At 41.1% G+C, this 71212-nt stretch overlaps 7 protein-coding genes across 10 annotated transcripts; all 7 read right to left on the bottom strand.

Moving 5' to 3' along the window:
* Positions 1-5160: 5160 nt before the first annotated feature.
* Positions 5161-14792, bottom strand: PCDHB15 (protocadherin beta 15). Its single transcript, XM_043913001.1, has one exon. The coding sequence runs from the start codon at positions 14620-14622 to the stop codon at positions 12232-12234; it is 2391 nt and encodes a 796-aa protein (XP_043768936.1). The 5' UTR covers positions 14623-14792; the 3' UTR covers positions 5161-12231.
* Positions 14793-16532: 1740 nt separating this feature from the next.
* LOC122700243 (protocadherin beta-18-like) lies at positions 16533-20007 on the bottom strand. Its single transcript, XM_043912998.1, has one exon. It carries the CDS (start codon positions 19831-19833, stop codon positions 17443-17445), a length of 2391 nt encoding a protein of 796 aa, XP_043768933.1. The 5' UTR covers positions 19834-20007; the 3' UTR covers positions 16533-17442.
* Positions 20008-27351: 7344 nt separating this feature from the next.
* On the bottom strand, positions 27352-29944 carry LOC122700240 (protocadherin beta-14). Its single transcript, XM_043912994.1, has one exon. The coding sequence runs from the start codon at positions 29765-29767 to the stop codon at positions 27368-27370; it is 2400 nt and encodes a 799-aa protein (XP_043768929.1). The 5' UTR covers positions 29768-29944; the 3' UTR covers positions 27352-27367.
* Positions 29945-37819: 7875 nt separating this feature from the next.
* Positions 37820-41174, bottom strand: LOC122700237 (protocadherin beta-11-like). Its single transcript, XM_043912989.1, has one exon. The coding sequence runs from the start codon at positions 40536-40538 to the stop codon at positions 38139-38141; it is 2400 nt and encodes a 799-aa protein (XP_043768924.1). The 5' UTR covers positions 40539-41174; the 3' UTR covers positions 37820-38138.
* Positions 41175-47194: 6020 nt separating this feature from the next.
* On the bottom strand, positions 47195-55124 carry LOC122700238 (protocadherin beta-16-like). Of its 4 annotated transcripts, none has more exons than XM_043912991.1 (2): positions 52591-54849; positions 47195-48127 (listed from the first exon to the last, which is right to left on the bottom strand). In XM_043912991.1, the coding sequence occupies exons 1-2, from the start codon at positions 54847-54849 to the stop codon at positions 47987-47989; spliced, it is 2400 nt and encodes a 799-aa protein (XP_043768926.1). In that variant the 3' UTR covers positions 47195-47986. The 4 variants fall into 4 exon arrangements, with proteins under 4 accessions (XP_043768926.1, XP_043768925.1, XP_043768928.1 ...); XM_043912990.1 differs by having other exon boundaries at positions 47196-48094; positions 52558-55124; XM_043912993.1 differs by having other exon boundaries at positions 47196-49300; positions 53761-55118.
* Positions 55125-59026: 3902 nt separating this feature from the next.
* Positions 59027-61529, bottom strand: LOC122700247 (protocadherin beta-8-like). Its single transcript, XM_043913002.1, has one exon. It carries the CDS (start codon positions 61391-61393, stop codon positions 59027-59029), a length of 2367 nt encoding a protein of 788 aa, XP_043768937.1. The 5' UTR covers positions 61394-61529.
* A 2087-nt stretch (positions 61530-63616) lies between these two features.
* On the bottom strand, positions 63617-66800 carry LOC122700244 (protocadherin beta-7-like). Its single transcript, XM_043912999.1, has one exon. The coding sequence runs from the start codon at positions 66601-66603 to the stop codon at positions 64213-64215; it is 2391 nt and encodes a 796-aa protein (XP_043768934.1). The 5' UTR covers positions 66604-66800; the 3' UTR covers positions 63617-64212.
* Positions 66801-71212: the final 4412 nt, after the last annotated feature.

Raw genomic sequence — 71212 nt, 5'->3', positions numbered from 1 at the left:
GACACACGGGCAAGCCCTGCAATAAAGTGCTAGAGTAGTGCCTTTGGAAAGTTTAAATCCTTTATTAGGGGGCAATCTTCTGGGGCTTTGTCCCCTTCTTGGCCAGTCGTCTTGTTTTGAACCCTCTGGTTAATCTGTCTCAGGACCTTTGTCTAGGTACACACGCATCCCTCAGTCAAGATGGATTTCATGACAAAGGCATATGGGAGGGGGATAGCAAGACTTACTATAGTCTACATTCCCTACCTTTTTGACCCTTTGAAGCCTTTTGTGTATGTGTAGTGTCTCCCTTGCCCCAAGGATGGGAAATGTATAACCTCTTGATGTCCTAACACAGTTTAGCTCCTCTCTGCTCCTGCCATAAAATTATCTACCTGTTGTTTCTTGTATAGACGTCCCACAGGGTATTTCCCTGGTGGTCCTGTGGCTAAGACTCTGCACTCCCAATGCAAGGGGTCCAGGTTGGATCCCTGGTCAGGGAGTTAGATCCCACATGCCATAACTAAGAGTTTGCATGCCACAACTAAAGATCCCACATGCTACAATGAAGATCAAAGATCTGGAGAGCCAAAACTAAGACCTAGTACAGACAAATAAGTAAATAAATATTTAAACAAAATAATGTTGAACAGAAAGAGTGAGAACTTTCTGGCTTTGTCTCTTAATATTATGAGGAAGCATTCAATATCTTACCAGTAAGTATGATGTTAGTTTTACGATTTTTGTAGTTTTATTTTTTAACAATAGTAAGAGTGTTCCCATCCTCTAGTGTCTGAAAGTTTTCATAAAATACATTTTGTATTCTTCAAGGACTTTCTATGCATTTATTGAGATAATCATATATATGTTCTTCATTTTGTTAATATGGTGAATTATGTTGATTAATAGTTTTAATTTAATGATACTGTGTCATTCAGGAATTTCATTCAGTTTAGAAGTTTTTTTTTTTAAAGATTTATTTATGGCTGTGCAGGGTCTTTGTTGCTGCACAGACTTTTCTCTGGTTGTGGTAAGAAGGGGCTACTCTTCATTGTAGTGTGCAGGCTTCTCACTGAGATGGCTTCTCTTGCTGTGGACTACAGGCTCTCAGGTGCTCAGACTTCAGTAGCTGTGGCACATGGGCTCAGTAGTAGTGGCTCCCAGACTCTAGAGCACAGATTCAATAGTTTTGGCACATGGGCTTAGTTGCTCTGCAGCATGTGGGATCCTCCCGGACTAGGGATCAAACCTGTGTCTCCTGCATTGGCAGGCATATTCTTTACCACTGAGCCACTGGGGAAGCCCTTTCATTTAGTTTTGACTAAGACAAAATTCCTACAACATGCTTCACAAATCAGCAAGGTGCTTATTTCTTTCCTGGAAGAGTCCAGAAATAGGTAACAAGGATAGCCACTCACCAGTTGCAATAATAATAGAAGTTACTCATTTGTTTATTTGCTTGCTTTTGCTGTAACATTTTATGACTCAGGAAAACAGACCCACTGGAAGTATTAGAACTATATGCTCATTAGAGAGAAATTAGATCTTTCACAAATGTGGAAAAGAGGTAATCAGAGGATTGGAGAATCTTTATACACAATATCCTTAAATAGTGGTATGAATGGACAGATTTGAGTTTGCAAGGAAATTCAAACAGCTGTGCATGTCTATCTGCCAAAGTAGGACCATAAAAGGTGACTCATGGAGATGCTTGTGGACACCACTACCTCTGAGGAGACTGAAGTGCTTGTGATTGGCTCAGGGTTGACATTATTCAACAAAGACAGTAGTCAGAAAGATAAGCTTGAAGTTTGGAACTTCTGAACAGTTTTGGATCTGTCATTCTGTTACATCCACATCATTTTGAGATTAATGGCTTCTTCATTTTTGCATTTCAAATCTCAGGAGGTTCCTCTCTTATCCAATACTAACCATTCAGCAAAGAGTATTCTAGAAAAGGTAGTTCTAAGCCTCATATAACATAATCCAGCACAATAAAGTCCCCTAGCTTTTATTCTCATGGTTCCAAGTTCTCTCTTTTCATCATGAATTGTTGTGTCCATCTTTAAAGAGGAGCAAAGTACAAAAGGTTAAATTACCAAGTCTGATGAAACCATCCTTTTTTGATAACTTTGAACATTTTTTATTTACATCAACTACTTATTAACCAAAACAAATGCTACCTACTATACTAGCCACAAAAATGCTAAAGATACATCTCTCTACATTAAAGGTCAATAACCTGAAAATGTCTCTTTTCATAGTAAGGAAGATGGGTAGAATATGTATCAGTAGGCAAATCCTAGGATCTGTCATAGTAGGGCAGAAAGAAAATTCCAATAAGTACCAAAGTCAGTATCACAAGGACCACATGCATTGCATATAGTGGAAATTAATTAGAAACAATAACAAAACTAATTCCAAATACACTTACTTGTATATTAAAACATACGTTTAACTTCAGTCTGAGATGTCACAGTGGAAATGACACAGTACACATATGCGAATCATAATGAAAGTAATACACATTGAAAGTTATATGAAATAGCTGAAAGGGTACTAGGAGCATTATTAACATAGTGGTTTATATTAGCAAATGAAAACTATAAATTACAAGCTAGGGTACCACTTCAAAGATGAGAGAGACACTGATAAAGCATTTCCTTATTTGCAGCATTTTAAAGATTTCTCTTCAGGTATTAATTTCTTTATGCATAACAAAGAAGAGCTGCACCTGAAGGTTTTCCCACATTCATAGGGTTTTCTCTCCAGTGTGAGTTTTCACATATTTTTGGAGTATTAGGGAAAACGAAAGAATTTTCCACATTCTTCAAATTCCTGTCTCCCAGTATGAGTTCTCACTTGATGACTAAAGGATGAGAAAAACCTGAAGGTTTTCCCACACTCTTCACACTGGTATGGTTTCTCTTATGTGTTCTTATGTATGCACTAAAGTGTTAGGATTCACATGGTTTTGCAAGAATTTGATACAAATTAAGATTTTCCTGCACTTCAAATACTAATAAGAGTTCTCTTCAGTATGAGTTCTCACAAATTTCCTAAATGATGAGAACAGATGAAGGCACTCCTGCATTTCATATATTCACAGTTTCACTCCAATTTATGTTATCCCATGTACAGTAAAATGTGAAGAATAAAAGAACATCACAGTGTCTACAATTATAGGGCCTCTCCTCAATATTGGTCCTCATATAGTTAATTAAAAGAGGAAGGGAGTTGTGCATTCCTTACATGTATAGAACTCATTTCTAGTGTTTTCTCACTTGTCAAATAATCTTTGAAGAATAAGTGAAGGTCTGAGTTGGAAAACTGTCCCGTGCTATATGCCTCAGGAAGAATCAACAAATGAAGGATTTCTAATTAAGGGCAGGCACCAGAATGACACAAAGGACAGAATTCCCTTCTCAAATTGCAGCAAGGCTAGGGAAAGCATGAAGACAAAAATACAAACTGTACTGGTCTTCTTTACATCTTCTGAGTTATTTAGATTTATGACTTAAATGAATAATTCTTTTCTGCCAATAAATAATTTTGAATGAGCTTTTACATATAGATCTTCTATTAGCAGGACTAAAGATAAAAGGGAACAAGATGGGAAGGCAGAGGGTATGAGAGTAAAGCAGTGTCTTTTATCATTTTCATTAGGTGATTCACTCAGGTTTAGTGAAAATCCAACATGGAGTGAAAGGAGGGGATTACTATCTGCTCTGGGTCTTTTTAAAAATTAGTGAATGTTAAACAGTTTGCCCAGGAGAATGATAGACAATGTGTCTTAGTAAGCAGGGATCTAAAGCACCCTGGAATTTACTGGGAAACTTGTTTGTGAAGACTATACTTAATTATTGTTCTTTTCTTACAAAAAATGTAGTTTTGCAATTTGTATATGTCAACTAAAGTGCCTTTGTCTAAGCTATTTAAAAAAAAAAGAATAAGTGAAGGTTTTCCCACATTCCTTATATTCATAATACTTCTTTCCAATTTGAGTTCTTATAGGTACTTTAAGGGATGTAGAAGAAATAAAACTTTCTCATGTTCTTTTACATTCATTGGGTATATTTTCAGTATGAATTCTCACATGTGCCACTAAAAAATGAGGGACAGTTGAAGATTTTTCCCCATTTTTTGCCTTCACAGAATTTTTCTCTAGTGAGAGTTTTCACATTTTCTTAGAGATGAAAGAAATGGAAGGCATTTTCACATTCTGTAAATATAAAGCCTGTCTCCACTGTGAGTTCTTACATACAGCAGTGCATGAAGAATGAATGAGCGCTTTCCTACATTTTGTATATTCACAGTACTCTTCTCCAATGTGAATTTTCACATGAGTCCTAAAATACAAAGAAAAGCTGAAAAGTTTTCTACATTCCTTATATTGTTAGGACTGTGTCCAGTGTGTCTTAACAAGTGAATGATTAATGAAGGCTGTCACAGATCTAGTGAATTCACAGGATTTATCTTTAGTATGAGTTCTGTTGTACACATTTAAATTTGGAATCAGGCTGAAGACTTTTCTATATTGATTACTCTCTTTATATATCTCTCCAGTCTGAAATACCTTCCACATAGTAGATTTCAAGGTCTATCTGAAGTATTTTCCAATTTGACCATATTTACAGAGATCCTCCACTAAATGAATTCCTGAATCTCTCTCCTGTGTCTTGCACTGATCTGTGCTATGGCAAAAATGATGATAATTACACGATAGGCAGCTTTTCACATTACAGATGAAGTCATACAGTAAGTCAAGGTAGGCTGTGATAGGTAAAGGTTGTGCATTCCTATTCTTAGAGGAGATACTATCCCAAAATATTATAAGTAAAAAGTCAATTTAGGATATAAAATGGAATACCAAAAATTACAGAATTGAGCCAAAAGAAAACAAACAAAAAAAGGAGAATAGACACAATTATATAAATAATTATATTAGATGTAAATAGAATGCACTATCTTATTAAAAGGCAGAAATGATAAGACTGGATAAAAAAGCAAGATCCAACTCTATGCATAATAGTTTACCAAAGATGAACTTAAAATATAAAGAGAGGATAAAAGCAAAAGGATGAAAATAGATATATTATACAAACCCCAAGCATAAGAAATATGGGTAACTCTACTAATATCAGATTTAAAGTATTACTAGAAACTAAAAGATATTTCATAATGATTAGTGTCAATTTATCATGAAGATAAAATAATTCTAATGATGTGCACATCTAACAACAAAGCTTCACAATACATAAGGTTAAAAAAATGCTAGAACTGAAAGAATAGACAAATTCACAATTAACAATTGAAGAATTAACATTTTTCTTCCAGTAACTGATAGAACGTGTAGGAAAATGTGGTAAGAATAAAGAATATTTAAACATTATGAAAGCAATTTGGTTTGATATTTACAAAATACTAAACACCACAACTATAGAGTACACATTTCTTTCAAGCATACATATAAAACATATCAAGATAACCCATATGTTAGATAACAACAACAAAACAGCAAAGCTCAATTAATTTTAAAGGAGTGAAATTGTACAGAGTAAGTTCTCAGACTAAAACGGACCTATTTGGGATATCCAAAATAATATCCCCAGATATTTGGAAATTAAGTCATACTTCTAGTTAAGCAATAGATCAAAGAAGAAATCAACAGGGGAATGATAAATTCAAACTTAATGGTAATAAAATCACAATGTATCAAAATTCATGAAATGCAGCTTAATGCATAGCAAGAAATTTATAGCTTTAATTTTTATTTTTTTTACATTTTAATATGTATTAGGAAAGAGTCAATGATCTGAGCTTTCAGAGAAACTACAAAAAGAACAGAAAATTAAACCCAAAGTAGGTATAAGAAAAGAAAAACATATGAGTAGAAATCAGTGAAACAGAAATGGGAAAATAACAAAGACAAGGTTGGTTTAAAAAAACAATTAATAAAATCATTATACTAACTGCAATACTGATAAAGGCAAAAGGAGAGAAAACATATTTACCAATATCCAAAAATGAAAGAGGGGCACCACTACAGATCCTAAATATATTGAAAATATAATAACAGAATATTATCAATAACTTCATGTATTACCATTTTAGATAAAATGGACGAATTGTTTAAAAAACACGAGTTACCAACTGACACAAGCGGAAATAGAAAACTCGAATTGCAGCATATTTATTTAAGAAGTTGAATTTGCAATTCAGAATTTCCCCACAAAGAGAATGCTAGCCACACATGGCTTCTGTGGTAAATTCTGTCAAATACATAAAGAAGAAACAATAAAGATCTCTTTCATACAAGAGAGGTGGAATAAGAATTATCAGCTCATTTTATGAGATCGGAATAACTCTGAAACTAAAACTGACAAGAGGATAATGTGAAAAAATATATAGAGAAACAAATATCCCTCATGAACACAGATGCAGAAATTCTCAACAGTGCAAATTGAAACCAGCCAATAGATAACATTTTCACACCACTGCATGCCACCTGGAAGAAAAACATAAACAATTTGCCTGATGAATCACAGTCATACAGGTGCTCTTCCGTTCCCAGTCTGCAGGACTTCAGTTTGTCGGATCTCCTAGGATCTTTGTATTCTTCTACTGTTGCTGCTGCTACCTCAAGCTCGGAATGGAGACAGACTTGATTCAGATCTCACCACTCAGATTTCAGCTGTGACCACCATCACTACTGCTGTGATGATATTTGAACTTGCAAGATAGAAACTACCAACAGGACCAGGGCTAGGGGAAGGTAAGCATCTCAGAAGCAAAATTAATGGGTCAACAAAAAACTTAGGAAGTAAAGATAGATACTACTTAATTCAATATTCAAAAAAGTCAAACTTAATGAAATAATTCATGATGAAACAAAATATCAATATTTTAAATAAAGACAGGATCCAACCCTACACATGAACAATTTGACCTCACCCTAATTCCAGCCCTGATACATCTTGATATCAACTTTACTGTTTCTTGAGCTCACTGGAGAAAAAAATGACCAAGTCTGGTTTACACTTCCCTCCTCAATGGTAATTCTATTACATACATTTATGCATTAAAGGAAAAAAACATCTTTACAGTGTGGAAAAGCTATCAAAAAGCTATGGAAAAGCACTGTTACTCTGGTATATTATCTCTGCATGCAGAGCATCTCTACCATCTGCTAAAGCCACTCCCCCTCACCCCTGCCACACACATACATTACACACACACAAATGCACACATATACAAACATACACAAATATACAAACACTGGGTGAAGCTAAGGAATTCTAAAACTTTTTGAGGTAATTCCATCATGTATAATGATATATTTTTATTGATTTTTCATGATTATGCTGATAAACTGGAAGTAACACTCTTTTCAAGGTATTCCAGATCAGTCAAAAAAGATGTAAGTAGGAAGCCTTTGGAGATGCCTTTAAATTATACACTTTACCAATAAAGTACTTGTAAGACAGGAAAAGAGTAGTGGCTACTGACACCTTGAAGCCTCAAAACACACATCTCTGTATATTGAAAAGGTTTTCAGGAATTTCTGATCCTTTCATCAAGCATATTCTACCAAGACATATAGATTGCTGTTATGCTTATGAAGATTTTCAGGACTCATATGTAGTCAATTTATTTTACTAAATAAAATTTTTGGCTGTGCTACTTCCATGCCTGAGAGGGAAACAAATGTTCTGGTTTATTTCATAAATAAACTTCTAGTCATCTTGTGAAGACACCACTGATGCAGGTTTAAAAGTATAGCTGGCATTTATCAGGTCCCTTTCTCATTCTGTTTTCCAAAACTCAATTTTTAGGGTTGCTACCAGCCAGGAAAATTCCTTAGGAAGTTCAATTATTTGTGTATGTTTTTACTAGTCAGATTGAGAGATGACCAAATAAAGATATAAAGTCAGCCATGGAAACTCAAGAGTACTGTCCCTTGATAACACCTAAGGGAAGGTAAAAGTATTTTTTTTTTTTGACAAGCATGTCATATATCTTCAACAGACAACCTAGGACCTAATCAGACAACTGTGTGAATCAACCTTACTCACAAGAAGGAGAGAAGAGATGTGTCAGCTTGGAGTGCATTTGTCTATAATTAACAGAAAACCTGACTACAATTGTTTAATCACAGAAGAGTTTATTTATAAAGTGCAACATAAAGCCTTGGAGGAGGTAGCATAGAGATGTTGTGGTAACTTGACAATGCTGTAAGAAATTCAGGGGCTTTCCATCTTACCATACTTGGTATATATAACCTTTGTTCTATGGTATTCATCTCATGGTTGCAGGTTGGTTGCTTCAACTCAAAGTTTACTCCTCAAAACCAATGCCAATTAAGAAAAAAGGAAAACGGGAAAAATCCCAAGGAACATGCCACAGCAGATTATCCTTTTCAAAAATATTTCCCTTAAGCCCAATTCCCAATTACACTTTTATATCATTAGCAATAATGGAGTGATATGACATTCCTATCTGCAAGAGATTATGGGAATATGAATATTTTGGCCTGTAGTAGGGGAAGGCAAAGAAAAATAGGCTTGGAAATAGCTCTGTTGATAGCCATTTGTATAGCTCTATAGCTACTATTAACAAATTATGACACAAATTTATTATCTTACTGTTCTGGAGGTCTGAAGTTAAACTGGGCTAAAGTTAAGGTAGAATTATATTCCTTTCTGGAAGCAAGGGAGAATACATTTTCTTGTCTTTCTAGATTCTAGAGGCTATCTGCATTCTCTCACTGGTGGCTCCTTTCTGTCTTCAAATTCAGTAATAGCTGGTTCAGAGTTTTTCACATACTACTACTCTGATACTTTTCTGCTTCCCACTTGCACTTATTTTTTTTTCCACTTGCACTTATTAAAGGTTCTTGTGGTTCTAAGCCCACCTGGATAATTTAGAGTAATCTTATTATTAAGGTCAGCTGATTATCAACCTTAAATCCATCTGCAATTTAAATTCCCCTTTGCCACATAACAAGATATTCACAGGTTCCAGAGATTAGGACATAGATATGTGAGATCATTATTCTCCCTATCATATTCCACTCTCTGGTCCCCAAAGATTTACAGACACCCCATATAAGAAATATATGTAAGGTCCTCAAAGATCTCATCTCATTATAGTATTGTCTCAGTGTGTATGCCCAATACAAATAGTGTACACCTATGACATCCTTGGCTTTCTTTCCTAATTTTAGCATCTTTTACAATCTGAATAGGCTGAGAATTTCTCAAATCATCAAATTCTGGTTCCTTTTTGCTTAATAGTCCTTTCCTCAATGTATTTTATCCTTCTCACATTTTACTATAAGCAGCAAGAAGAAATCAGGCTGCACTTTCAACCTATGCCTGGAAATCTCAGCTAAATATCCAAGTTCATTGCTTACAAGTCCTTTTTCTCTCACATTTCCAAGGGAGGACACAATTCACCTGTTTTCAGCCACTATGTAGCAAGGATTCCCTTTCCTCCAGTTTCCAGTAACATTTTCCTCATTTCTTTCTGAGTCCTCATCATTAGTGACTTTAACATCCATATTACTACCAAGTCTCCTAAGGTTTTGATTTAGGTACTCTACATGGCAGTATGTTTTCTCAACCATACTTCCTCAACTTACTTCCTTCTGAATCTTTGCTAGCAGAGTTATTAACATTTGTATTTCAACCACCAGTCTGTCCAAAGCAATCTAAGACTTTTCCATCATGCTCTTCAAAATTCTTCCAGCCTATGCCTGTCACTCAATTCCAAACCAGTTTGCATGTTTTTAGTTATTTGTTACAGCAGGACTCCACTTCCAGGAACCAAAATCCGTATCAGTCAGGGTTCACTCAGAGAAACAAGCAGCAGGAGATACATGTTAAGAGATTTATTACAAGGAAGTGACTTATTTGATTGGGTGAGCTGGCTAGGCAAATCCAAAATCTGTAGAGGAGGCAATTAAAAAGGAAAGGCTGGAAATCTGGGGCATCAACTGAAGCTACTGCCCACAGTCAGAATTTCTTCATCTCAAGAAGACTCAAAGCTGCTTTTAAGGCCTTTCAACTGATTAAATCAGGCCCACCCAAATCATCTAGGATATTCTCCATATTTTAAGACTGATTACCAACCTTAATACCTCTGAACCTTAATTTCCTATTGCAATACAACAGTATATTTACAGGTTCTAGGGATTAGGATGTGGATGTCTTTAAGGGGCCATTACTCTGCCAACCACACCAGGTTCCTGGAGATAGAGGAGTCCTGACAACAGAGTTGATTATTTCTTCAAATCATTCAACTCCCTCACCAACATATCTTTACTAAGTTTTCTTTGCTTAAGTAATGTTAATTCTACAATGTATTTCCTTTCAAATTACCTATTAATCAGAACAATGTCATCATCCAAAGACAAACAGATACTGGAATGCTGTGTCATCAATAGCTCCTCTAGGGGCAGAATTTAGAGCTCACTTGAGAATTTGTTTGTAATAGCAAGGGACAGTTGCAGGCAGGCAATGTATTGCTTGGTCATGTCTATTGACATTAAGAATATATGGTGTATGCATGTGTGCTCAGTTGTGTCTGATTCTTTATGATCCTGTGGTCTGTAGCTTGCCAGGCTCCTCCTCATGGAATTTTCCAGGCAAGAATACTGGAGTGGGTTGCCATTTCCTCCTCCAGGGGATCTTCCTGACCCAGGGATTGAACATGCATCTCCTGCACTGCCTGCAGATTCACAAGAACTCCTAGTTGAAAAGGACACATTTATTCAAGGTACACGTGTATCCCAGTGTTCAAAGCAGCACTAATTACAATAGCCAGGACATATGAGCAACCTAGATGTCCATCAACAGATGAATGGATAAAGAATATGTGGTACATATACACAATGGAATATTACTCAACTACAAAAAGGAACACATCTGAGTCAGTCTAATAAGGTGGATAAATCTAGAGACTATTATATACAGTGAAGTAATTCAGAAAAACAAATAACATATATTAACACACATAAATAGAATCTGGAAAGATGGTATTGATAAACTTATTGGCAGGACAGCAAAGGAGATGCAGACATAAAGAACAGACTTTTGGACACAGTGGGGGAAGAAGAGGGTGGCATGATTTGAGAGAGTAGCATTGAAACATATATATTACCATATGTTAAACAGATAGGCAGTGGGAATTTGCTGTATGATGGCAGGGAACCCAAATCCGGTGCTCTGTGACAACCTAGGGGGTGGGAGGTAGAAGGGAGCTTCATGATGGAGGGTACATATGTATACCTACCGGTGAGTCATGTATACATCAGTATAGCAGAAATCAACACAATATTATAATTATCCTCTAATTAAAAATATATTTTTTAAAAAGAGAACTCATTAGTCATTGTGGGTATCATTAAACTCTTAACAGGATCATAACTTCAGTTAGATAATAGGAAGAACTTACAAGTCTTCAACATTAAATTAGAACAGAAAGAATAGATGAAAAAGATATACTTTCATGAGATAACATGTATTTGAAAGTGAAAGTCCAATGATTACAAGAGTGATTTTGAAATAAATAGGAAATTATACATGTTGCTATCTACTGATAAAACAAAAATCCAAACAGAGCTTGGAAAAAATTGGACATAAGTAACAGAAGAACCTAGCAGGTATAGCCCATAGGGTCAGAAGAGTGGGACATGACTGAAGCGACTTAGTATAGCACACAAATATAAACTGATTCCATTCCAAACAGAAGAGGCGTTATAGAAATGTCATAGTTGTGTAAATAACAAAAGCTTAAAAAGCTTAGCACGCACACAAATATAAACTGATTCCATTCCAAACAGAAGAGGCGTTATAGAAAAGTCATAGCTGTGTAAATAACAAAAACTTAAAAAGCTTCCAGTAATAAAAAAATGAAATATGATAAAATAAGTCAGACATTTTTACATCGTGTTATATACAGTGAGAAAAGAACTTTTAAAAGTTAGAATTACTTTTATTCTGAGAGGCTTTCATATTACCATTTAGAAATAAATACTAAAAATTTAACCAGTAGTACGAACTTTCCTGATATAAAATTTTACTGACAATAATTGGAAAATTAATTCTAGGGCAAACAGGCCAACAAAACGAAGATTAGCATTACTATGAAAAACTCTGAAAAGAAGAAAGACGAGTAGAATTATTACTACCAGGTTAAAAAAGGGAAAGGTGTAAGAGATAAAAACTAATGTACGCAGCTGGAGAAGTTTCAGATGCCTAAACGATTCTGGAAGGTTGGACTTCCTTCTGATTTCCTGTCAAAGTTGGATTCTAGACTACTGGGTAAGACAGGCTTCAAGAATTTGAACTCATTCGTCCCAGTTCCTCCCATCAGACACACCTCGTACTGGTAGCTCTGGGACAGGGTCCCCGTGCCGCTGACGTCCACCAGGTGGCCCGGGAAGTGGCCCTCGGGCACCGGGCAGCGACCCGCCGAGCCCGCCCCGCCCCTCCTGCACAGCCGCACCGCCACGAACGCCAGCACCGAGAAGAGGAAGAGCGACGACACCGACGCCAAGGCCACCACCAGGTAGACGGTGAGCGGGTCGGCCGGCGCCGCGGCCGCCGCTTCCGCTTCCGGGGGCGGCAGGTAGGGCTGCGAGAAGCCGTCCACCAGCAGCACGTGCAGTGTGACGCTGGCCGACAGCGGCGGCTCGCCGTTGTCCTTGACCAGCACCACCAGCCGCTGCTTGGGCGCGTCGCGCTCGCTCAGCAGCCGCGCCGTGCGCACCTCGCCGTTGTGCGCCCACACGCCGAACAGCCCGGGCTCCGTGGCCTTGAGCAGCTGGTACGACAGCCAGGCGTTCTGGCCCGCGTCGCCGTCCACCGCCACCACCTTGGTCACCAGGTAGCCGGGCTCGGCCGCCCTGGGCACCAGCTCGGTGCAGGGCGCCGAGGCGTTCTGCAGCGGGTAGAGCACGAAGGGCGCGTTGTCGTTGGCGTCCGCCACGAGCACGCGCACCAGCGCCTGGCTGCTGAGCGCGGGCGAGCCGCGGTCGGCGGCGCCCACGCGGAACTCGAAGGCCCGCAGGGCCTCGTAGTCCAGGGACGTGAGGGCGAAGAGGTGGCCGTTGTCGGGGTTGATGGACACGAGGGAGGCGAGGGGCAGGTGCGGGTCTGGCGGCGGCAGCAGCGAGTAGGTGACCTGGGCGTTGGCGCCCGCGTCTGTGTCTGTGGCGCTGACGGTGCCGATGTGCAGGGCGGGGCTGTTGTTCTCGCGGACCCACAGGGTGTAGGAGGTCTGGGTGAAGGCGGGGGCGTTGTCGTTGACGTCGGCCACCAGCACGGTTATGTTGTGCTCGGTTTTCAGCCTCGGTGTCCCCAAGTCGGTGACAGTAATGGTGACATTATACTCAGCTTTGCTTTCTCTGTCTAGCGCCCCATTTGTTACCAGCGTGTAGAAATTCTCTTCAGACGGTTTCAGAATAAAGGGGAGATCATCCTGGATGGAGCAAGTCATCTTTCCGTTGTTCCCTGAGTCTCGGTCTCTAATCCTAAACAGGGCCACTTCTGTTTCGGGGGAGTTTTCAGGAATGGGGCTGGTAAGTGATGAAATAGTTAGTTCTGGGGCGTTATCGTTAACATCCACCACCTCAATGAAGACAGAGCATTTTCCAGAAAGGCCCCCGCCATCAAATGCATCTATATCCAGATCATATGAGGATACTGTCTCAAAATCGAGTTTTTTGATTAGTCGAACTTCTCCCGAAAGGCTGTTTAGCTCAAAAGTTGGGCTCATCGCCTGAGAACTATAAAGCAGGGAATATGATACCTCTCCATTTGTCCCAGTGTCTAAATCTCGGGCAGAAACTTTGACAACTAGGGCGCCTACGGGGCTGTTCTCCGGGACCTGCACCTGGTAGTGGGCCTGCGCAAACTCAGGGGCGTTGTCATTGATATCCAAGACCAAGATTCTGACCTGGGTGGTACCAGATCGAGGCGGAGAGCCGCCATCCAGCGCTGTGAGGGTTAATCTGAGCAAGGCCTGCTTCTCCCGATCAAGCTCTTTGTCCAGCACCAGCTCTGGGTATTTCCTACCATCCCCCCGATTGCGGGTGGACACATGAAAATAAGAATTGGGACTGATACTGTAGTTTTGGATGTTGTTGTTGCCCACGTCCAAATCCTGAGCATTTTTCAGAGGAAACACTGACCCAGGAGGGCAGTTCTCTGGGATTTTCAAAGTCATTTCTCTTTCAGGAAACTCAGGAGCATGATCGTTTATGTCTCTCACCAGTAGCTCAGCTCGAAATACTCCCAATGGTTTTTTCAGTAACACTTGAAAATGCATTACACATGGATCTGTAGCGCCGCACATCTCCTCCCGGTCCAGTTTCTCATTTAATGTCAACTTCCCAGTCTGCAGATCGAGCTGCAACCGGGGTTCGTTATCCTCAGAGACCACCCGGGCTTCCCGCGCAGCTAGCTCCCCCACTCCGAGCCCCAAGTCCTTGACAAGGTTGGCCACAAACGAGCCGCTCTCTATTTCCTCCATCACGGAATAGCGACGGGATTCCCAGCCTGCAAAAGTCACTCCCAGCAAAAGAAAGAGAATCAGGACTTGCCTTTGTTGATGAAAACGCTCCCCTCCGGCCTCCATCTTTACTTCCACAAATGCCTTTCCAGGATCAAGGGTCAGCTCTATTTTAGGGAGCGATGAGACTGAGAATGTGATGGTTCTCCCAGTTGGTAACCTGTCCGGAAATGTCGGTGAGTAGCATTTTCTGGAGACTTGTTGTGAGCTTTGCTTACATTACAGTCTTTTCGCTTGCGCTGGAGATCTGATGTAAAATTGGGAACATTTCCTGGGCGTATTTTTTTGACGCCTTAGCCTGCAGCGCCACCATGCGTTGTCTTCGAAAATAATTGCTACAATTGTATTCCCTCTTTATAATAATCTAAAAGGCTATTAGAAGCTTGAAAATGTTTTGGGGAAGATTATATAACCATAAAACCAGGCAATCATAATTATTCATGTCATTCAAGGAAGTATGATTGATATCTATGTACTAGGTTCTGAAATACATCAGTAAACAATCCAGACATTGTCCCTACCTTCTAGAACCTGCTGTCTAGGTGAGGTGCTTTGAGGAGAACTTAGAAGTGAAAGGACACTTAATGATGATCAGTCATCTTCATCTTGTAAAAATAACAATACAAGCCCATGTGATTTATTAAAAGTCTTTCCACGAAACAAGGAATTCCTCTACATACGCTTTTAAATTATATGTACCCCACGTGCCAGAATTGTGGTTTCCATTGTTTGAATCACATAAAGGAAAAAGCTACCATTTAAGTCCAGTTTATAATACCTATTATACATAAGGTCAGAGAATTAAGATTTTATGAAACTTTCAAACTATGTGAAAATGCATATGAGGGCACTTCCCATCTCTCTTACCCTTCTCTTTTTCCCTAGCATTGATCATTGTCTTATAAAGCATGTATGTACATATTTAAATATTTCTTTTTTGTGTCATCATTGAGTTTGAGAACTTTGTTTTGTTCACCTTTACACCCACTAACATCGAGAACAGTTCCTGGCAGAGCATTCCTGTAGATACTCAACAAGTATTTGTTGACTAGATCAACGAATAAGTCACAATTAATTTTAAAATTCTGGTGGATGGATTCTCCTCCTAATATAGAAGCCGCCAGTTTTGTTGATATCCTACTTCATTATATGAGCTGGATAAACAAGACAGCATGTTCTCAAATGGTTTTTTTTCCTATGCTCTTATGAACAGAAATTTGAAATAATTCAGAATGGCATAAAATGTTTTTTTCATTAAATGGCAAAATGCCCTGGTTCCTATAAGCAAAGGAATATATTATAATAAAGAACATAATAACAAAGCTCTAGTGAACCTACAAATAAGTTGTACATCTTTTAAGAACACATTTTACATTGTCAGTGTTTTTTAATATCATTAATGTCATAATGGGCTTCTTCCCAGGTAGCACTAGTGGTAAAGAACCTGCTTGCCAATAAAAGAGACAGAAGAGATGCAGGTTCAATCCCTGGATTGGGAAGATCCCTTGGAGAAGGGCATGGCAACCCACTCCAGTATTCTTGTGTGGAGAATCCCATGGACAGAGGAACCTGGCAGGCTATAGTCCATAGGGTTGCAGAAAACTCTACTGTGGGACCTATTATTCTACTAGGTAAGAAAGTGTTTTTCTAGGAATTTCTAACTTCTGTTAAACACTCCAAAGACCATTCAGTTTGGAAATATCCATCAATTCTTTATAGATCCTCAGAGACTACTAATATTCCACAATCTTTGATCCTAAATAGTACATTAATATGAAAACCATTATTTTTAACATCTCAAACCAATAGTAAGGTCCAATCCATGCAAGACTACTTAAAAGTGCTTTTGACAAGGGGAAAAAACAATTTGGCCATGTCATTTAGAGGGAAATTTATTAAAATATTGCATATTTGTTTCCAAAAACTCAATAGAGAAATCTTACTTGAAAGAGATCAGAAAATCCACAACAAGGTTACTCTTTAGGCATCTCCTTCCTTCTTATCTAAGTAGACTGACTTTTGGTGCTTTTTTCATGTATTTAGCCATCACGATATAATTTTCTTGTTAGGTATCTAATGGGCTATTTTATACTAGTTTATAAAGCCATTTTTTAAAGCAGAGAAAATGAGATTGGTCAAGCTTGTATCAGCAATGTCTACAACCTTGTCTGATTATCTGAAATCACAGAGGGAGGTAAGTCATATAAAATAAACATGGCTGCAACAATATACTATTATTGAAGAGAGTTGTTTTCTGAAAAAGGTAGGGTGGGATAGATAGACACAAAAGGGACCTATTTAAATATTTTTAAATAATCTAATATTTCAGTAACATATATGTTATATACAGAAGGTTGATGTAAAGAGAGCAAAAGTCTAAGTATAGGAGAAATTGTAGTCTTTTCCATTTAATACAATTGTGAAACAAAAACATGCATTTTGCAGACATTTCTCCATTAAAAAATTTAAGACAGGCATAATGTGATTCAATATAAGATATACTAATAATTCATTATATTTTATGATGCCCATCTCCTACATAACCACAGTATCAAAAAATTAGGAAGCAGTTTTTTGGGTTTTGTTTTAGGAAGCAGTTTTTGAACAATAAACAGAATGCGTCTGGGGTTATTTTCAAATCAATAGTGTTTGATGACAAAAAGTTGAAAAATTGAACAAATGTTTGTGACTTTGCAGTAGTTAAGTTGAAAGATTTTTCCATCAAAATAGAATAAAGAGCATACATATGACTATACACTTAAGAAAAATTGCTAACCTTCTTAACTAGGAAAATGAAATCAGCAAAAAAAATTCTATATGGATCTAAAAGCTAATGGGAACAGTATATTTTGAAAAAACTTTCAACTCCAATAAACTGATAAATTCCTAATTGAATCCAAAACTATCTAGAAAGTCTGAGTTTTCTTCTACATTAATCACGGACCCCCGATGATTAGAGGCAACAGACTTCAGAACCTTGAACTCTCTGGTCCCAGTTCCTCCAGTCAGACACACCTCGTACTGGTAGCTCTGGGACAGGGTCCCCGTGCCGCTGACGTCCACCAGGTGGCCCGGGAAGTGGCCCTCGGGCACCGGGCAGCGACCCGCCGAGCCCGCCCCGCCCCTCCTGCACAGCCGCACCGCCACGAACACCAGCACCGAGAAGAGGAAGAGCGACGACACCGACGCCAAGGCCACCACCAGGTAGACGGTGAGCGGGTCGGCCGGCGCCGCGGCCGCCGCTTCCGCTTCCGGGGGCGGCAGGTAGGGCTGCGAGAAGCCGTCCACCAGCAGCACGTGCAGCGTGACGCTGGCCGACAGCGGCGGCTCGCCGTTGTCCTTGACCAGCACCACCAGCCGCTGCTTGGGCGCGTCGCGCTCGCTCAGCAGCCGCGCCGTGCGCACCTCGCCGTTGTGCGCCCACACGCCGAACAGCCCGGGCTCCGTGGCCTTGAGCAGCTGGTACGACAGCCAGGCGTTCTGGCCCGCGTCGCCGTCCACCGCCACCACCTTGGTCACCAGGTAGCCGGGCTCGGCCGCCCTGGGCACCAGCTCGGTGCAGGGCGCCGAGGCGTTCTGCAGCGGGTAGAGCACGAAGGGCGCGTTGTCGTTGGCGTCCGCCACGAGCACGCGCACCAGCGCCTGGCTGCTGAGCGCGGGCGAGCCGCGGTCGGCGGCGCCCACGCGGAACTCGAAGGCCCGCAGGGCCTCGTAGTCCAGGGACGTGAGGGCGAAGAGGTGGCCGTTGTCGGGGTTGATGGACACGAGGGAGGCGAGGGGCAGGTGCGGGTCTGGCGGCGGCAGCAGCGAGTAGGTGACCTGGGCGTTGGCGCCCGCGTCTGTGTCTGTGGCGCTGACGCTGCCGATGTGCAGGGCGGGGCTGTTGTTCTCGCGGACCCACAGAGTGTAGGAGGTCTGGGTGAAGGCGGGGGCGTTGTCGTTGACGTCGGCCACCAGCACGGTTATGTTGTGCTCGGTTTTCAGTCTGGGGGTTCCCATGTCAGTGACCGTGATCGTGATGTTGTACTCGGCTCTGCTCTCTCTGTCCAGTGGGCTCTCTGTTTCCAAGGTGTAGAAATTTTTGAAATTAGGCTTCAAGAGAAACGGAAGGTTGTCCTGAATTGAGCAAACCATCCTCCCGTTGTCGCCAGAGTCTGGGTCTCGGAGGCTAAAAACCGCGACCACCATTTCAGGCGATGAATTTTCTGGTATGGGGCTGGTAAGAGATGTTACGACTACTTCTGGCGGGTTGTCATTCACATCTACAACACTAACTAAAATTACTGATTTTCCTGAAAGGCTCCCACCGTCAATGGCCTGGATATTTATTATGTAAGACTGAACTAATTCGAAATCCAGAAGCGCTTTTAAACGGACTTCACCAGAAATTGGATGGATTTCAAATGTCTTCTGTATGTCTCTGGAAACGTGGGAAAATGAGTAAGATAGTTCTCCATTTATTCCTGCGTCTAAATCTGTCGCAGATACCTTGACGACCAAGAAGTCCAGAGGGCTGTTTTCTGGTATCGGAACCTCATAGATGGATCTCTCAAACTGTGGGGCATTGTCATTGATATCTAAGACCAACACACGCACCAGCGCAGTTCCAGACCTCGGTGGAGACCCGCCATCCAGGGCTGTTAGCGTTAATCTAAGCTCAGGCTCCTTTTCTCTATCCAGAGGTTGGTCCAGTAACAGCTCTGGGTATTTTGTACCTTCCTCACTGCCTTGCAGTTTAAGGTGGAAATGAGGATTGGGATTTAACGTGTAGTTTTGGACACCATTCTTTCCTACATCCAAGTCCTGAGCGCTGTCCATTTGGAACGAGGTTCCTGGAGCAGTGCTTTCTGAGATTTTCAGAAATATATGTTTGTCTGTGAACGTGGGAGTGTGATCATTTATGTCTTCAACCCAAAGCTCAGCTCGAAAAAATTGCAAAGGATTTTCAAGTAGTACCTGGAAATGCAATATACATGGCTCGGTAAGATCACAAAGTGCCTCTCGGTCCGGTTGCTCATTTAAGAGCAAGTTGCCAGTCTGCAGATCCAACCGCAAGTGTGGTTTATAATCGTCAAAGATGACTCTGGCCCCCCTTGCAGACAGGTCTTCCACACTCAAACCTATGTCTTTCACCATGTTGCCTATAAAGGAGCCGATCTCCGTTTCCTCTGCTACAGAATAGCGCCAGGTTTCTGAACACACCAAAGACCCTCCCAGGAAAACAAAGAAAAGCAGCACTTGCCTTATCTGTTGAGGGTTTCCTTTTCCTAGCTCCATGGCTCCCTAGTCAAATGCCTTTCTGCGGAAATATTTCAGTGCAATCTCAAACAGCTTCTCTTATCAGCATGAACCTTTTGGAGCCTGTAGACTTGCAGTTCTGTGGCAAAGGAGTTTTTGGCTCCCTAGCTTTCTCTTGAAAGCCTCTTTTAATCACCACTGGTTCTCCGGCACTCCCAGTTCCAAAGGTTCACGGAAACCAGAGCTTCTGATGGTACAAATATTTCCCAATGTTATCCTGCAGCGCCACCACGCGACTCTGCAGATTCTCAGGTTTTAAATATAGTTAAGTAAGTTTAAGACAAAATATTAATTTATCCTGTGTTTGTTGATGGTGCAAAAGGTATTTTCTCCTGTATTTCTATATTTCTCCAGATTTCTTTTTTTTCTCCTATATTTCTTTTCTGAGTTTTTTCTTTGTCCTATGTGATGCTGTTACTTTTACGTCTTTAACACAATAGACTACATCTCTAGAGCTGTGGTGGATATAAAAAGTGTATTTAAGATATCATCCCAAGCTCAGATAAGTTATGCTCCCTCTGAAGACAATATATAAAACAACTAAAAATAGTTAAGAGGACTCTTTTATGTAATTGACTTAGTGAGCAAGAGTTTCCAAGGAAAATTGGAAATGGGACCAGAGATCTTAGTCTTCTCTAGGTATCAGCAAATACACTTCAAAAAAATGATAAGGATAAAGGCATGCACTGGAAACTGAACCTGGTATATGAAAACAGTTTTTCAGGGGAGGCTGGACAATACTGGCTGGGTAAATGGTACTGTTTACTTAGGAATACTCCATAAGTGACCTTCCTGGCAGCAGTAAAAAGTAAATGCTCATCAGTATTGAATAATGTAAAATATGTCCAGTTTCTGTCAACATTTTTAAAGTTGAACGAACTGGAGCCCAGTTTAGTTGTGGAACTGAGTTCTGTTTTGTACACCCAAGCCTTTCAGAGATATAATTATACATATTTTATTCCTCCATTCATTAATTTGTTTGGCAAATATTTATTAAACATATACTTTGTGCTAGGCACGGTGATTAGTGTTAGGGGTAGGATGGGAAACAGACATAGTTTCTGTCCTGAAAGATGGAGGCAGAAAAGTGATCACACATTTAAAATAGAGCATAATGAATGCCATGATAAGCAAAAGTTCATGCTTGTATAAGAGCATAGGGTCACCTAACCAGAATTTGGAAGTACAGGAAAGACTTTTCTGGAAAAAGTAAATTCTGGTTTGATACACGAAAAATGAGTATGAGTAATCCAAATAAAAACTGGACATGGGCTAAAATTTCCAGCAAACTAAAAACATGGTTGTACAGATCCAAAATGAAAGAAATGTTTTGGAAGAACTGAAATAGGATCAGTATGGCTGAGTCATAGAGCAAGAAGAGAGAAATGGTGAGATTAGAAAGATCAACAAATAATTTTGTAACACATGCCAAGGTATTTGGACTCTACATAAATAGAAATGTGAGATTATTGAAAGGTTGTAAATAGAAAAGTGACATGACCCAGTTTTATTTTTTAAAATATGATCTTGTTTCAGAGTTGATGATAAATCACAGAGGAGTAAGACTAAAGGCAAGGGACAGATTAGAAGTTGTTGCATTAATACAGTTAAGAGGTGATATTGCTCTCATCTACAAATGCAGTTATAGAGTTGTCTTAGGATAATGAAGATAAAATATGCAGTATGTGGTGATTAAACAGAGTAGAATAAGAACGAGTAAAAGTAAATGTACGTTTTTTTTTTTCAGGCTTAGGGAACTGGGTGAGTATTAGTTCTGTTAACTGATAGAGTGAACATAGGAAGATCAGAAGGCATATGTATAGAGCTAGAGAAAACATTTAGTTTTGATGAAGGGAAAATTTTGATGTAAAACATGTTGAGTTTAAAGTGTCCATAGAGCATCCATATAAATTATTACATAAATGATCTTACATTATATAAAGTGAGGAAGGAGGTTTGGGCTGCAGAGAAAATTTGGGACTTATTGATCTGAATGGTGACTGAAGCCCTTAGAGAAATAATGTAAGCTGTAAATTAAGAGAAATATGTTTGAATTTATGATTTTAGAGATGCAGCTCTAAAAGACTACTCTTTTTTTTTTTCTTAAGACTACTCTCTTGAGAAGTGGTCATGGTTATATAGATCTGCTAGACTAGGGAAGAATTGGATGTCACTAGAGATGAAGAAGGCTAGAGAGTAAGTCAAATTCCTGGACTTAAGACTGTAGTAAGGGACGGACAGAGGAAAATTATAAGAAGTTGTATTTGAAAGCTAGCTTTATCCCACTTCTCTCCCATGATCTTGATTAATTTAAAATCAACTGACATCCAGTTGACTTGATTCCCTCATTTGATGACAAGCAAAGACTATTTAGGCAGGAAGGTTTGCTATTTCTTTTAGCACTTTGAAGGTAGTTTACTTTTTTAAAATTTCCATTGCTACTGTTGAGAAGTTGTCAACATGGAACATAGCTTTCAGTCTGTCATGTGTTTAAACATGAAAAGTCTTTTTTCTGTGACTTTTCTTTAAAAAAAATTCTGCTTTTTTCAAATTTCACAATGATGTTTCCAGGTATGGTTATCTTTTGTTTATCCTGTTAGGCTTATTTGAGTCTCTTGAATCTGTGCACTTATGTTTTCATTAATTCTGAAGAATTCCCAGCCATTATTTTTTTTTTAGATTTATTTATTGGCTGCACCAGGGTCTTCATTGCTGCATGCAGCCTTTCTCTAATTGCAGCAAGCAGGGGCTACTCTCTAGTTGTGGTGCTCAGACTTCCCATTTTGGTGGCTTCTCCTGTTGAGGAGCACCAGCTCTAGTACCAGCAGTAGCCCTAAGCTGGCTCAGGGGCTTCAGTAGTTCCCTCTAGCAGCATGTGGGATCTAGTTCTTAGATCAAGGATCCAACCTATGTCTCCTGCATTGCAAGGTGGATTCTTAACCACTGGACCACCAGGGAAGTCCCCCAGTAATTAGTTTTTCAAATATTGCCTCCGATCCAGTCTTTCTCATCTCTCCTAGAACTCTGGATAAATATGTTAAACTTGTTTACTCTGTTATCCTTTTCTAACCATCTCCCCCATATTTTCTATCTTATTAACCCTATGAGTTGCATGTGGGATAAGTTATTTTCTGCCCTATCTTTTGCTCCACAAATTATTTTGTTGCATTTAGTTTTCTATTAAACCTTTTATGCAGCTTAAAATTGTATCACATTTTTCAATTATAGGAGTTCTACTTGATTCTTCCCTAATCTTTCATATTTTATTGTTTCTTGTTCCCTGTACATTTTAAAGTATATATTTTACTTCAATTGAAGTTGTTAGCTTATTATAGAGTGTGTCTGATAATTGAAACATCTGAAGTGTTTGCAAATTTGAAAAGTGAAATTGTTAGGCGTTCAGCTCTTTGCGGCCCCATGCACCATAGCCCACCAGACTTCCTCTGTCCATGGAATTCTCCAGGCAAGAATACTGGAGTAGGTAGCCATTTTCTCCTTTAGGGGATCCCCGGTCTCCTGCATTGCAGGCAGATTCTTTACTGTCTGAGCCACCAGGGAAGCCCATTTGCAAGTTTGTTTGTTTATTTTTTTGTTCTGTGTTTTGCTGGGATTCACTCATGGTGTCATATTTCTTTGTGCATGCAGTTTTCTTTATATTCAAGTTAACATAAAAATTATATAAATAATTCTAGGCATAAGATGAATAAACCTTCTTTCATAGAAGGTCTCCATTTGGTTCTATCAAGATCTGGGACGACTGCTTGTCAACTACCACCTTAAATTAAGTTCAACCTTAAAAATCAAGTTCAAGGCTAAAATTGCACACAGGGGCTTATCAATTTCCAGTTTATTATCATAAAGGTGGTAGTTCTTAGGAATCCAGACTTATTGAAGTGAAGGTCTTCTATCAGCTTCTCAGTATGTTAGGCTTTGATTTTCTCCCCCATAATACACCATCAAAATAGAGGTTCACATTTCCCAGAATTCCAAATCCCAGGGAAAAAAATGGATTGGGTGTTGTTTTATCTTTCTGAATTATCTTTTAACATTAACTGTGACCTGACAATGTATTAGTGTGTTATTAAGCTATTTTTTCCAGTAGGAGTGTTGGTGTACATAATCTATACCACCCTTACTAAAAATATAAAATCTCAAGGATATTGTTATGTCTCAAAATGAGAAGCAAATACTTTGTTCTCATGGAGTGTGGGGAATTGATCTTATTGAGAGGATACAGAAATAATATATATATTTTAACCAACTTGATCTGATCAATACTAAATCAACTATGATGCTGCAATCAATTTAAGCAGTGTCTTTGAATAGTTGTTTTTTGTCATTGATATTGGTATAGCTCATACTTCCGTCCACACCCCTATGTAAAACACACATCTTCTTTCCTACATCTGTTCCTTCTTCCTTTCTTCCAATATGTTTATATATTTGTATATTTTTACAAGTGTAAGATATTATGTATTATATGGATATATTGGTACTGTACTATAAATCTCAGTCTCCTTTTTTCTTTTTTCCTTTTTTCTTCCTTTTAAAACATTTGGAATTTATCCATGTGATTGTACACCAAGTTCACTCCTTTTCAACACCGCACAGTGAAGTGAAGTGAAGTGTTAGCTGCTCAGTCATGTCTGACTCTTTGTCACCGGGTGGAGTATAGCTCACCAGGCTCCTCTGTCCATGGAATTCTTCAGGCAAGCATACTGGAGTGGGTTGCCATTCCCTTCTCCAGGGGATCTTCCTGACCCAGGAATCCAACCCAGGTTTCCTGCAGATTGTAGGATTGTAGGCAGAGGAAGTTCGCTCCTTATGAATAATGCATAGTGCTCCTTCACAAATATGTTTCACATTTATCAATTGCTTTACTGATGAATATGTAGACAGACTCCTATTCTTTGCTTTCCCAAGATAAACATTCTTATGCACATCACTTTGAAAAGCTGTGTTAGAATTTTCTGGCTATATGCCCCAAAGTAGAAATGCTAGATCTTAAAATGTGTATATTTTTATATTTTTAGTAAAACTAAATTTACATACATACTAAATTTCATTAAATACTATTGAAATTCCCTCAAAATGGGGGTATATGCAATTTTCTATGCATATACATCTATGGTTCCATATGATGTTACCCAAATTTCTCATCTATGGGTGTAAAATTATTTTATCATGTATATCATCAACTAATGAGGTTGCATGTCACTTCGTGTTCTTTTCAGACTTTGTTTTCCCCTCTTTTGAATTACTTTTCTCTTTTGTCCTTTAAAAAACATTCTATTGGCTCCCTTGATTTTCTGACTTTTGCTGATCTGAGGAGTTATCTGAATAATCTAAATATTAATCCTTCTGAGTTAAAATGTTGCAAGTAGCTTCTCCCTGCATCCCATCTGCTAGTTTATCTGAGCTATCCTCTAGTTTTAAGGTAGTAATGTTTGTCAGTTTTTATCTTTATTGTTTGCACTTTTCAAAATTTATTATTTTTTAATTGAAGGATAATTGCTTTATAATATTGTGTTAGTTTCTACCATACATCAGCATGAATCAGCCATAGGTATACACATTTTTCCTCCTGAACCTCCCTTCCACTTCCTGTTTGCACTTTTAAAACCTTGTTTAAGAAAGTGAAACCAATAGTAAGGTTGTAAAGATATTTTTACTTAGGTATTTTCTTTATATAGTGAATTTTCCAGCCAATTTTACTGGAAAAGTAATCAGTCTCTCCCTCCCCCGCCAGTAATTTTGACACCTCTTCAATCATGACTAAATTTTCCTATATAAAAGGATCTGATCTTGAATTTCATTCTATCTGGCAGTGTACAAGCTTGTTTCTGAATTATTCAAGTAGAGTATTTTGTTCTTGTCTATTCTTACTCTTATGCATAAGAAAAATAAGATTTGTTTCTTATGCCTCTGAGAGATAAAGAGGGTCCAAACATTTTTTTTTTTCAGGACTGTACTGCCTTACGGAGAAGGCAATGGCACCCCACTCTAGTACTCTTGCCTGGAAAACCCCATGGACGGAGGAGCCTGGTAGACTGCGTGTGGTCCATGGGGTCGTTAAGAGTCGGACACGACTGAGAGGCTTCACTTTCACTTTTCACTTTCATGCATTGGAGAAGGAAATGGCAAACAACTCCAGTGTTCTTGCCTGGAGAATCTCAGGGATGGGGGAGCCTGGTGGACTGCCGTCTATGGGGTCACACAGAGTCAGACACGACTGAAGCGACTTAGCAGCAGCAGTACTGCTTAAATGTCTAGTTAATAAAATTCTCACAACTAGTAAGTATCTGTTGCAATGCAAAATAAGACCAGTAAAAGCTTCATGAAGCAAAGAAAAATTTCCTGAGAAAATTGGAATTTGTTTTACACATTTCACAATGTCAGCAAAATTGCATTTTACTACATCATCTAGTCTATAATATTTAATTTTGTAAGAGAAATCACAGAAGTGTATATGCACAGTAGCTTTATTATCCACACTACATTCTAGTTACCAAAATCTGTACTGAACTGTACCCTTATAGATTGGATATATTATGATTTGGAACACCATGGGGCATCTATAAGCCATTAATATAGACCCATCCTTTGTGAACATCTGAGAAAGAGCACAAATATTAAGGATTTTTGATATTTACTTTTAAAAATTAAGAGAAAAGTGAACCAAGTTCATTTCTTTAACAGTCTGAATTTTCATCTTAATTATTAATAAGTTTGTATCTATATTCTTCTAATGGAAGAGTATTTTACTTAAGATGACACCATAAACAATCAAGCTATGTAATGAACACTATAAAATAATACAAATTTAAACTGACAAATGTGGCATATTGAGAGAAAACAAAGCAGCAATGTAAAATAGCAGAACTCCTCCCCTCAAAACACCATCAACAATGAGAAAAAAGGAAAATTACTTAAGAAATCACTAATTTTCAATTTGGTCACTTTTGTCATAAATTGAATTCATGAAAAACACGATATAACAATAACCAAAACAAATAAGGTACCCTACTACTGAAGATGGACAGGTAGCACTTTTACCCTTTATGCTAAAAAATTTCAAAGGGAAGAGTGCAATAAGATCCAATATACTTTCCACCCAGTCAATAGAACTTTTAACCTTTGATGTATCTATCTATGCTTTGATGAAATATCTAGAAGTAAATTACATATATAGTGGCATTCCCTAATACTTTAGAATTTGCACCTCCAAATAATACTCACACCATTGTCACAACAAAAAATTAGCAATAACTCCATTACTATGACATTTAGACCAAATTACAAAAAAATCAGAAAACTATATTTCCATTACATTATAGCCACTACTTTTTAAAGCCACTAAGATTTTTAAAGCGAGGGGATCATGAGAAATGATAATACATGCAACTACCATCCAACATGAACTATATTACAGATTGGCAAAAAGGGGCCTACCAAAAAAAGGAGGGGTCTACAGTTTGCCAAGAATAACAAAAGATCAGAAGTTTAAATTATTTTACTGAAGTTTGAGTCCAAAGCTATTTCTAAAGTTCTCATGTTCCCCTATATGCCTACCGGTGTCTTGAACTGGAAGATTAGGGATAAACGGCTTCAGAAATTTAAATTCATTCGTCCCAGTTCCTCCCGTCAGACACACCTCGTACTGGTAGCTCTGGGACAGGGTCCCCGTGCCGCTGACGTCCACCAGGTGGCCCGGGAAGTGGCCCTCGGGCACCGGGCAGCGACCCGCCGAGCCCGCCCCGCCCCTCCTGCACAGCCGCGCCGCCACGAACACCAGCACCGAGAAGAGGAAGAGCGACGACACCGACGCCAAGGCCACCACCAAGTAGACGGTGAGCGGGTCGGCCGGCGCCGCGGCCGCCGCTTCCGCTTCCGGGGGCGGCAGGTAGGGCTGCGAGAAGCCGTCCACCAGCAGCACGTGCAGCGTGACGCTGGCCGACAGCGGCGGCTCGCCGTTGTCCTTGACCAGCACCACCAGCCGCTGCTTGGGCGCGTCGCGCTCGCTCAGCAGCCGCGCCGTGCGCACCTCGCCGTTGTGCGCCCACACGCCGAACAGCCCGGGCTCCGTGGCCTTGAGCAGCTGGTACGACAGCCAGGCGTTCTGGCCCGCGTCGCCGTCCACCGCCACCACCTTGGTCACCAGGTAGCCGGGCTCGGCCGCCCTGGGCACCAGCTCGGTGCAGGGCGCCGAGGCGTTCTGCAGCGGGTAGAGCACGAAGGGCGCGTTGTCGTTGGCGTCCGCCACGAGCACGCGCACCAGCGCCTGGCTGCTGAGCGCGGGCGAGCCGCGGTCGGCGGCGCCCACGCGGAACTCGAAGGCCCGCAGGGCCTCGTAGTCCAGGGACGTGAGGGCGAAGAGGTGGCCGTTGTCGGGGTTGATGGACACGAGGGAGGCGAGGGGCAGGTGCGGGTCTGGCGGCGGCAGCAGCGAGTAGGTGACCTGGGCGTTGGCGCCCGCGTCTGTGTCTGTGGCGCTGACGCTGCCGATGTGCAGGGCGGGGCTGTTGTTCTCGCGGACCCACAGGGTGTAGGAGGTCTGGGTGAAGGCGGGGGCGTTGTCGTTGACGTCGGCCACCAGCACGGTTATGTTGTGCTCGGTTTTCAGCCTGGGGGTTCCCATGTCAGTGACCGTGATGGTGATGTTGTACTCTGCTCTTTCCTCTCTGTCCAGTGCTTTATCTGAAACTAGGGTGAAAAAGTTCTTGAAGGTCGGTTTCAGAAAAAATGGGAGGTCATCTTGGATAGAGCAAACAATCCTTCCATTTTCTCCAGCGTCTTGGTCTCGGACACTAAAAAGAGCCACAAGGGTCTCTGCGGCGTTCTCTGGAATTATCTTTGTAATTGATGAGATGATCACTTCTGGCGGATTGTCATTTGTATCTATTACTTTAACCAAAAGAGTGCATTCTTCGGAAAGACCCCCACCGTCTGTTGCCTGAATATTTATAGTGTAGGATTGTACTACTTCAAAATCCAGTTGTGATCTCAAATGAACTTCCCCAGATATTGGGTTGATTTCAAATGTTTTACGAATATCTTCTGATGCATGAAAAAACGTATAAAGTATTTTCCCATAATTTCCTGCATCCAGATCCTTAGCAGAGACGGTGATAATCCAAGAGCCAACCGGTGCGTTTTCCAGGATCTGCACCTCATAGAGCCTCTGAGGAAACTCTGGGGCATTGTCGTTGATGTCTAAGACCTTGATGAGGACCAAAGTTGTCCCAGACCTGGGGGGGTTTCCACCATCCAGTGCTACAAGTGTTAATATGAGCTCAGGCTCCTCCTCATGATCTAGTGCTCTGTGCAGGACCAGTTCTGGGTATATCTTTCCATCGTCGCTGTCTTGAATTTTAATGTAGAAGTGAGAATTGGGGCTAACTGTGTAGTTTTGAAGACTGTTGCTTCCTACATCCAAATCTTGGGCACTCTCCATTAGGAATGTAGTTCCAATGGTGGTACTTTCTGATATTTTAATAACTATTTCATTGTCAAGAAATGTAGGGGAGTGATCATTTATATCTTTGATGTGCAGCTCAGCCTGAAAAAACTGTAAAGGGTTCTCCAATACCATCTGAAAATGCATCACACAGGGCTCCGTGGAGCCACACAACTCTTCTCGGTCAAGTTTATCATTTATCAGCAAATCCCCAGTCAGCAAATCGAGGTGCAAATGCTTTTCATTATCATCAAATACTACCCGAGCTTCCCGTGAAGAGAGCTCCTCCACCCCAAGCCCCAGATCCCTTGCCAGATTAGCCACCAAAGAACCGATTTCTGTTTCCTCTGCCACAGAATAGGGCACAGACTCAGGACGCGCCTGAGACAATCCCAGTAAAACAAAGAGAATCAGGACTTGCCTTTTCCGCAGAAGGAGTGCCCCTCTGATCTCCATGGTTCTTTCAAGAAACCTCTTTTGTGGAAATTTTTTAGTTCAGCCCTAATTTTCAAACCGAGGGTCTTTTTTTTTTTTAAGTTGGAAACTTCTGAAGTCTATATAAACCTCCAAGTCTGTAGGTGAAGCGCGTTAATACCTCTCTTTTCAGTGGGTTGAATGTTCTCTGTTCTCATGAATAATGGAGCCCTGTGTTGTAGAAGCACCGTTTTTGCCTTATACTGCAGCGCCACCATGTGTCTCTGTGAATTTTTTTCAGTAAAAAATTTTTTCTCTTTAAACAAGTAATTCATATATTCATCTGGAATATTTTAAAGCAAATACCAGACATCATGTATTTTTACCTCTAAATACTTCATTAAGTATCTCTAACAGATAAGGACTAGAAATTTAGTGATAGAACCTTAGTACATTTTATATTTGATCTGTGTTTGCATTTCCCCATTTTCTTTTAAATCAGTATTTAAACAAGGTCCATGAAATGCATTGAATTATCACTTTTGAATGCTTGACAAAAAGAACCGTTAAAATATCCTGAACTGAAAAAATTATGTCTTATTCAGGCCATTTCTTGAGTTATTGCAAATGTATTCTCCTCTCCAATCTTGTAAACACTTAATAGATTTCAGTCAGTTATGGTTAGTATTGTCATTACTTTTTCACTTGTATATTTTTAAAAACTACATATTAAGGACATGACATTGTCTTTATGGCGCTTAAAGGCTAGAAAATTTGGTAATCAAAATATGCCAAAGTAATCAAATATACCAAGTAATCAAAATATGCCAAATGTATGCCTAGGTAAATAGTAATATGTAAATATCTAGAAGGGACATCTTATACCCAGGAGATAGCACTGCATAGTGGTTATGAACAGGGATTCTGGAATCACAATCTCTACATTAGAATCCTAGTTCTGCTACTGTCTACAGTCATGGGCAAATTATGTACCTCTGCTTCCTTACCTATAAAATAGGGGTAATACTAATGTTTACCTTCTAGGATGATTATTGTAGGAATCTAATGGTTTAACATTACTAAGTGGCTGGTAAGTGCTTGTTCAGTTCAGTTCAGTTGCTCAGTCATGTCTGACTCTTTGCAACCCCATGGACTGCAGCATGCCAGGCTTCCCTGTCCATCACCAACTCCCAGAGCTTGCTCAAACTCATGTCTATCGAATCAGTGATGCCATCCAACCAGCTCATCCTCTGTCATCCCCTTCTCCTGCCTTCAATCTTTCCCAGCATCAGAGTCTTTTCCAGTGAGTCAGTTCTTCACATCAGGTGGCCAAAGTATTGGAGGTTCAGCTTTAGCATCAATCTTTCCAATGAATATTCAGGACTGATTTCCTTTAGGATTGACTGGTTTGATCTCCTTGCAGTCCAAGGGACTCTCAAGAGTCTTCTCCAACACCACAGTTCAAAAGCATAAATTCTTTGGTGCTTATCTTTCTTTATGGTCCACTCTCACATCCATACATGACCACTGGAAAAACCATAGCTTTGACTAGACGGACTTTTGTCGGCGAAGTAATGTCTCTGCTTTTTAATATGCTGTCTAGGTTGGTAATAGCTTTTCTTCCAAGGAGCAAGCATCTTTTAATTTCATGGCTGCATGAAATTATGATAGCATATATATGCTACCACGTGTGAAATACATAGCTAGTGGGAAGGTGCTATATAGCACAGGAAGCTCAGTGCTCTGTAATGACCTAGAGAGGAGGGAGCAGGAAAGGTAGGAGGGATGCTCAAGAGGGAGGGGATATGTGTGTACATATAGCTGATTCATGCAAAATTAACACAACATCGTAAAGCAGTTACACTCCAATTATATGGCTGCTGACTGATCAGAATGATTGCTACATGTTGGAGTAGATGTGGAAATTTCTTAAGGCAACAATGAAGTTTGCTGCATCAATGGAGTCTTTGTTTCATGAACAGTTTCTCTGTAGCCCACAATGCTGTTTGAGAGCATTTTACCCATAGTGGAACTGCTTTCAAAATTGGAGTTGATTCTTTTAAACCCTGATGCTACTTTATCAACTAAGTTTATGTCATATTCTAAATCCTTTGTTGTCATTTCAGTAACCTTCACAACATTTTCACTTGTAGATTCCATCTCAAGAAACCACTTTCTTTGTTCATCCATAAGAAGCAACTCCTCATCCATGAGAAAGTTTCATCATGAGATTTCAGCAGTTCAGTCACATCTTCAGGGTCCATTTCTAATTCTAGTTCTTTTGCTATTTCCACCACATCTGAAGTTTCTTCCTCCACTGCAGTTTGAACCCCTGAGTCACAGGGTTGAAATAAACTTCTTCTAAACTCCTGTTAATATTGATATTTTGATTGCTCCCCATGAATCATGTATTTCTGATGGCATCCAGAATGGTGAATCTGTTTTGAAAGGTTTTCAATTTCCTTTGCCCAGATCCATTAGAGAAATCACCATCTGTGGCAGCCAAAGATTTATGAAATGTATTTCTTAAATAATTAAGACTTGAAAATTAAAATGACTCCTTGATTCATGGGGTGCAGAATGGATGTTGTAACACTATTCTGGTTGTACATCTCCAGCACTAGGTCTCACCAGTGGGTTTAAAATACTCAGTAATCCATGTGTAAACAGGTGTACTGTTATCCAGGGTTTGTTGTTCCATTTAAAGAGCACAGGCAGAATAGGTTTTGCATAATTCTTAAGGGTCCTAGGGTCTTTGGAAGGTCAATAAACATTGGTTTCAACTTAAAAGTTACCAGCTGCGTTAGACCATAACAAAAGAATCAGCCTGTCCTTTAAAACTTTGAAGCGAGGCATTGACTTCTCTCTAGCTACGAAAATCCTATATGACTTCTTCGTCATCGACACTGAAAAGCTGTGATGGTGTAGTCAGCTTCATGAATTATCTTAGCTAGATCTTCTGGATAACTTGCTGCAACTTCTGCATCAGAACTTTCTGCTTCACCTTGCACTTTCATGTCCTAGAGACAGCTTCTTTCCTTAAATCTCATGAACCAACCTCTGCTAGCTTCAAAATTTTCTTCTACTACTTACTCATTTCTCTCAGCTTTCATAGAATTGAAGAGTTGAAGCCTTTTTCTGTATTAAACTTTGGCTTAAATCAATGTTATATATCTGGTTTGATCTTCTGTGCAGGTCACTAAAACTCCACATCAGCAATGAGACTGTATCACTTTCTTATCATTTGTGTAGTCTCTGGATTAGCACTTTTAATTTCCTTCAAGAACTTATCCTTGGAAGATTTCTCTGGTGGTCCAGTGGCTAAGACTCTGCACTTCCAATGCAGGGGTCATGGGTTTGATCCTTGGTCAGGGAACTAGATCCCACATGCCACAAGTGAGTTCACTTGCTGCAACAAAGATCGAAGATCCCTCGTGCCACAAATAAGACCTGGAGCAGCCAAATAAATTAATTTTAAAAAAGAGAAAGAAAAAGAGAGAACTTGGCCTTCCCATTCACACCTGGGTCTTTGGTGCAAGAGGCTGTTTAGCCTCTCTTGTCTTTCAGCATGCCTTCTTCACCAAGTTTAATAACTTCTAACTTTTGATTTAAAATGACACATGTGACTCTTCCCTTCACTTGAACACTTAAGGCAAATTGTAGGATTATTAATTGGCCTATTTTCAATATTGTTGTGTCTCAGGGAATAGGGAGGTCCAAGGAGAGTTAGAAAGATGGGGAACAGCCAGTTGGTAGAGCAGTCAGAACATTTATCTGTTAAGTTCACTGTCTTATACAGGTACAGTTCATGGTGCTCCCCCAAATGATTACAACACTAACATCAAAGGTCACTGATCAAAAAAAAAAAAAAAACAAAACAGACCACAGATGACCATTATATTTTGTTTTATTATAACAAATATAGTTAAAATGAAAAGTTTGAAATACTGAATTACCAAAATGTTACAGAGAGACATAAAGTGAGCAAATGCTGTTGGAAAAATGGTGTCAATAGATATGCTTGTTGCAGGGTTGCCACAAACTTTATATTTGTAAAAATACACAATCTCTACAAAGTGCAATAAAAAGAAGTATGCCTGTGTTCGAAACCATGAGATCTCTGTGTAAATCAAGCAAAAATGTGTCAAAGAAGAATAGAAGAGATTTAGCACAGAATTTTGATAAATATCTTCATTTAGAGATGAGGTAAGGAAGTATTTTTTTTTAAAAAGACAAGGAAGGCCCAGAGTTTAGAATTATGAAACCAAAAGCAAATAGTATTTCAAAACTATGAGGAAGATTGACAGTAGCAAATGCTTCAGAAAACTCAAGAAAAATAAATATTAAAATGGTCCATTGGATTTAAGGAGATGGTCATTGTGAAGGATTCTGTTAGATGTCTGCCAAAATCTGTTCCCTTTTTCTTTATCGTAATAGAACTGTATCCAAGGACATGGTGACTCCACCTCGCTTGTAGTTAGGTGTGGCTAAGTTCTCACACATTGTGAATAGAACTTTCATTTGCCACTCGTGGGTCTGCCACATCTGGATTATCTTTTCCCTCCTAGTCAACTAGAACCCAGATGTGGCAGTGACCCAGCTACAGTCATGTAGATTATGACATTGCAATAGGAAATGCAAGAGGAATTACTTGGAACAAATTTTGGTTCCAGAAGGACCATGAGGAGCAAAGCTGCCCTGTCTATGCAATCCTTTATCCACTGTGGCTGTTACAAGAAAGAGACACATGTTTTACAAGCCATTGAGTAATTTTACTACTCTTATTTCTCAGTGTAATCTTAAAAACTTACACAGAAATCTTTGACCAGCTTTACAATATCAGTTTTCAATACGGACTGCACTGGGTTGAAAAGCAAGAAGGATGAGGAAGTAAAAATGGAAATCCTTTTGAGAAATTTAGCTGCAAAAGAAAAAAGTAGATTTGTATCTGGAGGGGAATTTGGACTCAGGAGGGTTTTTTAAGCCTAGAGAAATGTTTTTAAAATGCTGATTTGCAGTACTGAGTAAAGAAGGAGAAAATTAAAATATACAAGAAAGGATATTATCAGTGTTAAGCCCCTAGAAGGCTGTCAAAGACAGGATTCAGCAAATATGAAGGAGTTGGACTTAAGTGGAAGGGAACTTAGCAGAGGAAATTACAAGTACATATGCTTTCAAGAGTATAGGTTTGGGAATAGGACATTAAGATAATTTCCATCTGATGGTTCTGTTTTCTCTTTAAGATATTAAGCAAGTTCATCTTCTAACAAGCGGTATGTAAGTAGTAGGGTAAGAAGTTTAAAGTAAGATAAAAAAAAATTAAGTAGGTATGAAGTTGTTATGAAGAGTAAAAGAGAATGTTACTTAGGAAAATATAAAAAGATTTCTTGATCTTGAAAGCCCAATTAATTTTGAATGTAATAACCTTAGTGGTGATAGTACTGATTATTTTCTAAGCTTTGTTTTAGAGTGCAGCATCCCAGGTGTAAGAGAAAAGAGAATTTTTATTGAATAATTTAACTAGATAAAAATATTTATCTAATGTGGTGTTTCATCAGGAGGCAAAGGAAATCCTAGAGTGAAGGAAAATTGAAAAAGAATTGAGAATATGAGCATGAGAGTGGTTGGGAGTGGTGAAATGGGAGTCAGCTGATGGGAAGGAAATTAAAACAGGAGGGGGTTGATAGGTAGTAGCAGCATCATGGGATGGAGGTCTTGACAAGGTCAAAGACAAGATGTGATAGGAGTAACTGGATCAGAGGGGTAAAGGCATAGAAGGTTCTCATAGAAGGTGTTCTTAGAGGGAGAGATCTGAAATCATATTTCATAGAATAATCCTGGGTAGTGAGAAAGTACAGCATGTGGCCCAGGTACTGAGAAGCCACGATAGATTAACCAGTGGATGTGTGCTCAGTCACGTCCAACTCTTTTCAAGTCCATGGACTGTAGCCCACCAGGCTCCTCTGTCCATGGGATTATTCCAGCAAGAATATGGAGTGGGTTGCCATTACCTTCTCCAGGGGATATTCCTGACCCAGAGATGGAACCCTCTTGGGGCTCCTGCAGCTCCTGCATTGGCAGGTGGATTCTTCACCACTGAGCCACCTGGGAAGCCCCTTTCTTTCCCATACTCTTGGCAAATTCCAACCTAAACTGTTGTTTTGTTCTTATTGGCAAGGGTTTTCAAGAAAATTAACTCTGGGAAGCTGAGCAGTTCCTTACATCTCCATTTTGTAAGTGACCTCTTCCCATTGACAACTTATAGTCCTTTAATGTAAAACTGGCTGATATAGTTGAATTCCTATGCACTGGTTTAAATTTAACTGTAAATTATTTGAAGCATAAGAGCAAAATTTGTTTTTAACAATACATTTGAAGAGAACTGGTTGGTTTACTTGTATCTGAGCTCCGAAGGCCTCACCATTCTCCACTAGAGTCAGGAAACAGTTCTTTCCATAAATAGACAAGTCTTCCTGTTCAGGTAGGTGGAAAAACCCAAAGCAACAGGCTTTTCTCTGCTGTTGCACCTGTTAAATTTTCTGCCTGAGTTGTTTAAACTGCTCTTTCCCTTCCCCTATTATAAATGTGAGAGGCCAGGCTTACTGGGGAAACAAGCTACTAGAACACTCCCACCTTTGTTTTTGACAGCTATACCATCATAGATCTCTTTATGCTAGTGGTCATCCATCTTTTCCCCACTAAGTACAGTAAATATAGGAGGTAACCTTAATATTTTGATTTATTAATATGAGTTTTTGTTCTCTATGTAAAGAAGCTTTCATTTATTCCTAGTTCTACTTCTGAAAACAGAAAATTAGAATTTAGTTAGCCTGCATGGAGGAACTTTTGTTCCCTCCATTTTTCTTAAATTCAAAGAGTAATTAATCAGTTCATACAGTTCAAAAGAACTGGCAGTGAAATTTTAGCATTCAAGAAGTGTAAACATTAAGTTATTTTGGATATGCTAGAGCAAGAGATTGTACTTCCAGGCATTATTAACTAATACCCAGCCCCTCTACAATGTTAAGATTAGAATATCTTCAAGAGGCAGTTCCTGGCATTGACTCTAGTCTGTGGCCCCACAGGAATAAAAGCAATCATTTTACCCTCATGCATGTCCTCTTTCTCATACCTACTCTCTGTCTCATGTGAACACATTTCCTTTCCCTCTATACCCCTACTCATTTTGCTCATCTATGCTTTCCTTCCACAACATACAGACTTTAAGACTTTTTGATGAAATTCTTGGAAATATCCTCCCCCAACAATGAAGGCTTTCTCTTCTATGATATAGTCAGGTCACTCAAAGCAAAAGTGGTTGGTTAGAGCTTGTACAGCATGAAACAAAACTTTCTCCTACAATGGCTTGAAAAAAGGTTTAGAACTAGAATGTTAAAGGACTATCTTTTCATACTTTTCAGTGCTCTACAAATATCTGAGAAAAGTGGTTTGAAACTTTGGATTGCTACCCATTAGTAAGTCATGAAATCAATTTAGTGGATCATGACATTTGAAAATTAAATTGAATGGATTAATATAGGCAATTTCAAATTGCATCACAAAAAAGCTAAGTAGTGTTTACAAAACATTTCTATTGTGTTTGTATGTTACATAATTTTTCTATTGGCTATTTCAAAATTTGAAAATTAGTGCCCAGTGTATATGTATTCTGGGAGAGCACAGGAGGCAAAAGATTATACACTTTAGCACACAAGTCCGCTCTACAGTAAACAAATTATGGTTCAGGAGCCTGCATTCTACTAGATTGCATTATACCTTTGTAACATTAGTGAGACATCTGGAAAATAAAAAGTGTATATTCCAAGATTATGTGGGTGGCCACAGTATTAATATGTCTTCACAGTAACCCTCCAGGATCAATAAAGAAGAGACACTAGGAAAATTGCCTTCTGGCCCTAACAAGATCAAAGGACATTATTTTCAGGTATATTTTCAGCAGTAATAAACATTTTAAAAACCTAATTAAAAAGAGTGGTGAATTTAAAGAAAGAAAAATGACATTTCTGAATAGCAACTATTATTAAATCACAAGAAAAATCGCAAAAAAATGAAGAAATGCTTGAACACTTGAAATACTTTGAAAGTGGTCTGCTTTATTTTATCAAAAGCATAATTGTGAGTGAAAGTTCAACTGAAGAGGGAGCCATGAGAAAAAAGTTACTTGGTGTAAGGCAAGTTAATTAATTATGAATTAAGACCTCCTTGGTTAGAGAATAAATTATTATTTGTAATAATTACAACCACAAAAATAAGCATTCACTTAGAAGATGGGTACAACATGCGAAGATATGAAAGTAACAGTACAATTTCAAATGCATATTTGGGGGAAAATAACGATGGTGTGGAAGGAGCATAAAACAACATACATATTAGGTATAAAAGTTAACTATGGTCACTGAATATTGAACCCAAAGCTATTGTAGGAAGTATGATTTTCCTCTGTTTCTTTCCCAGGGCGTTGGGTCGAGAGATTGGGGAGAATCGGCTTCAAGAATTTGAACTCATTCGTTACAGTACCTCCCGTCAGACACACCTCGTACTGGTAGCTCTGGGACAGGGTCCCCGTGCCGCTGACGTCCACCAGGTGGCCCGGGAAGTGGCCCTCGGGCACCGGGCAGCGACCCGCCGAGCCCGCCCCGCCCCTCCTGCACAGCCGCACCGCCACGAACGCCAGCACCGAGAAGAGGAAGAGCGACGACACCGACGCCAAGGCCACCACCAGGTAGACGGTGAGCGGGTCGGCCGGCGCCGCGGCCGCCGCTTCCGCTTCCGGGGGCGGCAGGTAGGGCTGCGAGAAGCCGTCCACCAGCAGCACGTGCAGCGTGACGCTGGCCGACAGCGGCGGCTCGCCGTTGTCCTTGACCAGCACCACCAGCCGCTGCTTGGGCGCGTCGCGCTCGCTCAGCAGCCGCGCCGTGCGCACCTCGCCGTTGTGCGCCCACACGCCGAACAGCCCGGGCTCCGTGGCCTTGAGCAGCTGGTACGACAGCCAGGCGTTCTGGCCCGCGTCGCCGTCCACCGCCACCACCTTGGTCACCAGGTAGCCGGGCTCGGCCGCCCTGGGCACCAGCTCGGTGCAGGGCGCCGAGGCGTTCTGCAGCGGGTAGAGCACGAAGGGCGCGTTGTCGTTGGCGTCCGCCACGAGCAGGCGCACCAGCGCCTGGCTGCTGAGCGCGGGCGAGCCGCGGTCGGCGGCGCCCACGCGGAACTCGAAGGCCCGCAGGGCCTCGTAGTCCAGGGACGTGAGGGCGAAGAGGTGGCCGTTGTCGGGGTTGATGGACACGAGGGAGGCGAGAGGCAGGTGCGGGTCTCGCGGCGGCAGCAGCGAGTAGGTGACCTGGGCGTTGGCGCCCGCGTCTGTGTCTGTGGCGCTGACGGTGCCGATGTGCAGGGCGGGGCTGTTGTTCTCGCGGACCCACAGGGTGTAGGAGGTCTGGGTGAAGGCGGGGGCGTTGTCGTTGACGTCGGCCACCAGCACGGTTATGTTGTGCTCGGTTTTCAGCCTGGGAGTTCCCATGTCAGTGACCGTGATCGTGATGTTGTACTCCGCTTGGCTTTCCCTGTCCAGCATTCTTTCCGTTTCCAACGTGTAGTAATTCTCAACTGAAGATTTTAGCAGGAACGGGAGGTTTTCTGAAACAGAACAAATCATCCTCCCATTCTCCCCAGAGTCTCTGTCTCGGATACTAAAAACCATAACCACAATCTCCGGAGAATTTTCTGGGATTGAACTGGTAATTGATGACACAGTCACTTCAGGAGCATTGTCATTCACATCCATCACCTGAATTCTGAGTGTTGATTTTCCAAAAAGGCCTCCCCCATCTGTGGCTTGAATGATTATGGAATATGCTTCAGTTGTTTCAAAATCCAAGGGTGAAGTTAAACTCACTTCTCCAGACTTTTGGTTAATTTCAAATGTCTTGCGAATATCTTCTGAGGCATGGGAAAACATATATGATATTTCCCCGTTTTTCCCCGAATCTAAGTCCCAAGCTGAGACCGTGACAACCGGTGAGCCGAGAATGCTATCTTCTGAAATCTTCACCTCATAAAATGGCCGCTCAAACTCAGGGGGGTTGTCATTAATGTCCACGACCACCACCCGGACCAAGGCACTCCCAGACTTAGGCGGAGACCCGCCATCCAGAGCGGTGAGGATGAAATTGAGTTCAGACTGTTCTTCATAATCCAGCGCTTTATCCAGAACTAACTCTGGGTATTTCCTATTATCCGGATTGACTCTCATTTTAATGTGGAAATGAGAGTTGGGGCTTACTGTGTAGTTTTTTAGAGCGTTGATTCCTACATCCAAATCCTTTGCACTTTCTAGTAAGAAGACAGCACCGACAGGACTATTCTCTGGGATTTCTAAGAGCATTTCTTTTTCTAAGAAGACAGGAGAGTGATCATTTATATCCTTGACCTGGAGCTCAATCCGTAAAAACTGCAAGGGGCTTTTCATTAATATCTGGAAATGCAGCACACAGGGCTCGGTGGAGCCACAGAGCTCCTCCCGGTCTAGTGCTTCACTTAAGAGCAAATCCCCTGTATTTATGTCCAGCTGCAATCGCTGTTTGTTATCATTAGATACCACCCGAGCCCCTCTGGAGAATAGTTCACCCACTTCCAGCCCCAGGTCTCTTGCCAGATTGCCTACAAAGGTCCCACTCTGCATTTCCTCTGCCACTGAGAAGCGCCCAGAGTCAGACCCCGCTTGAGACATCCCCAGCAAAACAAAGAAAAGCAGGACTTGCCTTATCTGCAGAACGCCTGCCCCTCCAATCTCCATTGCTCCTTTCCCAAAGTCTTCCTGCAGAATCGCTTCACCCTTCCCACTTCTGGGTAAGGTGCCTCTGATATGTCCACCGAATCTTCAGAGGCTTATGTTTGCCACTTGAAACCTTGTTCTTTTTGTCTTCCTAGTGCTCTTTTTGCACTGGGTAACAATGTCCAGAACATCATCCAGCATAGAATGGTTTTTCTCCCCCAGCGATGTTATCCTGCAGCGCCACCATGCGTCTCCACAGATTTTCAGAGTTTGATGAAAGCTACCTAAATTCCATTCACATAAATATCCTCCAGAAGCAAATATTCTTTTATATATTGTATTTAAGTGATTACACATGTAGTCTATCATCCATAAGAGCTGTTTTATACTGTTTATAGTTTTTGATGTTATTAGCATTTTAAAAAGCTTTTAAATATCCTTCCCCACTCTCCACACAATTGAAAATGTTCAGTTGTGGTGAATACAGAAATATAAGATGAGATTCCTGGCCCCCAGGAGCTTGTAATCTTTCTGAGAAAACTGAGCACCAGAAACAAGGAGAGTATAAGTGACTGTTTAACTGAACAAAATTCCAGCACTTCTTGGCCTTCCTTAGGTGGTAAGGGAAAGGGAAAGTGTACACAAGTCATTTCAGAAGCCCTCTCAAAGGATATGAAACTGAATTAACCATGAGGTAGAACAAAGAGAACTATGTATAGATAGTTCTGATAGCACAAAAGGCCTTCTGTAGATTTCCTTGATAGCAGTGAACTGTGAACTAAGAGAAAAATGAAGTAAGATACTGGGGTGGAACATATTGTGGAAATCCATAATTTATTTCTAGTTTCTCATAATTTACCAAAAAAATGAACAAATACACAAACATGTTAGTTTTATTTAACACAGGCTTACTCCTAAAACTGACTTCCCTCAGTTTCCCAAGATTTATTCCAGCTACAGTTATGGTCATCTGCTGTCTCTTTCAGCACAGGAAGAGAGTGAGAGAGATTTTCTTTCCCAGTTGTAGGACAAAAACTTAGTTTTACTCTGACCAGACTAACCAAGATCATGTACCTGCTACTGAGGCGATTATTGTTTCAGGGGTATAGAATTATGAACGTGAAAGTGAGTCACTCAGTTGTGTCCAACTCTCTGTGATGCCATGGACTATACAGTCCATGGAATTCTTTACAGGCCAGAATAGAATTGGAGTGGCTAGCCATTCCCTTCTCCAGGGGATCTTCCCAACCCAGGGATCTAACCCAGGCAGGTCTCCTGCATTGCAGGCAGATTCTTTACCAGCTGATCCACCAGGGAAGCCACAATAGAATTGTAGGTGGAGGTTTTAGTTTCAGAATCTGAACTCATCTTTGTCCTCTGTTTTGCTTTAATCCTCTCTGGGGTCACCTCTAAAGCTTTTGGTGGTTTCAGTTTTAGCCAAAGTACATGGTTGCTACATGGTGAGGGAGATTGTTTGGAACAGAATTTGCCTGTGATGTCCAGTATACAAGTTCTCAAGAGTGTGCTCAAAAATTTATGGAGGAGGGATCTAAGAAGTTTTCATTTTAAAAATGTTAAGTTCAATTATATTCTTAAAAATGCAAGCTAGACACATGGTTGAAAAATAAATCACTACAAAAGGGCAAAAATTGAAAAGTAGATGGATTTACTACACACAGTTATCCTTTTATTTTTATTTTTGAATTTAGAGAGATTTATTATGCTCAGAGAAGACAGAATACCCTCATGTTTGATTCCTTCCAAATTTCGAAGAACAGTATTACAGTACTTTCATGTAATTCTTTGATTTTACACAGCTCACTCCTTTTAAAATGCCCAACAAATGATAGTTAATAAAAATGATATGAACTTACAGAGACCGAGAATGTATATACATAAATTTGATGACAGAAATCAGATGAAAGAGCAGTTATCAGTTCCAAGAAATGTCTAAAGAAAAGTTCTTGTTTGTCCAACATAATCCCATTTGGATACAAGATTTAGAGGAACCAAGTGTATAAGACTGAAGTTCATTGAGGACTAAAAAGGAAATGGCAACCCACTCCAGTGTTCTTGCCTGGAAGTCCCATGGACAGAGGATCCTGGAGGGTTACAGTCCATGGGGTTGGAAAGGAGTTGGACACAACTTAGCGACCAAACAACATCTCTAACTTTGGAGACCCTGGGCAGAGTTAAGTGCAAATGTGAGGGGTGAAGCCAAAAATAGGGAAATCAAGCAAAACTTTGCACCCTGAGTGATGAGATTTCTAGTCCCTTTCCACGCAGTAGTCTCCATTTGGAGTACGCAGGGTGCGCATCTCTAACTCTCTCTTGCACAGACGATATTGCAGAATCCTAACCTGGAGCATATGAAAGGTTCAAACAAAAACTTTAACATACTGGTATTTGAGGATCTCCTAAGCTAATAACTCTTATCTTACAATGATTACATTAGAGTAAGGTCCTGCCATCAATAACCTCATTATCACATACACAAAGAGCTAACTGTCAGCACCTTGATCATTCTTAAATATGAGAAGATAGCCATGGACCACAAGACATGAGGAAGTAGTAATACCAACGAAGTATTAATGCCAAAACAACCACCACCACCAAAAAAGGGGGTCACAGGAGGAAACAGATACAGAAATAGAGAAAACAGAAGAAAGTGTGTTTTTTTTTTAAAGAAAGTGTTTTAAAATGTTTGATTAATTTGTTGGATAGCAGAAATTAACAGAGCAATGTAAATCAACTATATTTCAATATAAAAAATCTGATTAATATCCTCAGAGTAGTAAAATCTAATAAGAGCTAATATTTATTGAGTATTTATTCTGTGCTGCCTATTATTCTGGTGCCACATATGTGTTTACACATTTAATCTCAATAGTAATCATATGAAGTATGTATTCTTTTGTAAGATAAAGGGTGGATTTGGGCTTAGTGCTACTTCCTAGCTATATAATCTTGGGCAAGTTCTTAATTTCTCTATGACTCACTCTCATTTTAAAAATAGTTTTTACTGCACAATGAATTTAATAATTTTAAAAGATGAATTGTAGATGACAGAATAATTTTTATTATAGTTGATTTACAATGTTTTGCCAGTCGTGTACAGCAAAGTAATTCAGTTATACAAACACACACACACACACACACACACACACACATATATACTTTTAAAATGTTCTTTTCCATTATGGTCTATCACAGGATATTGAATGTAGTTCCCTCTACATTAGGAGCTTGTTGCTTATTCATTCTAAATGTAATACTTTGCATCTACCAACCCCAAATTCCCAGTCCATCCCTCTCCCCTTCTCCCTGTTGGCAACCAGAAGTCTGTCCTCTATGTCTTATGAGTCTGTTTCTGTTTTGTTGGTAGGTTCATTTGTGCCATATTTTAGATTCCAAATATAAGTGATTTCATATGGTATTTGCACTTTCTTTCTGACTTACTTCACTTAGTATGATAATCTCTAGTTCCATCCATGTTGCTGCACATGGCATTATTTTGTTCATTTTTATGGCAGAGTGGTACTCCCTTGTGTATATGTACTAAGTTCTTATTTATTCATTCATATGCTGATGGACATTTAGGTTGCTTCCATGTTTTGGCTATTGTGAATAGTGCTGCTGTGTACATGGGGGTGCATGTATCTTTCTGAATTTTAATTTTGTCTGGGTATATTCCCAGGAGTGGGATTGCTGGATCAAGTGGTAATTCTATTTTTAGTTTTCTGAGGAACTTCCATACTGTTTGTACCCATTTACCTTCCCACCAACAGTATAGGAGAGTTCCCTTTTCTCCATACCTTCTCCAGCACTTGTTTTTTGTAGACTTTTTAATGATGGCCATTTTGACCCGTGTTAGGTAGTACCTCAGTTTTGATTTGCAGTTCTCTAACAATTAGTGAAATCATGAAATTAAAAGATGCTTACTCCTTGGAAGGAAAGTTATGACCAACCTAGACAGCATATTAAAAAGCAGAGACATTACTTTGCCAACAAAGGTCCATCTAGTCAAGGCTGTGGTTTTTCCAGTAGTCATGTATGGATCTGAGAGTTGGACTGTGAAGAAAGCTGAGTGCTGAAGAATTGACGCTTTTGAACTGTGGTGTTGGAGAAGACTCTTGAGAGTCCCTTGGACTGCAAGGAGATCCAACCAGTCCTTCCTAAAGGAGATCACTCCTGGGTGCTCATTGGAAGGACTGATGCTGAAGCTGAAACTCCAATACTTTGGCCACCTGATGCAAAGAGTTGACTCATTGGAAAAGACCCTGATGCTGGGACGGATTGGGGACAGGAGGAGAAGGGGACAACAGAGGATGAGATGGCTGGATGGCATCACGGACTCGATGGACATGAGTTTGATTAAACTCTGGGAGTTGGTAATGGGCAGGGAGGCCTGGCGTGCTGCGATTCATGGGGTCGCAAAGAGTCGGACACAACTGAGCAACTGAACTGAACTGAATAATTAGTGATGTTGAGCATCTTTTCATGTGCCTACTGGTCATCTAAATGACAAAAGATACCACATTTATAAATCTAAAACAGATGCTATGAAAAACTTTCAAGAGAACTAAAAAGAGCTCTTAAAAAATAAATATTTGTCAGTCAAAAATTAAAAGTACAAAGCTTGGATGATAAAATATTTTGTCCAAAAAGTAGAATAAGAGGCAAAAAGAAAATAAGAAGTGGAAAAAAATTAGAGGGAGACAATCAATCAATTCAGGATATCCAGTATTTAACTAATGAGATTATGGTGAGACGATACAAAATTCAAAGGAGAAATTATGATGAAAATAGAACAAGGAAATTTCTCAGAGCTAAAAGTGAGAGTTTAAATGTTAACAGAGTACACCCATGTGACTAGATAAATAGCCGACACTGATGTATCTATCTTCAGAATAGGAGAAAACAGTTTCCAGTGTTTCCACTGTGCAAAAATGTGGTGACGTTAAGAGATAGGAATCAGAATGGAAAGTCTTCTGAATAGCACCTCTATATGCAATCACTAAAAGGAATACTGCTTTCAAGATCTGAGGGAAAATTATTTTCAGCCTAGAATTTTATATCCAAACTATCAATCAAATGAAAACAAAGATACTGTCACAAGGCAAGTTCTCAAAAATTTTATGTCCTCTGCATCTATTTTTATGAAGATATTGAGAGATCTGTGTCAGCTAAGTAAGTCACCTCTTAGAATTTGTGAGGGGTTGGTTCTAAGACCCACAGATATCAAATTCCCCAGATGCTCAAATCCCATAGTTGGCCCTCCCCATCCAGGGGTTGCACATCCAAGGATTCAGCCAAGCTAAGATTGTATATTAAGTTTGCATTCTGCAATGGGTTGACTCATCAGATGTGCACTCCGTGCATACAGAGGCTCAACCGTATATGTATTAGAAAAATCCTCATATATGTGGACACAAAGTTCAAAACCCTGTTGCTCAAGGATCCACTATATACTGTTTCTTATCAAAGGGGACCAACACAGGAAAATGTTAAAGTCCTAACTATAGAGCAAATAGTATAAATGAAGGCGAGAGATAGGAGGGAATTTGGGTGAAAGATCTCCAGAAAACAAGTATAACTGATAGGCTTCTGAGATTTTTTAAAATTTAAGGGGAAATAATGATATTCAGGGAGAAATAATGTGAAAAATCAATAGAATTAAATAGAAAATTGTGCAAATAAAAATAATTATCAACTCTAGGAAAGATATTTTCAAGAAAGGGAAGGTAACCATACTATGGTAATGTGTACTTTTAAGTAATCTTAGCAAATAAACCAAACCTATTAGTTTAACCAAAAGGAGGAGGAGAGGGTAAAGAGGAAGCAGAAGCAGGAGAAGAAGAAAACCTAAGACAGTGACAACAGAAGAAAGGGAATGTGCAATGTTTGTGTGTTTGTTAATTGGAAGGCAAGGAGGCATGAAATAGGTGATGGGGATTAAAAGGCACAGACCTACAATTATAAAATTTCAAAAAACATGGAAATGTAATATAGAGCATAAGGAATATATTATAATAACTTGTATGGATATAGTTGGTTACTAGACTTGTGGTAATCATTTCATAATGTATGCAAATATCAAATCACTACGTGGTACACCTGAAACTAACATAATATTGCAATCAACTATATTTCAACAAGAAAAGAAAAAAAGGTAAGAAAGTTAAGTCATTTATTACAGGAAGAAGTTATTAAAGTATAAAATTGAATGTCAAAGCAGTATAAACACATACAGAAAATGTAGATAAATGCTATAGAAAACAGAGAAGAGGGCTGGAGATGAATCTGTTGTCATTCCTTATGATTTTTAGTTCATCTTAATTAAAAAATTTGAGATAATTAAAATATATTTACAAAATAAAATGAAAAGTGAAGAGCTTTGTAACAGTCTACTAATAGCTTTATACAGACTCTCAAAATGTTTTTATTTATATTCATTTTCATGCAGGTTATTATATTTTGTTTGAATTATAAGACACAGTCTGTTTATATATCAGCAAAAGTGAACATTAGAAAATATTAACAAAGAGTAGCGTATTTAAAGAAAATGAAATAATATGAACACAGTGAGTAAATGAAGTTCCTCAGTCATGTCCGACTCTTTGCGTCCCCATGGACTGTAGCCTACTACGCTCCTCCATACATGGATTTTCCAGGCAAGAATACTGGAGTGGGTTGCCATTTCCTTCTCCAGGAGATCTTCCCGACCCGGGGCTCCCGCATTGTAGGCATACTTTTTACCATCTGAGCCACCAGGGAGTCCCTGGTCCCTAAATCTTCTGATATGAACACAAGGATATTATAATGTTGCTCACAAAATGATGCTTCATGGTTTTGGTTTGTTTGTTTAAGTTGGTTGGGATGTTTTTGGCTACACAGGCAGCTTGGCAGATCTTAATTTCCTGACCAGTGAAGAACCCAGGTGCAGACAGTAAAAGCTCTAGGTCCTTACCACTGGACCACCAGGGAATCCCACCAATGATGTTTCATTTTATCATGAGCAGAATAATAGAGAGATATTTCTTTTAAAATATCATTTAGAGCTAGATGATACAGTTTATTATCATGATTAAAGAAATGTTTTAGTAAGGTCAAGACATGCAGGTTTGTCCTCTTAGGTAAAGGAGGTACTGTAAGTGTATAGGATAATGAGATGCAGTCTATGAAATGTACTAGGGAAAAAATCAACCAGTTTTCTAGAATGAAAATAGTACTAAACTCTTGTACGTTTTGAAGGAACCAAACATACAAACTATTATTTAGATGGGGTACTGATTACACCTAACCTGTTTAATGGGGGAAAAAAAGGATGAAATAACATTGTAAAATCATAGAGTACTTTAAAATAAAGCTTTAAGTTGCAAAATAAATTAACTTGGAGTAATAAAACTAAACTAATATTGATATAGTTGCATAACACTTCAAAAATACCTGAGCATATAGAAAGAATTTTACTGAAAATTAAATCCAAGGCTATTTCGAAATGTGGGATTTTCATTACTATTTCTCCCAGGATCTTGTGCCTGAACAGTGGGGAGAATTGGCTTCAAGAATTTGAACTCATTCGTTACAGTACCTCCCGTCAGACACACCTCGTACTGGTAGCTCTGGGACAGGGTCCCTGTGCCGCTGACGTCCACCAGGTGGCCCGGGAAGTGGCCCTCGGGCACCGGGCAGCGACCCGCCGAGCCCGCCCCGCCCCTCCTGCACAGCCGCGCCGCCACGAACACCAGCACCGAGAAGAGGAAGAGCGACGACACCGACGCCAAGGCCACCACCAGGTAGACGGTGAGCGGGTCGGCCGGCGCCGCGGCCGCCGCTTCCGCTTCCGGGGGCGGCAGGTAGGGCTGCGAGAAGCCGTCCACCAGCAGCACGTGCAGCGTGACGCTGGCCGACAGCGGCGGCTCGCCGTTGTCCTTGACCAGCACCACCAGCCGCTGCTTGGGCGCGTCGCGCTCGCTCAGCAGCCGCGCCGTGCGCACCTCGCCGTTGTGCGCCCACACGCCGAACAGCCCGGGCTCCGTGGCCTTGAGCAGCTGGTACGACAGCCAGGCGTTCTGGCCCGCGTCGCCGTCCACCGCCACCACCTTGGTCACCAGGTAGCCGGGCTCGGCCGCCCTGGGCACCAGCTCGGTGCAGGGCGCCGAGGCGTTCTGCAGCGGGTAGAGCACGAAGGGCGCGTTGTCGTTGGCGTCCTCCACGAGCAGGCGCACCAGCGCCTGGCTGCTGAGCGCGGGCGAGCCGCGGTCGGCGGCGCCCACGCGGAACTCGAAGGCCTGCAGGGCCTCGTAGTCCAGGGACGTGAGGACGAAGAGGTGGCCGTTGTCGGGGTTGATGGACACGAGGGAGGCGAGAGGCAGGTGCGGGTCTGGCGGCGGCAGCAGCGAGTAGGTGACCTGGGCGTTGGCGCCCGCGTCTGTGTCTGTGGCGCTGACGGTGCCGATGTGCAGGGCGGGGCTGTTGTTCTCGCGGACCCACAGGGTGTAGGAGGTCTGGGTGAAGGCGGGGGCGTTGTCGTTGACGTCGGACACCAGCACGGTTATGTTGTGCTGGGTTTTCAGTCTGGGGGTTCCCATGTCAGTGACCGTGATCGTGATGTTGTACTCCGCTTGCCTTTCTCTGTCCAGTGCTCCTTCTGTCATTAGGATGTAAAAATTCTCCACAGACGGTTTCAGAAGAAACGGCAGATGGTCTGGAATGAAGCAAACCGTCTTTCCGTTTTCTCCAGAGTCTCTGTCTTTAATCCTAAAAACAGCCAATACTGTCTCAGGAGAGTTCTCCGCAACATGGTTGGAAAGTGATGATATGATCAGTTCAGGGGCATTGTCATTGGTGTCTAATACCTCGACCAAAACTGCGCATTTTGAAGAAAGGCCCCCACCATCAATTGCCTGTATATTTATTTTGTAAGACTTTACTAGCTCATAATCAAGCAACAGTCTGAGTATGATTTCTCCAGAAAAAGGATTGATATGAAAGGTTGTTAGAATATCTTCAGAAGCATCAAAAAATGAATAGGATATGTCTGCATTGATTCCAGAGTCTGCATCTCCTGCAGAGACTTTAGCAATAAAGGACCCTACTGGGCTGTTCTCCGGAGCCTGGGTCTCATAGATTGCCTGAGAAAACTGAGGGGCATTGTCATTGACATCCAGGATCACAATGCGTATATTGGTGGCTCCAGACCTGGGTGGCAATCCTCCATCCAGCGCTGTGAGTGTTAAGCTGAACTCTTGCTGTTTCTCCCGATCCAGCGCCCTGTCCAGTACTAGCTCTGGATATATTATGCCTTCATCACTGCCAGTAATTTTAATATGGAAAAAAGAGTTGAGGTTGATAGTATAGTTTTGGATACCATTAAGTCCTCCATCTGAATCTTGTGCTCTTTCTAGTTGAAATGAGGTCCCTTCAGCTGTATTTTCTAATATTTTTAAGACTGTCTCTTTGTCCCGAAAAACTGGTGAATGATCATTTATGTCCCTCACCCTCAGCTCAATCCGATAAATCTGAAAGGGGTTATCCATTAAAATTTGAAAATACAGCATACACGGTTCTCTGGAGCCACACAGCTTCTCCCGGTCCAGTTTTTCATTTGTAAGCAAATCCCCAGTTTGAGAGTCCAGGAGCAAATGTTGTTTGTTATCATCAGAGACCACCCGCGCTCCCCTTGCAAGCAACTCCTTGTCCCCTAGCCCCAGATCCTTAGCTATATTGACTACAAAGGATCCTCTCTCTGTTTCCTCTGTCACCGAGTAACGTCCAAACCCAGAGCCTGCCAAGGATACTCCCCCAAACAGAAAAAGAAACAGGACTTGCCTTTGTCTTGAGCAGGGAAATCGTCTAGCCTCCATAGCTGCTTCTGAACAGGCCTTTCATTAATATTGGTAACAATCACAGATCCCAGTGTAAAAAAACTGCAGTCGCAAACCGCAGACCTGCACCGTGTAGTAGCAAAGGTCTGGGTTATGTTTTATAACCCCCGTTTCGAATCTTGGGTTGCTACAGCTTTTCTCCCTGGTCTACCTGCTGCCATCTTCCTTTTTATGTCAGGGACTCACCGCAGCACTCTCAGTTGATTTTTACCCCCGGCTCTTTAGCCTGCAGCGCCACCGCGTGGCCTCCAACAGACTCAAATTGCTGTTCCCAGTTTGTGCGCTATGTCTTTATTTGTTCTTATTTAAATATTTCATTTTTCTTTTGTTTGTATCATTTAAAATAATGTTAAGATAGGGAATTGTTCACTTTGTTGAAATTTTTCACTGCTTATGGGGAAAGTTAAAAATTCATCAGTTGAAAAAATAATGTGTCTAGCAGTTAAATCTGTCCATTGTGCTAGATTTTAGTTCTAAACCTTTCATTGCTGACACTTCTCCCAAGCAATACAAGGAATCCAAACTAAAACTAGTGACTTCCAACATCACCAAAGGAACAGATTTTACATTTCCAAAACTTGAGCATAGGAACACCAAAAACTGAGAAAAGAAACTTTTCACACCTTCTTTAACACATTTCTTCCAGACTTAATTACATTGCGTAAATATAATCATTATTGTATAATCTAGAAAGAAGCATGTAAGGCTGTATCTTCTCTGTGCTCCCATCAAAACCTGTATAATTGCCCTGTAAATAGTTTACAATAATCTGTCCCTTCTTCAATATGTGACTTGATTAAGGAATGGAACTTCAATATGGAAACTATGTCTTAATCATCATTGATTGCCAAATCAATCATTAAATGCTTACTGTATTAAGGGATGCATAAATAAACTCTAGTGAGTAGGACAGGAAATATTTTAGCACCTTACCGTTTGAAAAATTGTATTCTTTCACTCATTCTTTGCAATTTGTTCCCTTTCACATGTCTTTGTTTTTCTTACATCAGTTTTAAAATATATGCAGAATTAAAGAAGGGACTGACCTCTTTTTTAAGGTCCTTCTTAATTCAAGTGGGATCTAATTTCATGCACAAAATAAAAAGTAGACCACACTAATGTCTGTCCTAAGTACTGAAAATAAGAACAGCATTATAAACTCTGCCTCACAGAGAATTTTGTCCAAGGCCGTAACATCTAGGGGGAAATCTCTTTTCCTCAACAATAAGCAAGATATACAGATTAAACAGAGAAATATTGTACAAGGAATGGGGTAGATACTGTCCAAAACACTCGAATTTTTTAATATAAAATCCATAGCGTATAAACTGCTGCTTGATGACTTCTATTTTTCGCCCGAATGGGACTGCATTGTTAGCCCCTAAAAATTTGACAGGAATCTCTGATTTTTTTCATACAAAATTAAAAGCAACAAACTATTAAACATTTCTATGTGATACTATAGAATAATGATATTTTTGCTTTTTTGTCTGCAAACATATATATATATATGCACACTCAGTATCCTAAAATCATGTTTCTTATTTTCAGATAAGAGACATCACCCAATAGAAATACTATATTTTAAATAAGTAAATGGTAATACAGAGAATGTTTTTAAAAGTAGCATAGTTTAAGAAAATTGCTGTAATGAAAATCTAGATTGACAAATCACCCAAAATACCAGTTTTGAAAAAAAAATATCAAATAGTAAACATACAGATAACATGCAGCAGATTATCTTAGTAACTTAAGAAGTATTAAGAGCTGACATTTAAAATGTAAACACAAAGTCAATAAAGATGTATAAAGTGGAGAAAATGTGGTAAAACCAACTTTGACGATAAAACCTATTTCACTCGTTGGGATTCTGGTGAGAAATGCTTCACTGAACTGAAATATGATTCAAAGGAAACTTGTGAAGTTGAACAAAGTTGGAAATTGAGGATAAACAAAACAGAAAATTAAATACTACCTTATTGGCGGTGGTAATATTTTAAACAAAAAATAGAGGAAGAAAATGTGTTTATTAAGTAAGTTCCTATGAATTATTAAATTCCAATGCTACCCTGAAACGAGGGGTTTTCTTCCACTTCGCTACCTATGCTCTTGGATGAGAGATTGGGGAGAATATGCTTTAGGACCTTGAACTCATTCGTCCCAGTTCCTCCCATCAGACACACCTCGTACTGGTAGCTCTGGGACAGGGTCCCCGTGCCGCTGACGTCCACCAGGTGGCCCGGGAAGTGGCCCTCGGGCACCGGGCAGCGACCCGCCGAGCCCGCCCCGCCCCTCCTGCACAGCCGCACCGCCACGAACACCAGCACCGAGAAGAGGAAGAGCGACGACACCGACGCCAAGGCCACCACCAGGTAGACGGTGAGCGGGTCGGCCGGCGCCGCGGCCGCCGCTTCCGCTTCCGGGGGCGGCAGGTAGGGCTGCGAGAAGCCGTCCACCAGCAGCACGTGCAGCGTGACGCTGGCCGACAGCGGCGGCTCGCCGTTGTCCTTGACCAGCACCACCAGCCGCTGCTTGGGCGCGTCGCGCTCGCTCAGCAGCCGCGCCGTGCGCACCTCGCCGTTGTGCGCCCACACGCCGAACAGCCCGGGCTCCGTGGCCTTGAGCAGCTGGTACGACAGCCAGGCGTTCTGGCCCGCGTCGCCGTCCACCGCCACCACCTTGGTCACCAGGTAGCCGGGCTCGGCCGCCCTGGGCACCAGCTCGGTGCAGGGCGCCGAGGCGTTCTGCAGCGGGTAGAGCACGAAGGGCGCGTTGTCGTTGGCGTCCTCCACGAGCAGGCGCACCAGCGCCTGGCTGCTGAGCGCGGGCGAGCCGCGGTCGGCGGCGCCCACGCGGAACTCGAAGGCTCGCAGGGCCTCGTAGTCCAGGGACGTGAGGACGAAGAGGTGGCCGTTGTCGGGGTTGATGGACACGAGGGAGGCGAGAGGCAGGTGTGGGTCTGGCGGCGGCAGCAGCGAGTAGGTGACCTGGGCGTTGGCGCCCGCGTCTGTGTCTGTGGCGCTGACGGTGCCGATGTGCAGGGCGGGGCTGTTGTTCTCGCGGACCCACAGGGTGTAGGAGGTCTGGGTGAAGGCGGGAGCGTTGTCGTTGACGTCGGCCACCAGCACGGTTATGTTGTGCTGGGTTTTCAGTCTGGGGGTTCCCATGTCAGTGACGGTGATGGTGATGTTGTACTCGGCTCTTTGCTCTCTGTCCAGTGTTCTCTCCGTTACTAAGGTGTAGAAGTTCTTGACTGAAGGTTTTAGAAGAAAAGGTAGGTCATCTTGTATGGAGGAAGTTGTTTTCCCGTTGTTCCCAGAGTCAGGATCTGAAACACTGAAAACAGCAACTACAATTTCAGGGGTGTTCTCTGGGATGGGGCTGGTAAGTGCAGATACTGTCACTTTCGGAGGATTGTCATTCACATCCACTACCTGCAGGAGAAGAGTGCATTTTCCTGAGAGGCCGCCCCCATCAGTGGCCATGACGTCCACTTCATAAGAGAGAACTGTTTCAAAGTCTACTTGTTTTCTTAGTCGAATTTCGCCTGTCTTTGGATTTACCTCCAAAGTTTTACTAATATCTTCAGAGGGCTGAAAGAATGTGTATGATATTTTCCCATAGAGTCCACTGTCTACATCGTTCGCAGAAACAGTGACAACCAGGGAGGCTACGGGGCTGTTTTCGGGAATATTCACCTTGTAGAGCAACTGCTGAAACTGAGGGGCATTATCGTTGATGTCCATCACTTCAATGAGAACCTGGGTGGTCCCATACCTTGGTGGAGAGCCGCCATCCAGCGCTGTCAGCGTTAATGAGATTTCGGGCTCCTCCTCCCGATCCAGCTCTTTGTCCAACACCAGCTCAGGGTATTTTCTGCCATCGCTGCGATTGTGGGTTATAACCCGGAAATGGAAGTTGGGGCTGATTGTATAGTTCTGAATATTGTTGCTGCCTACATCCAAGTCCAGAGCATTACTCAGAGGGAATGCAGTTCCTGTAGGACTGTTTTCTGGTATTTTTAGAATAATTTCTCTTTCATTGAACACGGGGTAATGGTCATTGATGTCCTTCACCCTCAGTTCTGCCTGGAATATCTCTAAAGGTTTTTGCATTAATACTTGGAAATGTAGTATGCAAGGCTCAGTTGGACCGCATAGCTCCTCTCGATCTAGCTTCTCATTTAGGAGCAAATCCCCCGTCTGAACGTTAAGCTGCAAATGCTCTTTGTTCCCCTGGGAAATGATCCGGACCGCTCGAGTAGCCATCTCTGTCAACCCCAACTCCAGGTCTTTTGCTAAATTTGCCACAAAGGAGCCTCTCTCTGTTTCTTCCACCACTGAATAGGGCCCCAAATCAGCGCTCCCCCAAGACATGCTCAGGCAAACAAAGAAAACTAGGACTTGCCTTTGTCTGCGATTGTGCATCCGTCCAGTCTCCATTGCTCTTTCCTGACAACTGGGTTCACAGGAGCTTCATATATGCCCAAGATCCTGGTAGCCCTCGCAGGTCAGAGCTTTGTCACTAAATATAGTTTTAGAGAGGCTTCACACTTACTTTCGCTCTGGCTGAGAAAGCTATTCTTCAGGCAGCTTCTAGGCAGTGTGAAACTAGCTGGATACTGGAGCTACTGTTTTTAAGGCAAGTCTCTTTTTTTATCACCTTAACCTGCAGCGCCACCATGCGTTCTGTCTCATCTTTACTGGTTTAACACGGAATGCAAAACTGAATGCAAAATTCTCCTAAACGTCCCAAATAGGTTGTCAACTGTGTTCTTCAATTTAAAACACTGAGTTGTATTTCCATACGGCTTTTATGAGTTCAGGGAGAGCTGTGTTGTTGCACAGAAGTACAAAGAGCAAACTTTCATTTATGTTAATGTTCAGAGTTAATGATTAAATAAAATAATTTAATTACCATTTAAGCTAAGAAGAATATACACTTTAGTACATCATTTTCATGCTAAATATTATAGAATTATAAATGAGTAGACGCTACAAAATTGCAATCAATTATGGTTCTAAAGAGAGTATTTTACCAATGCCTTATTAAAGAATATTACTTCTTCTTTCCAACACCTAAGCCTGAGGACTGTGAGTTTCCACAAATTTCATGTTTCATGAGTTACCAAAAGTTTCATGTTCCAAAACTTCCCAAAAAGGGAGTCGAATAGTTATTAGGCCTGCCCTGTTTTTGGATTTAAAAAAAATCATGATGAGAATGATGTTTTATTCCTTTTTAAAAACAGCTTTAATGAGATGTAATTCACATACCATAAAATTATACATGCAAAAATGTATAATTCAATGGCTTTTAGTATATTCACATCCACAACCACAATTTTAGAACATTTTCTACCTCAAGCCCATACCCTTTAGATCAGATTTTCCAGCTTTATAATTAAAACTGAATTTTGGTAAAGATTCATAACACATTTATAAACTCAGTGTTTTTGTTTAACTATCTTTAGAAGTTTGTCTAATACTTTGTTTAGGGCTAAAGCACTAATCAGTAAGGTCTAAACTCCTGTCACAAATGCCTTTGTATGCCTTTCTTTGGCCATAGGTGGTACTGCCAGACTGTTTTCTTTCGAACAGCCAAGGGTAGGCAGAATAATGGGCACCTACCCAAAGATATCCATGCCCTAATTCCCAACATCTGTAATAATGTTACCTTACACATCAAAAGAGAATTCATAGATGTAATTAAATTGAGGACCCTGTGAAAGAGAGGTTATCTTGGATTATCTTGGAGGGACAGACAGAACCTTTCCTGGCTATGATCAAGGGAGATAAGATTATAGAAGAACTGGGCTAAGGGACAGAGTGTTGCTGGCTTTGCAAGTAGATGAAAGAGACCATGAGTCAAGTAATATAGGCAGCATCTAAAAGCTGGAAAAGACCAAGAAATTAATTCTCCTCTAGAGCCACCAGAAAGAAATGCATCCCTGCTAACACCCTGTATTCAGCCCAGTCAGACTCATGTCAGACATCACACCTAAAGAACTATATAGTAGTACATTTTTATTGTTTTGAGCAACTATGTGGTAATTTTTAATAGTAGCAATACAAAACTAATACACATAAACATGAATTTTCATGCACCCAGCATCCAAGTCAGCAAAAATTCATCACTCTGCAAGAACAGCATTATCAGAGCAAATGCTGAAGAATGTCTGATTCAGCTCTTATGATCCATTTTTTTCAAAATAGTTATTTATGACCCTCTAAATCTTTTTTCAGTATAATTTTTTAAGAGATGTCATCAAAGCCATATGGTTAATTTTAACAGAAAATTACTAGAGCCTATTGGCTCTGTTAGCATTCCAGAATCTCTAAATTGTTTAGTGATAAAAATTCTGCCACATAATTGCTCATACTTTTCTGAAATTAGTTATTTCATTCAGAAGTAATACTAGAATAGCTACTGCTTTGAAACAAATAGTCAGCTAATAATGTAAATATAGTATGTTAATCTGAGTAAGGAACTTACAAATTGTGCATGATAAAGTTTCAAAAAAGCAATGTGTATACTAGCATTGGCAGAAAAAGACTAAAGAAATAGTACAAAAATACAACCACAGGGTTAATTCTACCTTCTATTCAGAGCATTCATTTCTGCAGTTATGAATGTGGTATGTTGAGAAGGTACAGGAATATAATCAGACTGATCGGATCATGATCAAGGTCAACTGTGGTATCTGACCCAGCTTACTTAGGTCAATACTTCTATAAGAACTTTGGGTTCATTGGTTCAGAGCAGCGTGATCTTTGGTACAGAACCAAAATCAAGGAATAGACTAAAAGTTACATTTCTACATGTGAGTTCAGTTCATGAAAAAGAAGAATTTCACTTTCTCAGTTTCAAAGACAGTGCTACCAGTTAATGCTTGTCGGAATAGTATCTGGGTTAAGAACTGGGGTACTCAATTCAAGTAGACTTAGAATATATTTCACATTTTTTTTCATTTATTACTCCCAAATTGTGTGCAAGTAAAAGGGGAGATAATATGTCAACTTCCTTAGGGTTTGCTGCTGCTAAGTCTCTTCATTCGTGCTGTGCGACCCCATAGACGGAAGCCCATCAGGGTCCCCTGCCCCTGGGATCCTCCAGGCAAGAACACGAGTGGGTTGCCATTTCCTTCTCCAATGCATGAAAGTGAAAAGTGAAAATGAAGTTGCTCAGTCCTGTCTCTCAGCGACCCCATGGACCGCAGCCTACCAGGCTCCTCCATCCATGGGATTTTCTAGGCAAGAGTACTGGAGTGGGGTGCCATTGCCTTCTCCATCCTTAGGGTTTGGCAGAGGATTATAAAGATAATGAATGTAAAGCACTCCTCACTCTAAATTAGTATTCAAGAAAAAATGACAAAAATCAGTTACATCAAATTCTCTTACACTTAAGATTTGTGCATTCTACTGTATTATATAATATTTTAACACACTATCTTACTGTGAGAGCATTAGGATTGCATTCTTCTGGAGGTAGCACAAAATTAAAACAATAGTGGCTTAAATGAGATAGAAATCCCTTTATTTCCCACGTAAAAAACGTTCAGAAGCAAGCAATTCAGGGATGACATGATGACTCTGATTATCAGGGATCCTCAAATTTTATAGAGTTTATGCTACACTGACTGTCTTGAACCATTATTTTCATCTTTAGTTTTGCTTTATGGCTCAATATGACATTATATTCCAAATATTACTCACACATTTCAAGAGGCAAAGGCAGTTAGAGAAAGACAAAAGGGGACTCCCCCAGTCACTTCCTAGATGAATCACCTTGCTTTTAAAGACCTTTTTGAAACTCTCTTAGGACATTCTCATACACATTTCTTTGACAGTAACCTAGTCAAATGCTTTATTATGGCTGGGAAGAAAGTTGGGAAAATGTTTTAACTAAGTACACTAATGTTCTAAATGAAATTTGGGGATCTGTTACTAAAGAAGAAAAAATGAATGGAGTTTAAGTGGCTACTGCATACTCTGTCATAGATGATCAGTGTTTCTCAAGTGGGAAAAGCCAGTTTCCTACTATGCCCTTTCATCTCACTGGATAAACAGTGTAGCTTTTTCTCCCCTTTTAACACCAATGAAACTAAATGAAAAGCAATTAAAACAATTATATTAAAACTAACATTAGTATATTAATGAAATACAATTAGTATAACATTTTAAGAGAAAATAAGATCAAAGTGCTATGACAGCAGAATAAAGCAAGAACCAGATTCTCACTGTACCAGTTCTCTCTCCTTTCATATTAGTCATGGCTCACTGTGTTAGTACAGTACTGCTCTTACATACTTACTGGTTAAACTATGCAGAAAAAGTCAAGCGAATACAACTGACAATAATTTCCCATTGTTTTTTCCTCATTAGTTCTAAGCTATGACATAACAAGGGTTTGTACAGCTATTGACTTCATCACTGTTTTCAGGCAACATTTAGGACCATTAATTTTGTTATAGTAATGAAAAAAAGATGCCATTTTTAAAAACAAATTTTGCAAGTAAGTTTAATGTTTTAAAGGTCCATAGTAAGTTGCCAGAAAAACCTTTAACCATCAATTTAAAATATTTGGAATATTAAAAACAACTATTGTCACTTAATACTTAACCTAAAATTGGGGATTTATTTCTGGCCCCGGGAAATGGCTCTGAAAGTTGGGTACAACTGGCTTCAGGAATTCGAACTCGCCAGTACCAGAGCCTCTCGTCAGACACACCTCGTACTGGTAGCTCTGGGACAGGGTCCCCGTGCCGCTGACGTCCACCAGGTGGCCCGGGAAGTGGTCCTCGGGCACCGGGCAGCGACCCGCCGAGCCCGCCCCGCCCCTCCTGCACAGCCGCACCGCCACGAACACCAGCACCGAGAAGAGGAAGAGCGACGACACCGACGCCAAGGCCACCACCAGGTAGACGGTGAGCGGGTCGGCCGGCGCCGCGGCCGCCGCTTCCGCTTCCGGGGGCGGCAGGTAGGGCTGCGAGAAGCCGTCCACCAGCAGCACGTGCAGCGTGACGCTGGCCGACAGCGGCGGCTCGCCGTTGTCCTTGACCAGCACCACCAGCCGCTGCTTGGGCGCGTCGCGCTCGCTCAGCAGCCGCGCCGTGCGCACCTCGCCGTTGTGCGCCCACACGCCGAACAGCCCGGGCTCCGTGGCCTTGAGCAGCTGGTACGACAGCCAGGCGTTCTGGCCCGCGTCGCCGTCCACCGCCACCACCTTGGTCACCAGGTAGCCGGGCTCGGCCGCCCTGGGCACCAGCTCGGTGCAGGGCGCCGAGGCGTTCTGCAGCGGGTAGAGCACGAAGGGCGCGTTGTCGTTGGCGTCCGCCACGAGCACGCGCACCAGCGCCTGGCTGCTGAGCGCGGGCGAGCCGCGGTCGGCGGCGCCCACGCGGAACTCGAAGGCCCGCAGGGCCTCGTAGTCCAGGGACGTGAGGACGAAGAGGTGGCCGTTGTCGGGGTTGATGGACACGAGGGAGGCGAGGGGCAGGTGCGGGTCTGGCGGCGGCAGCAGCGAGTAGGTGACCTGGGCGTTGGCGCCCGCGTCTGTGTCTGTGGCGCTGACGGTGCCGATGTGCAGGGCGGGGCTGTTGTTCTCGCGGACCCACAGGGTGTAGGAGGTCTGGGTGAAGGCGGGGGCGTTGTCGTTGACGTCGGCCACCAGCACGGTTATGTTGTGCTGGGTTTTCAGTCTGGGTGTCCCCAAGTCCGTGACCGTGATCGTGATGTTGTATTCGGCTCTGGTCTCTCTGTCTAGCGGTCGCTCTGTTACTAGAGTGTAAAAATTTTCCATGGAAGATTTCAGCAAAAACGGTAGATCGTACTGAATGGAGCAACTTACTTTACCATTCTCTTCAGAGTCAAGATCTGAAACACTGAAAACTGCAACCACAGTCTCAGGCGAGTTCTCAGGGATCTGTCCGGTAAGTGCAGACATGGTGACTTCTGGGGCATTGTCGTTCACATCCACGACTTGAATCAGAACGGTACATTTTCCAGAAAGGCTTCCAGTATCTCTGGCCTCGATATTGACCTCATAGGACTGAGTTGTTTCGAAATCAAGTTGTTTTTTCAGTCGAATCTCTCCAGTCATGGCATTGATCTCAAAGGTTTTGCTGATGTCTTCTGAAGCCTGGGAAAGTGAATAGGAAATCTCTCCATTGACTCCTATGTCTACATCGGTAGCAGAGACTTTGACAACAAGGAAGCCTTTGGGACTGTCCTCAGGGATCTTTATTCTGTAGAAAGGCTGCTCAAATTCAGGGGCGTTATCATTGATGTCTATGACTTCTATGTAGACGTGAGCGGTGCCAGACCGTGGTGGAGAACCACCATCCTGAGCAGTGAGGGTTAACCTGAGCTCAGCTTCCTCCTCGCGATCCAGCACTTTGTCCAGCACAAGTTCCGGATATTTTCTGCCATCGCTGCGTTTGCGAGTGAGGACCCGAAAATAGGAGTTGGGACTGATTATATAATTTTCAATATTATTTTGGCCTACATCCATGTCCTGAGCATTCTTCAGAGGAAATGTAGTGCCAGGAAGACTGCTCTCTGATATTTTTAACAACATATCTCCGTCCATGAACACTGGAGTATGGTCATTTATGTCTATTACCTGTAGCTCAGCTTGAAAAAACTCTAAGGGATTCTCTAGCAAAACCTGGAAACGCAGCACACATGGTTCGCTCTGACCACACAGTTCCTCGCGGTCCAGTTTCTCATTTAGCAGTAAATCCCCAGACTCCTGATCCAGCTGCAAATACAGTTTGTTCCCTTTGGAAATGACCCTTGTTCCCCGCCTGGAGAGTTCCCCCTGCCCCAGACCCAAGTCTTTTGCTAAATTGGTTACAAAAGAGCTCCCTTCAGCTTCCTCCACCACAGAATAACGCCTAAATTCAATGCCCGCCAGAGCTAAGTGTAAGAAGAGAAAGAAGAAAAGGACTTGCCTTTGTCTGCAAACGAGCTTCCTGCTGGCCTCCATTGTTCTTGCCCGGAATAGCCACTGGCGAGGATGGTTCCGCAGAGCTGTAAAGGCCTCAATGTCTTGTGGTTTACCTCAGAAATATTTCCGTGAGTAGCCCTTTACGGAAGACCTAGTCCTTCTACTGTGACATCCAAGCTTCCCGTTGGCTTCCAGGCTCTGCTTACGAGTTCTGCTTTTAATAGAACGGCAGCTGCGGTTTAGGTTCGTACCTTCTTATCCTGCAGCGCCACCACGCGTCCTCAGAGGAACTTGTATTTTCTGGGTTGAAATGGATGCAGTGTTCCCAGATTTGTTTTGTTTTTTTTTTAAAATTTTGGCCGCGCTGCGTTGCTTCTGGGATCTGCGTTCCCTGACCAGGGACTGAACCCATGTCACTTAAGTGAAAGCAAGGAGACCACCAGGGAACTCCCCAGTGTTCCCAACTCTTGACAGTACGTATCACCGATATATCTAAGGTTCAGTTCAGTTCACTCAGTCACGTCCGACTCTTTTCTACCCAATGGACTGCAGCACGCCAGGCCTCCCTTAGAATACTATTTTTACTATTTCCCACACCCTAAGGTTCAGACAACTGTCTGAGGGCCATACAGGAGAAATGATAGTAGACTGACTACTTTCAATAATGCTAATTCAGTTTGGAGCAAAAGAATATATGTGACAGTCTGATAAGAAAGACTATGCAGAAATTTAAATGTATATAGTAACACAGAAAACTTTGAGAATTGTACACTTTTATTGCCATGAACTATGGGGATAATTAGTAGCTATAAACCTTGGACACATTATTTAACCAGTGCCTCAGTTTCCTCATCTGTCTAATGTGATGATATTAAAGGTACTTACCCCTTGGGCTGCTGTGAGTTCCCCACTTTACAGATGAGGAAACTGAGGCAGAAAAAAATTAACCTTATACACACATACACCAGGCATGTAATTTGATGACAGCAGGTAGCTCAGTTTGCATTAGTCCATTGCCATGAGTAGAAAAACAAGATTCACATGGCAGAAGAATTCATGAGCAGCATTATTTCAGATAGATGTTATCATATCATATATGACAAAACAAAAAGGCTGGAGAGTTTGTTTAGTAGAGGTATAATCTGTGATCATATTGATGAGTGTGTATCTCACAAGTGTTCTAGTTTTCATTCCACTTCTTACAGTGTCAGTTTTTTCCATCTTTTTTAAAGTTAGATAATTACAATATTGTGATTTTTTTTGCCATCAACATGAATTAACATTAGGTATACACATGTCCCCTTTTTCTTGAATGCCCTACATCCCTCTCCTTTGCAACACCCTAGGTTGTCACAGAGCACTGACTTGTTCTCTAAGCCATACATTGAGAATTTCCCATTGGCTATGTATTTTACATATGATAATATAAATGTTTCAATGCTATTCTCTCAAATCATCCCACTCTTTACTTCACCTACTGTGTCCAAAAATCTTTATACTGTCCATTTAAAAAAATCTTCTTTTTTTGAAAAATTTCAAACCCCATAATGGAGAGTAGTATGACGAACTCCCAGGTACTCATAGCTAGTTAGAACAGGTATTAATATTTTGCCATAATTGTTTACCCTATATCCCCAACATTTTCACGTCCCAGACAAACTAAATTTTCACTTGTAAAAATTTGGTTATACATCTCTTAAGTTTCAGTTTTTAAGAAACACTACAGTGACCTTATCAATATCAGTTTATAGTCAGACTTTTCTAATTATTTCTAAGTTGTACTCGTTGAATCAAAATTCAAAGATCCACCATCCATTACATTTGGATGGTATGTCTTAATTTCTCTCATTGTGTAAAATTCTGTTCCTCCCCTTTTCCTGATTCAGCATTTAAGTATATTGAATATAACTTTAAAAATAAACTTTCAATTTAAAGGGAAAATGTGTTAAAAAGAGCAAATAGGGGCTAACATAGGAAAATTACTGCAATGGGAGGGAAATAAGTGATTAAAATTAATAATTGTATTTCTATTCATGGTCATTAATCTTTTCTATGAAATGCAGGTCATGAGTTCAGATAACAAAAAGAAGACACAGATCTTTCAATTGTTTTTGAGATTTGGTTAGGTCAGAGCTTTAAAAATAATACTTGAGTTATTATTTCTGAATTATTATCCACAAAAACTGTATTGTTAGTTTATAAGGAAATAAAACCACAGTACACATCTTATTCTTTACAAATACAGAAGAGACTGTACAGAGATATGAGAAAAAGATTTCTCTTTAATTAGGCAGAAACTTGCCAGGTGATACCTAACAAGAGAAAGCAGTATAGCATCACAATAAAGCCCCAGAATCAGATTTATAAGAGATGCTTAGCTCTGCCATTTATTAGTTGGTGACCTTTGTGAACTCACAGAACCTCTATGAACATACGTTTGCTCATTTCTAAAATACCTCCCATCATAGGTTTATTTCTAAAATTGAAAATGTCAAAATAAGTATATATTGCATGGTTTTTTTTTTAATTTAGGTACTTGCACAGCACTCTAATCAACTCAGAAAATAAAAGTAGCAATAATATTTGAAGACAGTGAATTCCAATTTAAAACGTCTCAAACAAGATTTGTCATGTAATAGACTGCACACAAAGCATAATTGAGGCAAAAGATGACAATACCCAATCCATGCTTTGTGTTCCTAGGGCTAAAGGTGAATCCTTTCCTGTGTGAAGAAATTCATTCTCTGACCGTAGGAATACCTGCAATGATGTGAAAGTACTCCTCTACAGGTAAAATTGAGATAAATTTCTTAACAGGAATATATTCACAGATACAATAACGGTATTTTTCATTTTTATCACAAACCCAAATCATTCCGATATGAGAGATATTCTTCCACTTCCCTGCCTATGCTCTGGGGTGCGAGATTGGGGAGAATCGGCTTCAGGAATTTGAACTCGCCAGTACCAGAGCCTCTCATCAGACACACCTCGTACTGGTAGCTCTGGGACAGGGTCCCCGTGCCGCTGACGTCCACCAGGTGGCCCGGGAAGTGGCCCTCGGGCACCGGGCAGCGACCCGCCGAGCCCGCCCCGCCCCTCCTGCACAGCCGCGCCGCCACGAACACCAGCACGGAGAAGAGGAAGAGCGACGACACCGACGCCAAGGCCACCACCAGGTAGACGGTGAGCGGGTCGGCCGGCGCCGCGGCCGCCGCTTCCGCTTCCGGGGGCGGCAGGTAGGGCTGCGAGAAGCCGTCCACCAGCAGCACGTGCAGCGTGACGCTGGCCGACAGCGGCGGCTCGCCGTTGTCCTTGACCAGCACCACCAGCCGCTGCTTGGGCGCGTCGCGCTCGCTCAGCAGCCGCGCCGTGCGCACCTCGCCGTTGTGCGCCCACACGCCGAACAGCCCGGGCTCCGTGGCCTTGAGCAGCTGGTACGACAGCCAGGCGTTCTGGCCCGCGTCGCCGTCCACCGCCACCACCTTGGTCACCAGGTAGCTGGGCTCGGCCGCCCTGGGCACCAGCTCGGTGCAGGGCGCCGAGGCGTTCTGCAGCGGGTAGAGCACGAAGGGCGCGTTGTCGTTGGCGTTCGCCACGAGCAGGCGCACCAGCGCCTGGCTGCTGAGCGCGGGCGAGCCGCGGTCGGCGGCGCCCACGCGGAACTCGAAGGCCCGCAGGGCCTCGTAGTCCAAGGACGTGAGGGCGAAGAGGTGGCCGTTGTCGGGGTTGATGGACACGAGGGAGGCGAGGGGCAGGTGCGGGTCGGGCGGCGGCAGCAGCGAGTAGGTGACCTGGGCGTTGGCGCCCGCGTCTGTGTCTGTGGCGCTGACGGTGCCGATGTGCAGGGCGGGGCTGTTGTTCTCGCGGACCCATAGGGTGTAGGAGGTCTGGGTGAAGGCGGGGGCGTTGTCGTTGACGTCGGACACCAGCACGGTTATGTTGTGCTGGGTTTTCAGTCTGGGGGTTTCCATGTCAGTGACGGTGATGGTGATGTTGTACTCGGCTCTTTCCTCTCTGTCCAGTGGACTGTTAGTTACCAAGGTGTAGTAATTCTCTACAGATGGCTTCAGGACGAAGGGGAGATCGTCTTGGATATAACACACCATCTTTGCATTGTTCCCCGAATCTCTGTCTCGAATCCTAAAAACAGCGACGACTGTTTCAAGTGAATTTTCTTTAATTGGGCTAGTAAGTGATGACATGAGTAGTTCTGGTGGATTGTCGTTTATATCTGTTACCTGGACCACCACGGTACATTTTCCAGAAAGTCCTCCGCCATCTTTGGCCTGAATAGTTAATGTGTAAGTTTGCATTACCTCATAGTTCAATTCCTCTTTGAGATAAACACTGCCGGATCTTGGATTGATTTGAAATGTTTTGAAAATTCTTTCAGTAGCATAAAAAAATGCATAAACTATTTCCCCATTACTTCCCGTATCTAAATCTCTAGCTGAGACAGTGACAACCAGAGAGCCCACAGGGCTATCCTCACACAGCTGCACCTTGTAGAGAGGCTGTACAAATTCAGGCGCGTTGTCATTTGTGTCCAAAACCAGGATGCGCACCAGGGTAGTCCCGGATCTGGGCGGAGAGCCACCATCCAAGGCGGTGAGGATTAAACTGAGCTCAGGCACCTCTTCTCGATCTAGCGACCTATCCAGGACCAATTCAGGATAGATAATCCCCTCTGCACCATTATGAACATTAATGTGGAAATAGGCATTGGGGCTGATGGTGTAGTTTCTCACGTTATTGGTTCCAACATCTGAATCCTGTGCACTTTGTAGAAGAAATGCCGCCCCTAGGGTGGTACTTTCTAATATTTTCAAGGGAATCTCTCTATCCAGAAATACTGGAGAATGATCATTGATATCTCTAACCCATAATTTAGCACGGAAAATCTCAAAAGGCTTTTCCATTAACAGCTGGAACGGCAGCACACAAGGCTCTTTGGGGCCGCACAGTTCCTCTCGGTCTAATTTCTCATTTAGAGATAAATCACCAGTAAGCGGATCGAGTAGTAAAAATCCTATTTTCTCGTCTGAGATGATTCTAGGCTCCCGGGCTGATAGTTCCTCCATCCCCAACCCCAGGTCATGTGCTAGGTTGGCCAGAAAGATGCCTCTCTCAGCTTCCTCCTCCACAAAATACTCTAGCGGCTCCTCAGCAGCCCAGGACATTCCCAGAAATACACAAAGAAAGAGGACTTGCCTTTGCTGCACAGCACATTCCACTCTGGCGTCCATTCTTCGTTTAACCACTTTCAAAAACACTTTCTCTCGTTCTTAAGCAACTCAGAAATGGCATCAATCGAATCCTTAGAAATGAACTGGATAACAGCAATGCTTGTAGGGAGGAATTCCCATTTTACCCAACTCCTCTTACCACGGTTTCCTTTTCTCTACTGTTCTAGTCTGTCCAGCTTTCCTTTAAACGCTGGCAACGCAACATCCTTTATGCAAATTTTTTTTTCTTTCCTCTTTTTAGCCTGCAGCGCCACCTTGCGTTTTGTGGGTGTTATTCCCGATTTTAAGAATAGAACAAAAAGATGGCGGATTAAAGGAACTGAAGTAGGAGGGATTTTTGCCCCCCAAGTTTCTTTGCTGTTTTATTTCATTTTTTTCCCTCAACTAGCCACAGTACTCCTAGTAAGTCCTTAACATCGTTTCCCTCTCTGAGAGTCTGCACTCGCAGAAAAATAAATTAGCTGTTTTCTTATAATTTATGTACACAAAATTAAACTCCGGTTCCCATACAGGAGTTAATCCTAAGAAAATCTCTTGTTTTTAAGATTTATAGTAAAGAATATATAAGACAATGAAGTCTCCATCCCAAAGTCAACAAATATCGGTTGAGGACCTGTTGTTTATTTGCAAACTGCTTAACAATAATGCTGTCCACCCTGCAGAGTAACTGGCCTTTTTTCAGTTTCTTGTGAATTAAATAACCCTTCCAGTTTCAAAGTCTTTGCTCTTTTCCCACAATATTTTTTGGAACACTTTCTACCACTCCCATCCTCTACCCTTCACCTGATTTAAGTATGTGTTCACATAACAGACATTCTAAGAGTATGCAATGAATACTCTTAAAATTAATAATAGCATGCAGGTATCACTCTTGTCTGTGGAAGTGCTCCTAGTATTTCATCTTTAACTATGATGGTTGATGTCAACTTGGGGTAAATGCTCCATTTTTTGGATGAAAAAAGTTTTCTTATTTTTATTTATTCTTTCATATTTTAGAGTAACTTTTGACATCTGTGAAATTGTGCTTTTATTCTTTAGCTTTTTAATTATTGAATTCTTGATATAAATGACATTTAACCATTACATATTGTTTTAAAGCACAGGTAGATTTGATGAGCCAACATTGTTTTAGGATTTTTCCTGGCTCATGCTGTTCTGTGTATGTGCATGTATGTGTGTGTTTAGCTTATATGGCTTTGATAGTAAACTGTTCTGGCCTTGTAGTATGGATTAGGAAGCTTTCTATTTTTATGCAACAGAATTGTTTTTATAATCATATTATCATCTGTTTCTACATGCTTTATTATGACTTGCCTTTTAAATGGTTTGGGTTTGGGTAGTAAATTTATGACTATCTTTCCATTTTACTTTGGGTTATTAATCTGTGAATTTTGTTTCTGTTTAAAGTAATTTGTATTTTATTTTTAAAAACCATTTATTTTATCTGGATTTGCAAACATTTTGGTATTATATTGTGTTATTAGTTATATTTAGTATTTTATTTCCTTTTTTTATTATTTAGGATACTTGCAAGAACTCTATTTTACTGATCTTTTAAAATTCACTCTTTTAAAAATAATCTATGACCTTGATTCAAAATCAATAGTACTAAAAAGTTTATAAGAAAATACAGTCATTTTCTGTACTTTGTCTCCTCGTTTTCCTAGTTCATTTTGCAATAAGGAGACTTTTTTGAAGTAATATTTGTTTATAACCTTATTAAGTTTCATGTGTTCATTATATTTTGACTTCTGTGTACACTATGGTGTGCTCACCACAAGTTTACTCTTACACAGGTGACCCCTCTTACACATCATGCCTTGCCCCTACACTTCTTTTCCTCTGATGACCATTACTCTGTTCTCTAAAGCTATATGTTTTTGTTTCTTTGTCTTTTTTTTTATATCTTACATATGAGTGAAATCATACAGTATTTGTCTTTCTCCCCCTGACTTATTTCACTTAGGATAATATCCTCAAGGTCTGTTGTAGCACATAGAAAGATTTCATCTTTTTTATGCTGAGTAGTATTCCAGGGTGTGTGTGTGTGTGTGTGTGTCCAGGGTGTGTGTGTGTGTGTGTGTGTGTCCAGGGTGTGTGTGTGTGTGTCCAGGGTGTGTGTGTGTGTGTGTGTGTGTGTCCAGGGTGTGTGTGTGTGTGTCCAGGGTGTGTGTGTGTGTGTGTCCAGGGTGTGTGTGTGTGTGTGTGTGTGTGTGTGTGTCCAGGGTGTGTGTGTGTGTGTGTGTGTCCAGGGTGTGTGTGTGTGTGTGTGTCCAGGGTGTGTGTGTGTGTGTGTCCAGGGTGTGTGTGTGTGTGTGTGTGTGTGTGTGTGTGTGTGTATCATATCTTCTTTGTCCATAGAAAGATTTCATCTTTTTTATGCTGAGTAGTATTCCAGGGTGTGTGTGTGTGTGTGTGTGTATCATATCTTCTTTGTCCATTTATTTGTCAATGGGCACTTAGGTCATTTCCGTATCTTTGCTATATTGAGTAATGCTGCAATGAATATAGGGTACATATATCTTTATAAATTGGTGTTTTCATTTTCTTCAAGTAAATATCCAGAAGTGAAATAGCTGGATCATATGGTAGTTCTATTCTTAGTTTTTTTGAGGAATCTTCATGTTATTTTCTATAGTGGCTCCAAAATTTACATTCCCATGAACAGTGTATGATTCCCTTTTGTCCACATCCTCTCCAAAATTTGTTATTTCTTGACTTTTTTGATAATAGCCATTCTAATGGGTGTGAGGTCATATCTCATTGTGGTTTTGATTTGCATTTTCTAAAAATTAGTGATGCTTGAATATCTTTTCATGTGGCTGTTGGCCATCTCTTTGTCTTCTTTGGGAAAATGTTCAGATCCTATGTTCATTTTACTTTTATTATTTATTTATTTGGCTGCATCAGCTCTTAGTTGTAGCATGCAGAATCTTTAGTTGTGGCATGTGGAGTCTTTCAGCGGTGGCATACAGACTCTTAACTATATGGCATGTGAACTCCCAGTTACAGCATGTGGGATCTAGTTCCCTGACCAGGGATCAAACCTGGGTCCCCTACATTGGGAGTTCAGAGTCTTAGCCACTACACCACCAGGGAATCCCCCTCTGTTCATGTCTTTAAATTTTTTAATTTTGTATTGGGGTATAGCCAATTAACAATGCTGTGATAGCTTCCCGTGAATAGCGAAGGGACTCAGCCGTACATACACACGTATCCATTCTCCTCCAAACTCCCCTCCCATCTAGACTGCTTCATTATACTGAGCAGAGTTCCACATGCTATACAGTAGGTCCCCTCCATTCATTTTTAAATTAGGTTGCTTTGTTTTTGTTGAGTTGTATGAGTTCTTTATATATATTGGATGTTAACCTGTTATTGGATATATGATTTGCAAATATGTTCTCCCATTCTATAGATTGTCCTTTCATTGATGGTTTCCTTTGCTGTGCAGAAACATTTTAGTTTGATGTAGTATCATTTTTTTCATTTTTGCTTTTGTTTCCCTTGTCTTAAGAGACATATTCAGAAAGAAATTAGTAAGACAGTATTGAAAAGCATATCACCTATATTTTCTAGTGAGAGTTTTTATGGCTTCAGGTCTTTATACTTAAGCCTTTAATTCATTTTGACTTGATATTTATATATGGTGTAAAAGATAGTGGTCTAGTTTCATCATTTTGCATTTGGCTATTCAGTTTTACCAACACCACTTACTAACAAGACTATCCTTTCTCCATTTTCTGTTCTTTGCCCTTTTGTCTGATTAATTGTTAATATATGTGTGGGTTTATTTCTGGGCTCTCAATTTTGTTCCATTGATCTGTGTGTCTGTTTTTCTGCCAATACTATACTGTTTTTATTACTATAGCAATAAGCAGCCATTTTCAACTCTGTCTCTCCTTCCTTAATTTATATTCTACTATACTTTGATTAGTTGGCTTTAGACATTATCAATTGACTCCTTTTTAGGTTGGATTAGATTTTCTCTCTTGTACGTCTCCGAGGCCCTTTCATGCCTTCTTTCATTTGCAGCATCATTGGGAGCATTGTGTACTCATTATATCTTTTTATTTTACTTTTTATTCCTTGAAGTTAAAGATTACCTGTGTTTTCATTTACTTGGTTTTCTTTAGATATGTCATCTATTCTTCTTACACTTCCAGTTGCCTCTCAGTACAACTTTCCATGTGGTCATTGCCTTATCTCCTGAGCTATCAATTCTCCTTCAAATTGAGTGGTTTTTCTCTACATTTGCTTCGCAGCTCTCATCCTGGAACTTTCCTCTGCTGTCATTCTCTTTTCCTTTTTTTCTGATTGGGTTTCCTATTTCAAGGATTTTATTCTTCCTCTTTTTTGGTTTATTCTGTAGCTTTAAGAGATCATATCCTCCAATTGTTTCATATGATTGAAGGTATGTCAGGGGACTTGCTGATGATATCCTGTGGAATGTCTGCCTCTTGAGTTGTAGAGCTATAAACTGGACTGGTTGTTCACTGTACTGGAGATGAGAGTCATCCTGGGATCATCCTTCAACATTATATGGAGACTCATTTCACTTGTTCTGCTTTGGATCATATCTTTTCTCTTTCTTCTGACTTCCTCTCTC

This window comes from Cervus elaphus, chromosome 9 (assembly GCF_910594005.1).
Source record: "Cervus elaphus chromosome 9, mCerEla1.1, whole genome shotgun sequence".
Lineage (NCBI taxonomy): Eukaryota > Metazoa > Chordata > Mammalia > Artiodactyla > Cervidae > Cervus > Cervus elaphus.
This window is presented reverse-complemented; position numbering and strand designations above follow the sequence as displayed.

Coding starts and splice junctions, on each gene's coding strand:
- PCDHB15 (XM_043913001.1), bottom strand. CDS start 14,622: ATGGAGGCCGGAGGGGAGCGTTTTCATCAACAAAGGCAAGTCCTGATT.
- LOC122700243 (XM_043912998.1), bottom strand. CDS start 19,833: ATGGAGCTAGGAAAAGGAAACCCTCAACAGATAAGGCAAGTGCTGCTT.
- LOC122700240 (XM_043912994.1), bottom strand. CDS start 29,767: ATGGAGATCAGAGGGGCACTCCTTCTGCGGAAAAGGCAAGTCCTGATT.
- LOC122700237 (XM_043912989.1), bottom strand. CDS start 40,538: ATGGAGATTGGAGGGGCAGGCGTTCTGCAGATAAGGCAAGTCCTGCTT.
- LOC122700238 (XM_043912993.1), bottom strand. CDS start 54,849: ATGGAGACTGGACGGATGCACAATCGCAGACAAAGGCAAGTCCTAGTT. Junction 49,301..53,760: donor CAGAGAACACCCCTGAAATT/GTAGTTGCTGTT, acceptor AACTCTCCTGAG/ACAGTATTGGCTGTTTTTAG.
- LOC122700247 (XM_043913002.1), bottom strand. CDS start 61,393: ATGGAGGCCAGCAGGAAGCTCGTTTGCAGACAAAGGCAAGTCCTTTTC.
- LOC122700244 (XM_043912999.1), bottom strand. CDS start 66,603: ATGGACGCCAGAGTGGAATGTGCTGTGCAGCAAAGGCAAGTCCTCTTT.